We start from the raw sequence: 68229 nt of genomic DNA on the forward strand, positions 1-68229 counted from the left end.
AATATCACAGCAGTATCACAGCCCACAGCAGTATCAGACCCCACAGCAGTATCAGACCAAGCTACTTGAAGCAACAGAAATGCTTTGTGACATCTTCTGGTTTGTACAACTTATTAATAGAGGATGCCCAAATGAAAGTCATGTGCTGTTGTTGCAAAATCATGCAAGCTGTTCTTAAATTGCCAGTTCAGACATTTTGGTCTATTGACATGGAACAGGGTGTACATGAAGGCGCTCTATTGCAGTCTTAGCCACAGAAACAAACCACACTCAGAACAAATAGTTGTGTCCACTCCTGTTCAGAAGAGTGTTGCTGCTGCTGCCACCAGTGATTGTTTGCCTTTTTTTTTTTTTTTTTTTTATTTGCTTGGCTACATAAAAAATGCCTTCAAACAATATAGGGTAACCTAAACGGAGTTCCTTGCAACACTGCTGCTCTTCCAGTTTTAGCCTTCCTACTACCATGGTTGTCCTATGGGATTACATCACTCTGTACTGAAGATTCTTGGGTTACCAGGGACCTTCTAACATCACTCAAGCCAGAAACTGTTCCAGACTGATTGCTTCCAAGCCAATAACCTTTACCTCCTAAGAACCCAACTCTTATTCTTGGGTGGGACTCCCTTCTCCTTAACCATTCTTTGTTACCTCATCATCATCCACCTGTGGTGGCAGGGAAGCTGGGGAGTTAGGGAAAAGCAGCAGGAAAATGCTGCTGAGGAGGGAATGGAGCAGTGAAAAGACAAAGTGAGAAAAGCTACAAAGGTGAATAATCCAGGCTCACTAGAGATAAGCCAGGGGGCAGCGTGCCGATGTTAGAGAGATGGCGTGCTAGTGAGGTCCTTCAGTCTGTCATCTCTATTCTTGGGGAGGGGATGGAGATTGATGTGTCAGCAATAAGCAAGGGTTATTGATGGGTTAAAAACCATGGAATCATCTGAGAATGGTCATGTAGGAATTAGGGCTTCTCCCTCCAAGAAGGTGGTGGGATCAATAGGCCAATATCCACACCATGGACAACAAACAGGAGGAGCTGGAAGCTATGGTGTATCTGGAAAACTACAATATAATTGCCATCACAGAGACATGGTGGGATAACTTGCATGACTGGAGTGCTGCAATGAGTGGTTGTAGACTCAGAAAGGACAGGCAAAGAATCACAGAATTCACAGAGTCACTAGGTTGGAAGAGACCTCCAAGATCATTGAATCCAACCCAGCCCTAACACCTCAACTAAACCATGACACTGAGTGCCACAGCCAGTCTTTCTTTAAACACATCCAGGGGTGGTGACTCCACCACCTCCCCAGGCAAGACCATCCCAATACTTTATCACCCTTTCTGTAAAAAACTTTTTACTAATATCTAGCCTATATTTCCGTTGGCACAGCTTTAGACTGTGCCATCTCCTGTCAGTTGCTGCCCGGAGAAAGAGACCAACCCCCACATGACTACAACCACCTTTCAGGTAGTTGTAGAGAGTGATAAGGTCACCTTTGAGTCTCCTTTACTCCAGACTAAACAACCCCAGCTCCCTCAGTTGTTCCTCATAGGGCTTGTGTTCTTCTGGAAGACGGTCACCAGCCTTGTTGCCTCCTCTGGACACGCTCAATCATCTCAACGTCCTTCCTGAACTGAGGGGCCCAGAACTGGAAACAGCACTGAAAGTGTGGCCTCACCAGTGCCAAGTACAGGGGAAGAATGACCTCCCTGCTCCTGCTGGCCACACCATTCCTGATCCAGGCCAGGATGCCACTGGCCTTCTTGGCCACCTGGGCACACTGCTGCCTCATGTTCAGTCAGCTGCTGACCAGAACCCCCAGGTCCCTTTTCGCCTGGGCATTGTCCAGCCACACCATCCCCAGACTAGAGCACCGCAAGGGTTGTTGTGGCCAAAGTGCAGTAGTTGGCACTTGGACTTATTAAACTTCATCTTATTGGACTCTTCCCATCCATCCAATCGTTCCTGGTCTCTGTGCAGAACCCTCCTACCTTCCAACAGATTGACACACGCTCCCAGCTTAGTGTCATCTGCAAATTTACTAATGAAAGACTCAATACCCTCATCCATGTCGTCAATAAAAATATTGAAGAGAACTGGCCCCAGCACAGACCCTGGAGGGATACCACTAGTGACTGGAAGAAGGGGAAGTTTTGTGGTAACCCTGTGTATGAGGGAGTGGTTTGACTGCCTCAAGTTTAATAATGGCAGTTGATGGCAGAAGATTTTTGCTTTTTATATATTTTTCATATATTCGTAGCTTTGTACAACATAGACTATTGTTGTTTTGTATAGTTATATAGTTTCTTAGTTTATTTCAGTACTTTTCCAGTACTCTGTTAAGACAGACACATTCCTGGAATCCTATTCTAATCTTACTTCTTCAGTGAACCCAGGCCATTCTTCTGCTTTCCTGTATATGTAAACAATGTGGGCTAGAACCAAGGGAGGAGGCTTCAGTAGGAGGCTAAACCAAGAGGGGAATTACTTCATTAACTGTCCTTCTAACTGGGGATTCTTGTCAACAATGTTAATATGCTAAACTTATAAAAGTGTCATAGTCCTGTGTCATGTGTGCATTTCAGTGTGCACTCTGCTGTGCATTTCAGGCTGATAAAAGCATCAGAATGATAAGGTTGAATGCTTATTGTTAAGGGGGAATGTCAATGGCTGTCACAGACTGACCAACCAGGAGGAAGAGACAGACAAAACATTCTATAAGCAGCTGGAAAAATCCCCACAATCGCTGGTCCTTGTTGTTGTGGGGGACTTCAGCTTGCCAGATGTCTGCTGGAAATACAACACAGTGGAGAGAAAACAGTCTATGAGGTTCCTGGAGTGCATGGAGGAGAACTGCCTGACACAGCTGGAAAGTGAGACAAGCAGGGAAGCTGCCTGCCCTACTGGACTTGCTGTTTGTGAGCAGAGGCAGACTGGTGGGAGATGTGACAGCAGAGGCCGTCTGGACACCAAGATAATGAAGCAACAGAGTTTTTGATACTGGAGAAATAAGGAACGGGGACAGCAGAACTGCCACTTTGGACTTCAGGAGAGCAGACTTTGATCTGCCTAGGAGACTGATTTGAGAGTCCCTTGGGAAGCAGCCCTGAGAGGCAAAGGGGTCCAGGAAGGCTGAACATTCTTCAGGAAGGAAGACTTCAAGGCACAAGAGTAGACTTCTCCCCATGTGCTGAAAGACGAGCTGGTGGGGAAGAGACTGGCCTGCCTGAACAGAGAAATTTGGTTGGAACTCAGGGAGGAAAAGAGCATTTATCACCTCTGGAGAAAGGGGCAGGGAACTCCAGGAGGACTATGAGGATATTGGAAGGTTGTGCAGGAAGAAAGTCAGATGGGCCAAAGCCCAGATAGAAATTAATCTGTCCACTGCTGTAAGACATAATAAAAAGTGTTTCTTTAGATCCATCAGCAAAGGAAGGCCAAGGAGAATCTCCATCCCTTATTGGATGTGGTGAGAAACATTGCCACAAAGGATGAGGAAGAGGCTGAAGTACTTAATGCCTTCTTTGCCTCAGTCTTTAATAGCAAGAACAATTGTCCTCAGGGTACCCAGTCCCCTGAACTGGAAGTGAGAGATGGGGAGCAGAATCAAGACCCTATAAACCAAGGGGGAATGGCCAGTGACCTGCTATGCCACTTGGACCTGCACAACTCCAAGGGTACAGTCAGAGGTGAAGAAAGAGCTCACCAAGCCACTCTCTCACGTTTTACCAACAGTTCCTGGTCAGCCAGAGAGGTCCTCGGTCACGGAAAGTCAGCAAATGTGAGGCACACATATAAGAAGGATTGGAAGGAGGATCCAGGGAACTACAGGCCAGTCAGTGCCAGAGAAGGTCATGAAGCAGATCACCTTAAGCTGTCACATGGCATGTGTAGGACAACCAGGGGATCAGGCTCAGACAGCATGGGTTTATGAAAGGCAGGTCCTGCTTGACCTTTCTGTGACAAGGTGACCCACTTAGCGGATGAGGGAAAAGCTGTGCATGTTGTACACCTCAACCTTAGTTAAGCTTTTGCCACTCTTTCCCACTGTATTCTGGAGAAACTGTCTGCTCATGGCTTGGGAAAGGTGTGCTCTTTGATGAGTAAAAGCTGTCTGGACATCTGAATCAAGAGAATGGTGGTGAATGGAGTCACATCCAGCTGGGACCAGTGGTGTTCCCCAGGGCTTAGTTTTGGGCTCACCCCTGTTTAAGGTTTTCATCGATGACCTGGATGATGGGATCAAGGACACCCTCAGTCATTTCACAGATGACATCAAGCTGGGTGGGATGTTGATCTGCTGAAAGGCAGGAATGCTCCTGCAGAGGCAATTTGACAGGCTGGATCAGTGGGCCAAGGCCAACAAGACAAAGGGCCAGGCCCTGCCCTTGGGTCACAAGGACCCCAAGGAACGATCCTTGGTTTGGGGCAGAGTGGCTGGAGGGCCTGGAGGCCAGTGGTGAAGGGCCTGGGGGTGCTGGTCAGTGGTGGCTGAACAGGAGCCCAGGTGGTGAAGAAGGCCAATGGCACCTGGCCTGTACCAGCCACAGTGTGGCCAGCAGGACCAGGGCAGTGACTGTCCCCTGTGCTAGGCACTGGTGAGGCCCCACCTCTAGTCCTGGGGTCAGGTTTTGGTCCTTCACCGCAAGAAAGACATTGAAGAGCTGGAGCATGTCCAGAGAAGGGAACAGAGGTGGGGAAGGATCTGGAGCACAAGGCTGATGAGGAGCAGCTGAGGGAGCTGGGGGTCTCAGCCTGGAGAAAAGGAGGCTCAGGGTGATCTTATGACTCTCCACATATCCCTGACAGGAAAGTGGAGCCAGGTAGGGGTTGGGCTCTCCTCCCAGGGAACAAGGGACAGGACAGTAGCAAATGGTCTCAAGTTGCACAAGGTGAGGTTTAGACTGGAAAAACTTTCTTCATCAAAAGGGTTGTCCAGCCCTGGCACAGTGGTGGAGTCTCCATCCCTGCAGGGATTTAAAGGCCATGTGGATGTGACACTTGGGGGCATGGATTAGTAGTAGATTTGACAATGCTGGAAGAATGAAGTTGATGATCTCGGAAGGCTTTTTGAAACTGAATGATAGCATGGAGACCATGGGAAAAAAATACCTAAGGTTTGATCCTCACTATTTGAAAGCATGACTCAGAAGTAATGGAGTGAGATCAGACAAGGCAGGAGATGAACGGATAAAGTCAGATGGTATTCATGTCACTCTATTGTGGGTATTCAGCTAATGTACCAGTCTGAAATGCCTCTTCCTGGGTAGATAGCAGTTTTCAGAAATAATGGTCTGGAGAAAGGCACAGTAATGGTCTGGAGAAAGTCTTTGTATTTACACTGTTTTCTCCTGCCTCATGGCAAGGCACACCCCTCTTGTGCTGTATTGAAGTCTGCTCTTCTCCATAGCAGGACATTCTTTTATTGGAAGATTTTGCCCGAGTTTCAAGAAGAAATAGTATATTTGTAAGAGCAATCCATGGGAGTCATGCCACGTATCATTCTGGCAGAATGTATTTCATAGTGCTTCAAAGGTTGTATAAATATAGGCCCTGAGAAATGGTTTTACCTACTGTGAATTCATTTGTGAGGTTGCATTGCACGTCTCTCTGTAGAGCAGCCAGAGCAGGCACATGTAGAATTCAGCTGTCCAAACTTAGAAGTGAGTGCAAGAAAACTTACTAGTGTAATAAAGAGCATCTCATGTAGGTGTGAAGAGTTATGTAATAGTTAAAATGCCAATAACATACAGAAGGCACCTCTGGTATGTTGTATTTACGACTGATCTACTGCAGAAGGAGAAAGTGATTTTTCAGCCACTGACAAAGAACATAAATTTTGTGCTGATATTCAGCCAGGGCAGCTGATGACTGTTGGCATCTTCACTGAAACTCCATTGTGCACAGAAACCGCAACAGCGCAGTGGAGAAACTTGCTAAACCTGGGAGCCTGGGAACCAGGGAGGCCAATTGTGAGTATAAAGCACAGCCAACTACAGGCTGCAAGAGGTAGAGCAGAGGTGTGAAGGAATGAAAGATGCAGCCTGCTCATGGAAAGAAAGAAAAGAAATTAAAAGACAGGGGCACATTAGCATGGGAATTGTCTCTGTGCAGCATAAGCAGTGGAAGAAAGCTGCATTCCCAAGTCATGGGTAAAACACAAAATACTGTGGAATAAATGTACAAATACAATAAGGCAAGTGAAAATAAAAAGGTTTTTAGAAAGAATTGTTTGTTACATGAAAACTGAATCAAGTCTCAAGTAGGTCAGGGAGAACAACTGCTAGTTTGTAGTGCAGCAGACAAGCATGAGGCTGGGAGGAAGAGTCAGAGGTGGATTAGAGTAGGGAAGAAAATCAAAATGACTTCTCACCCTTCTTGTCATGCTGTAGGAATCAGGTGAGTTTCCACGAGGGAGCCTCTCAGGATGAGAGCAGGGGATTTATTTTCCAGTGGCAGTGCAGTTTCTCAAACTGTTTGAGGAAAATGGTGTTTTTGTAAAGTCAGGCATCAAGAGTAACCACTGTAAGAATCTGCAGTTCACACTGGCTGTGCCTGTATAGTGATTTACAGGGATTGCTTAAAAAAAATAATATAACAAATCACACAAACTCTCAATGCAGAACTCCTCCTAAGAGTGTGCAGCACAAGTTCCCAGTGCACCTGGAAGAGGCAGGGAGCATGAGCTGGGATTCAAAATAGCTAAAATGCCTCAGTCACACACACACACACTCAGCAGAGCCAAGAAGAAAATGAGGGCACTTTAGAATGACAGAAACTTCAGAAATTCACAAAACTTTGTCTCACTCATTAGTTGAAACTACCCTGACAAAATTTGGGGATAATAGCTTTTGTCACTGGATATACAATTTTACTTTCACCGTCTTTGTTTTATCGTCCCATCAGAAATTCTAACCAAATGTTGTGGCAGGTGCTGTCAGTGAGAACACCATCACATGCTCTTTCTCTTTTATCTCTCTGGGCCCTGTTCTCAATGGCCCTTGCTGCTCCCTCCAGGCTGCATCCAGGAAAATGCACCATAGCAGCTTGGTTATACAGGGACAATGCAAAGCACCATGAGACCTGTAGTCTATAAAAAATGAGGTAAAAAAATTATGAGAGGCACTCACATGAGGAAAAACTACAGCACAGGTAGGAGTAGATTTACATCAGTCTAATCCAAACCAAAACACTTCTTTACATTTCTGAATTTTCCTGAGCTTCATGTGTGATAAGAGTTGAAATTTTGATTTTTTGTTTAAAAATAGGGCAAAAATAGATGTTGAGAGATTGGCATTTCCCATAGGAAGGAAATTCCATTATTTGAGTAGCTCTGTGAAACATGAAGGAAGTTCATTTGCAGAAAGTCTGCTAACTTGTAATGAAGGTCGCAGCTGCATAATTGGACTCTGTTCCCAGGGCCAGTGAGCAATGCAGGAGACAGAATTAATACCAACTCCCAAATTAAGGTTACTGTAACAAGGAGAACAAAACTATAGAATTGCAAAATCCAGGGAAGGGAAGGCTGAAGGATTGCTTAACACACAAAGAAATCACAGCTTTCCCCACGACAATTAGCATCAGGGAATATCCCAGTGGCTTTTTACACTTCAGCAGAAAGTATCCATGTCATAAGATACTTTCCATATCCAAGTCTAGGTATGGATGGTCCGTATCCATCCTCCCAGTCACCACATGTTCAGTTGACAGGGCTGTCACACTTACCTGCCATCACAGTCCTGAAGAATTTTTTTCCAGCAGTTCAGAGAAATCAAGCACTTTCAAAAGACTGATAATCAAAGTGCTGGCTGGAAGCCAGGAAAGCCATGGGACAGTGGACACAACCATCTACCTGGGTTTTGTATTTCAGTCCTGCAGCCTCAATGCCTCCTCCAGATTGTGTGTCCAAACTGGACACTCTAACTGCATTCTAACAGAGACTCACACGGGAGATTTACCTTACTACATTATGAGTCAACCCTTAGCCCATTTTCAGGTGTTTTGCTTTTTAAAGATCCAATCGAAATCATTCTTAAAAAGTAGAGATGATAAAGAAGTTGATCTGCCAGACCTGCAAACATCTCCTTTAGACACACAAGCCCTTTGTAAAAATTTGTCTCAAGAATCATTTGCCTGGAACTTCCCTTGTTTGGGACCTGGGTCTTTCCAATTTGTCAGAGATACTGAGGTTGTCTGGATTTATACCTTTTTTCTTTTATATGTTTTCTGTATTCTTTACACATATATTTGTAGCTTTGTAGTATATTATTGTAACTTAGTTTCAGTATTTTCCTAGCAGAAAGACAGAACAAATTCCAGGACCCCTATGCTATCTTGGTTCTCCTTAAAAACCAAGGTTGAAACCACCTCTTGGAGACATATTTTTATAAACATGGCCTGGTCCTTATCTGAGGGATGAGGATTTAGAAGGTGCTGGAGCTATGGGGCATTACTTCATAGAGTATACTTCTAATTGAGGGGGCTCTTTTCAGATATGTTAATTTGCAGAATCTATAAAAATTGTGCATGGGTCACACAGGGCAAGCATCTTCAGGGTTTTCCACCTAACAGACTGTGCACCTAAGGTACCCCTTTTTATCATCCTAAGTGTGTCTGGCTCATATTTCTAGGACTAGAGAAAAAGGCATCCATACAGACCGAGGATGTATTTAAAGACAGAAAGGGTGCAAAACTGCCCTGTCCCTATGTAACATTTTTAGTCTACTTGTGGAATTAGCATGAATCATTTTGAAAGGGAGATGATTTTGGAAAGCTATTCCAGGCTGTTTCCCATCAAGCCCTTCCTTTATCTTCAAGCAGCTGTGCAAGGATAGCATCAGAATACCCTCTGTAAGGTGACTCCATGACACGAAGTGCAGTTGTCATGTCTTTTCTCATTGCCTCTCATAAGGTGAAATTGTGAGCTTCCTTTTTACCCATTGTTGAAAACTTAGAACATCATGTGGCCTCTGATGTGGATGATTAGGAGTGCATGGCACTCATGGAACAAGGAAAGACTTGGGGGAGTTAGCTGACCACGGGATTCGTTCCCCAAGGATTGCTCTACCCTGGAAAGACCTCCTGGAGATCAGGCAGCTCCATCCTGAGGGAGCAGAGCTCTTCATCTCTTCCATAGCTTCAGGCTTTGTGTCCTATTAAATAACTCAAAGTTGCCTGGAAATTGCCACAGGTACAAGTTGAAATATGGAAAAAGTTGCCAAAGGAGAAGGTTTAAGGTACTTGTCATTGCAAGTTTATGGCTTAAAAAGGCCTATGAATGCTAACCAGGGGATTAAAAACCAGGGTGGAAATTAGCAGAGATGCTAGGAACCAAACTGAACTTCAGGCATAGGAAAGGACAACCATTCACTGTTAGCCAAACACTGCTGCCTGAGGTGGAATCAGGGAATAGAACAGTATTTGAGGGGTGGCCAAGTGCGTGGCTGCTCTGCCACTCTCCGGGTAGCGCCAGAAATGCACTTGTCTAGGGTAGGAGTGCTCTGCTATAGGTCATCAGCCCCCAGCAGTGCCAACAGTGCTCTAAGGGGCTCTCTTGCAAGAGCAGCTTCTGACCAAGTTACACAAGAAGCAGGGGCATGAGGAATAGGAGATGTCCTTTCTCTGGGACTGCCCCAGCAATGGCTGATGTGAACCAGCAGAAGAAGCAAAGATTATCAACTGTGTACCAGGTTGGGCCACCACAATCTGTCTCCCTTTACCTCTGTGGCTGGACTGGCTCTCAGCCACATTTCTGCAAGAGGGTTTTGATGCATGGTACAGGCAGGGCACACCTATTCCCCAAAATCAGAAACATTTATTTTGGAATAAAAATACCTTCTTGGGTAGCCTATTCCAATACGTGTTTTTCTGGAAAGATGACTGAAACCTTGCAGGGCACAGTACTTAAATTTACTGTCCCCAGTTGATACTTGCATGACCTGAGATGTTGTTGAACCTTCAATAAGAAGATTAGAGTCATTAGTGCCATGTGAGCCATGGAATCATGTGAAAAACAAGCAATTTATTTGGTTCAGAGAGTGTGTCCTTGTCTCCTAATGCAGCAATGGCTTGTGTCTGGAGCAAGTTTAAGCAAGCGAGAATGACAGAGACAGTCATGACTCCAAGTGGCTCATTGAGCAAAGTCCCATCGAATCACCATCCTGATTTATGGTTGCACTCAATGATTTTAAAGTTCTTTTCAAACCTAAACAATTCTATGATCAATGTCTGAAAAAGCCAGTTGGTGCTGGGAGTTGCTTTCTGTAACCTGGGCTGAAGAGGTCCAGTTCTCTTCCTCCTACAGAGCTCATGAGGACACAGGATTTGGGGGGATTTAATTTCCAGGGTCATCTGTAAAGTGAGCACAATGCTTTGGCTTTGACCTACTCCTGGCTGGATGAGTTCAAACTCTGCGGCAAGTTGCAGATGCAGATGCAACGTATCAGCCTTGGTATGCCAAAGCCAGAGCACACAACAAAACCCCTACACTGAGGACACCTGAATTAAGGAGATGGCTACTTTCATTAAACAGCTATGTCCATTGTAAGTCATGTATCTGGTAGGGCTAGAAACAGAGGTGCTGTTGTAGCTTTGATGCTGTGACTTGATTTTTGGATATAGTTTTTCACTCTGCCACATTCAGAGGCCAGCATGGGCTGTGTGGTGTTCACACCTGTAACCTGACTTGTGGTTTTGACATAGTGCATTGATTGAAATTTTGAAATGTGGAACTTTTATCTAAGAAACTGCATCAGGAATCAATATTTAAGAAATCAGTGAGCAGTGGAAGTTTTGCCTGCTTCTTTGGAAGCAGAGTCTGTCTCCCTGACAGACTGTACAACTACTGTATTTTCTTTGCATGCTCAGTGAACTGGTTCCTCCATATGATGTGCCTAATACATCAAAGGGAAACTGCAGCAGTTTGGCTGAGGCAGAGACACGTCTACTCCCTAAGGCTGATCTGGACAAACCACAGGGGTGTGTCTGGACCTAAGAGGTCCTGTGCACCCCGACTGGACTAGTGAAGGACCTGCCTCTCCAGTAATCAGCTTTTGCTGCTGGATTGACTTATGCATGCAGCCTCCCTTGTGGAAGGAACCCTTGTAAGGGGCAGGAGTGGAAAAGGGATGAGATTTGATTCTCATTTAACAGCTGCCCTGCTGTCTGTTACTGGTAACTCTCCTTGAAACTTGTATGAGGGGGCAGAAGAAAGTGCAAGCCCACTGGTACTGTGAAACCCAGTAAGGGCTCTATGCAACCTCCTGGTGACAGGTGCTTTCTGTGCTCTGGTCTGGTGCAATCATCAAAGATTTTTTCTGTCTCCTCCTACATGCCACTCCCCCACCCCTTTCTGCCATGTATCCTGAGCATATACAGTCTTCCTCTCTCAGGAGGTATTGCTCAGAGCTCTCTGCTAACACTGTACCTTTCTAGGGAGAAAATCCTTCTTCCTGCCTTTGAAAGAATTAAAGAACGAAACAACGCAGAATAATCCCCCAAGAAGAAAACAACTTGCTTCCCTCTGTGCTTGGCAACCTGCACTGGTTCCAGGTGAGTGGTTTTATCAGTGAATCTGAATGCATGAGTAAAAGTGGTGCCAGTACCAGGGGCTGAAGCAGGGCAGGAGATTTCTTTGGGCGTGTGTATGAGAGCGGCTCTCAACTGCCTTAGGACAGGGGGCTGCCCAGTGGGGGGTGCTCTAAAAATGGGACTGTATGTCTCAGGCTGGGGTTAAATGCCTGGTCGGAAGCTTGAGTGAGACAACCTTATCACAGGACCTTGGCATGAGTAGGGAGCATTGCGGAGAGTGGCACTTGTCCTTCCAGTATTGGACTTAGGCCCCAAACCCACTGCTCAGCTGGTGATCACTGTCATTGTAGTGCTCAGCTGGGCTGAAATTCCTGCCTGTTGCAGATTCCTCCCCTTTAGCTGGTGCTTTCTCTCAGAGGTGTGTCAGTGGCTAGGCCCTGAGCAGATCTATTCTCTTCCTGGGTCCATTGTTGTGATAGAAGTTGTCTGGGAGGGAGCTGGCTAACAGGTATCAAGAAACAGAAATGCCCTACTGAGCAGAAAGCCCTTCCAGGGGCTGCTATAGCAACACAAAGATGGCTGAGCTGGGGTTTTGAATGGAAATTTTCAACATAGGCTCTTTGCTTCACTGCTTTCAGCTTATACTTCCCAAGGGCAAGCAGTGGGCCAGTCTGCAAAGGATCTAATAGCATGAGGGGTAAGGATGTCTCCAGCCAAGGGGGGGATCTATGAGCCCTGTGAGAATAGAGATCTTGGTCCTCAGAACTGAAAAAACCCCCAGGCAGTAGCACAGTGGCTGGATTTAATGCTCCTGATCACAGGCACTGAGCTACTGATGGGGGGAACTCAGGTGGGAGTGGAGACATCTACTCCTCCTTTTCCATCCTTGCAAAGTAAGTCCCACAAATCACCTTTTTTATTCAGCTGGCAGTGGGGGGACTGTAGCTTCCCACTCTGGAGTGCCCACGGTCTGCCCAAAAGCAAGTAGAACTTGAGAGCTGCTAACAGCAGATTTCAGACCACTGGGCAGAGTGACATGTCCCTTCCTCACAAGCACTGAGCCTTCCCTCCCGTCCTGTGAGGATGGGCTATTTACCTCCCCCACCTTGGTGACTGAGCACCACAAGTCCACCTTGGAAAGACTGGCACAGCTTTTTCAGTGACCCCTTGCCTTGCCCTTCCATATTTGCCTAACTGCACATAACTCTTTCCAACACCTTTCCTTCTACAGAGATTTCTTCTTCTTCTCCCACTTTGGGTGCTTCTTTGCTGCCACCTGCAGAGATTTCCCTCACTGAAAATTCTGCTGGTTTTGATGTTGAACATAAAGCAGAGTTTCCTTGGAGACAAGAGGAACAGTGGGCTCCAAGTGCTGATTATTTCAGTCTGACTGACTTTCAGCAGTGAGAGCTAAAAAGGGGATTGCACTAGCAGAGGGATGAGGGAGCCTGGGGCAGCCGTCATTGAGGGGGACACATGACATGCTTTTCCAGTGTCATCCCTTTAGCAGCATGGCTTGACCGTGTGCCATATGCCATGCCCGTGGCAGGATGTGATGGTACATGCTGTACCAAACACTGCTGTCTTGGGATTATATTGCCTCTCTTCCACCAGCCCCTGGAGGCTGGTAAACCTGGGAGAGGTTTGCAATGGGCATTTCTAATTTGGCTGATTTCTGCTAGTCCCAGGAGTAAAACTGGCTAATTAGATTAACCCCTTTTTGTGTTCTTCTACACAGACATTAGCAATAGTGGGACAATGCTGTAAAGCAGCCGCATTTCAGTCATTGTTTCCCATCCATTTGTTCTGACTACTGACAACTGGGCCTGTACCAGCCAAGAGACTGAACTCTCTGAAGAATGGAGCTCTCCTCTGCTGTGCTGGACATGCAGATTTTTGCCTCTCTTGGGGCAGGTTATTTGATCATCAGCTGATATCTCTTGGACACATTAGCAATCACAAAGCTGTGTCAGTGTGTTGTATGAGGGCAGAGGAAGCAGGCAGGGGATGACTGCTGTGCTCTGCCTCATGAGAGAGTGGAGCACACGGGGCATGAAGGCAGCCAGTCTTCATCTGAAATTTTTGTTACTTTCTCCAATCCTACACACCATGGCAAGAGTGCCGTGTAATGCCTGTAATGTACATATCCTGCCAGTGGTCAGGACCTTCCCCTTGACTGATGGCTCCCCCTCTGCTGGGAAACCCCTGGGTCCTCACAGTCTGTCCAACAGCCACAAATGGCACTTGGCTGTTTCAGTGAAGCAGCATTTTCTTGTTTGTCTTTCAGTGCGGTGTAGAGCTGCCGTGCAGGGGTCAGAGGGTGAGAGAAGAGTGGAGAACCATGTCCCTGTGCTAATTATAAATGTAAATCACCTCCAGGATACTGCCACGGACAGGATATGTCAGTCGTGTCTGAAGTCCCATAAAGCTTTGTCTCACAGCACATCAGCAGAAGGAAGGTCACAGCACTGCTGAGATTGGCAGGGACCCCTAAACATCATCTAGTGCAATCCCCCTGCCCAAAGCAGTGTCAGCCACAGTTGACTGCTCAGGACTGTGTACAGACAGTTTTTGAATATCTCCAAGAATGGAGAACACCCTGCTAGTCCCTCTGGGCTGTCTGTCCCAATGTTCAATCTCTCTTGCAGTGACAAAGACTCTCTTTATGCTTAAGAAGAATTTCTGGGTACTTCATGTCTGCCACCTCTCATGGTCGCTGTGCAACACTGAGAAAGGTCTGGCATTGAATTCTTTACACCCTTCCTGCAGGTGTACATTGATAAAATCTACCCCAAGCCCTCTCTCCTCCAGGCTGAGCAGTCCCAGATCTTCCAGTCTTTCCTCATGGGAGATATCCCAGTCCCATCATCATCTCTGCAGTCCTTCAGTGGACCCTCTTCCCTATATCCATACTGGGAAACACAGACCTGGACACAGCACGCCAGCTGTGGCCTCACCAGTGCTGAGTCAGAGGGGAAGGATCATCTCTCTCAACCTGCTGGCACAAGCACAGCAGTTTCTGGACTGGTGGTCCCACCTGGGATGTCTTGGGAGTTCCGTGATTCCAGGGGTGATGTAGCAGATGCAGGCCCTAAGAAACTCGTAGTAGGGGTTTGATGTTGTTTGTCTGGACCATGTTAAGTAGTCAGATATATTTCATTCTCACCATTACCTGGACAAAGCCAGGCCAGATATCTCTGCAGCCCACCCCCACACCCAGAACACTTGCTGCTCTGTGACCTCAGAGCTACTGCATGTCTCTGGAATAAGGGCAGAGCTGCACACAGGCATGAAGTAGATTTATTTCCCTACATGTAGTTTCTCCTCTTAGCAGAACTGTCTGTTCTCCCTGGCAGAAACTCAATAGATATCACTGCTACACGGAACTGACCTCCTCCGGCCAGCACCACTGCCCTGACCTCTTGGGAGATGTTTTCCACGTGAAACTCTGCCCTCTCTGCAGATCTACATGCTGTGTAGATCTGCATATGCAGATACAACCTATCTCCTCCCAGATTCTGCCTCCAGATGCAGCGCTACTGCCGCAGCACTGGGCTCTGCACTGTGTCAGCACTGCCCAGTGACAGGCATCACACCCACGGGGCTCTGCAGGCCTACCCCAGCAGCATGGAACACATAGACTCTCATGAGAGTCTTCCTGCCTCTCCAGTGGACAGACTGGATTCATGACCAATGCATTTCTGAGGAAAGTCTGCCTGATAGCCTGAAACATGTGGCTCAAGAGGAGCTTGCTTGTGGGATCCCATGGATGGAAACTGTCTTAATACAGACAGTGCAAAACTTTGCAGCACATTATAAAAAAATTATATATAATTACAGCCTGCCTCTTGATGTTTGAATAACTGAATGCAGAAACACTTCAGTGATGACACCTTTATTACAAACTTGGCTGGGTTTCTTTGTGAAGCTGAGCCTGCATAACAAAGAATGTAAGTCATTGAAGACTTTCACAGCAGCTTTCCTAGAATCTGACTTAAATGCAAAATTTTTTCAGCCAGCAGCTTGAAATTTGCCTGATTAATTTCGTTGTTGTTGTTGTTGTTGTTGTTGTTGTGATGTTGCAATATTTAGGATGTGTGTATGGGTTTCTAAATACTAAAAAAAATATCAGCAGTCTCAAGCATTTAATGTTGCAATGTGAAAGCTGTATAATTCCCACAAGTGCGATTTATGGCTTGGCATTTTCACTTTATCACAAGACGAAGTCTGGGATTACTCTCACGCTAAATTTCAAACACAGCACTGTACCAACTACAAGGAGGAAAATTAACTCTGTCCCAGCTGTCACTCATCCTCTCAGAGATGGAATATTTTCTTCTTTGTCCCCTAATGTCTCCAAAATAATTCCTAGTACTTTCTCCTGTCAGTCTGTGCTTTTCTGTGGTCTTTCCAGTTTCTTTGTGAATCACTGGAATGAAGAGTTTTTCTTTCTGTGTTTACTGCTTTTCATTTATGCCTAGAGCACATAATTCTTCCTGTCACTTGTGAGCAGATGAACAACTCAGCCCTCTGCACACTTTCTTTTTGGACCTCACAACTGAAATCTCTGTTGGCAGCCTGTCACCACCAGTGATGATGAAAAGGGGATCTTCCCTTTCATTCCCTTTCATGTCCATTGCTTTAAAAACCTTTCATACATGATCCTTGACAAAAATTTTTAGAAACCCTGACTGATCTGACACTGAGTCCAGATCCTTACTGATGTGGGTTTTCCTTCAACTAGGTGTCACTCTTTGGGACATGAAAGAATGAGGCAGGCAGCAGGAAGGTCAGCAGAAAAGTTCTATCTTTAATTTTCTGACTCCATCTTATATGCAGTTTTATCAGAAGGCGAAAGATTGGCTACATAGGTTGCTACCTCCTTGACCTCGTTGGTGAAGATCACCATCAATCACATTTCTCCTCCCAGAGGAGAAATATGTAAACAAAATAGATAAATTCTAAAAATATACATTGTTTTCTTGAAGCTGTGTGAGAACAAAATGCAAACACTGAAAAGCAGGCATAGTTAGGGCAAAAACTAGGTGTATTTGAAGATTGCTTTTTACTTCTCCTGCTCTCCCTAGTTCTCCATTTAAACAAGTTGGTCTTTTCTCTGGGAGAGGGGCATGGCCAAATGTGGGAGGCTGTGCGTCTTTACAAAGCCTGTAGTCAAAGATTACATTCAAGATACTATTTCAAGAAGTTTCTCTGCTGTGTACTGTATGTTACTCTCAGATTTTAAGTGTGGAACTTTGTGGGACCAAAATTATACAATTTGTGAGAAGGGGATGCAAACCTGCCCTGATGCTCTCACATTTGGCCCTCCAGCACTGTGAGTGTGTCATGGCTGTCTTCAATCTCCCTTCAACCAGTATTTTAATACCTTTTATCTTTAAAACATGCTCTCAGGAAGATGCTGCACACTGGATGCTTTTCTGATGTTGGCTTTTCTGACGTTGGCTGCTTTAACAGAGACAAAAGATAAAGATGACAGATATTTTTTAATGTCCAGTACAAGTTGAAACAGATGCACTCTCAGAGAGTTCCTGTTTTCTAGCTCTTTATAAATTCTTAAGCTCTACTGCACTTCTCCCCCATGCTGGAAATCTCCTTCGGTAGATGGGGAGATAACCACAGAAAAATCTGCAAAGAGCAGGACCAAATGTAGTGCAGAAGTCTTCCTTCCCCATTTTTCTCTTTCACCAACATCTGACAGATACCTCTAAAATAACGATAATTCCTCTGTTTATGTGAAACACCACTGCCAGGAACTAGGCATTAGTTTTGCAATACTGAACTTTTTTGCAAAATATCTCGTGCTCCCTGCTCAAGCCTTGAAGTTACCTCCAAAAATGCTCTCTCAAATATCTCAGTGTTTCTGGCAGAGTGGAGACTGGTGAAGCAGCCACGGATAGAACAACTTTCACCAAGAGAGCAAAACCGCCTTCCTCCTCACAAGAAAGAAAATCCAAGCCACTGGCAAGAGAATTTTTGTGACTTACTGCAGCAGTCTGACAACTTTCTCCTGATGCAATAGAGCATATTTACACAATTTGAGACCAGCGATGCAAAGAGAATGTGCTTCGGAGGGGGCTGCTCTGTTGCAAAATATGCAGAGAAAGAAAGCAAGTCAGCAAGAGGGTGGGGACATCAAAGGAGCAAGATCTGCATCTTCTGTGCAATAACTTTTGCTCTAAGAAGGCAGCTGAATATATGATGCAACGTGGAATCTAATGATTAATCCTGTACTTTCCCGTATCAAAATAGAAATTTCATTTTGTTTGGACAAAAATACATTTTCCAGTGCATGAAGATGGGGAGACATCTGGAGAAAAGATTGGGTGAATCCTTTTATATCTGTGGGTTCTGCCCCCACCTTTCCTGTACAGGAAATTGTGCCGTTGCTGTGGTATGGTCCAGCTTTAAGAAAGGCAAGGTTTGGAGGAGGGGAGTCCACTTTTCCCTACTCAACATGGGTCTCCTCAGGTCACCACAGCAAATGAGAAGTCTGGTTTGTGTGTAGAAAGTCTCTGGTGGGTGATTTTAGAGCCATCAGTGTGGCTTTTGACTTCACTAAACTGTTTGGAGTTTTCCACATCAAAGTAAGGCAGCACTTCACATTACCAATGTGTGCTGGGTTGTTTGAGGAAGAGTGAGTGGTTTGGGAGTAAGAAAAAGAGTGTCTAGGGTTTGAAAGTTTCTCTGATGGTTCTTCTTTTGGAAGTGATTGCCTCAGGTAGCAATCTGCTCTACTGTAGGCAGCCACATGGCATCCCTGCTGCCTGGGAAGCAACCCAATGTTATTCAAATCCACAAAAAAGGCATAAGGGAAGACACAAAGAACTACATAAAGACCTGTGAGTCTAACTTAGTTTCTAGAAAAATTATGGAGAAGGTCCTACTGAATACTACTAAAAAGCATTTGAAGAATAATACAATCTTCAACATGGGTTCACAGAGGAAAAGTCCTTTTTAACCAGTTTAATTTCTTTCTAGGATGAGGTCACACCCCAAGCTGATAAAGGGAAGGTGGTGCATGCAGTTTTCCTGGCTTTTAGTGAGGCTTTTGATATTGTCCCTCACAGCATCCTTCTGGACAGTTGTGGGAGGGACGAGTTGATGGTGTGCAGTGTGAAGAGCTGGCTGGACAGCAGGGCTTGAATGGTTGTAGTGAATGGGGCTGTATCTGGCTGGTGAATGGTCACTGGTGATGTCCTTGGGGCTTAACGCTGGGTCCGGTACTGTTCAGTATTTTGATCCATGATCCAGATGCAGGAATTGAATATCCCATTAGCAAGCTTGCTGCCAATATCAAACTGGTAGGTGCCATTGACTTTCTTGAGGAACAAGAGGCCTCAAAGGAGAATTTTGATGAATTGGAGCATCGGGCTATCTCAGGCATGAAATGGAAGTAGTCCAAGTGCTATTTTCTGTGGCTGGGAGGGAGTTACACTTGGTACAAGTCTAAACTGGGAGAGGAGTGGCTGAAGAGCAGAGAAGGACCTGGGGGTGCAGATTGGCCGCAGGCTCAAGAGGAGTGAGCAGTGTGCCCAGGCAGCTGAGAGGGCAAATTGCATGCTGGAGACATCACACATAGCATGACCATCAGGTCCAGAGAGGGGATTATCCCATGGTAGTCAACAGTACTGCAGCCTCACATGGAGCAGGGCTGGGCCCCAACACTAAAGAAGGATGTGAAGGTCCTCAAACACGTCCAGAGGAGGGGAATGGAGGGTGAGCTTTCTGGTGAAGAGCTGGAAGGCATGTCCTACAAGGAGCAGCTGAGTGCTCTGGGCTTGTCTCCTTCAGAGAAATGGAGGTTTGGAAGCATTACTTTCTGCAGTTTCCTCAGGAGGGAATGTGGAGGGGGAAATGCCAGACTGTTCTCTCTGAGATCCAGGGGCAGCACTGAGAATGGTTCAAAGTCATGCCAGGTGACAATCAGATGGGACATTAGGAAGCATTTGAATGCCCAAGCAATAGGACAAGGAGTAATGGCCTGAAACTAAACCACAAAAAGCTCCACCTCAGCATGAGGTAGCACTTCTTTACATTGAGGGTGGCAGAGGACTGGAACAGCTGCCCAGGCAGGTCTTGGAATCTCCCACCAAGGTGTGTTCCTGTGTCACCTGTTCTGGGTCATTTGTTCAACTCTATATCCGGAAGGCTATAAATGATACAAGTTTATTGTATCATTTATAGGGGGGTTGAATATAAAATACTGAATATATATATATATATATATGGGGATTGAATTCATAGTTTCTAAACCTATTGTCAGGTTCAGGAGGCACAATCTCAATGAACTGAAAGAATCTTGCAGTTTCTTTTTCTCATGTGTAGCTGTGAAAAGCAGGACTGGCAGTGAAAAGAAGGAAGACAGGCAAAGTTTTCACACAGTCTGGTGCGCATTGTCTCCATCAACAGATAAAAGTGGGGTGGTATAGTACGGAATGGAATGCTTGATCAAGCTGGAAGGAGTGGATCAAAATCCATGGAATGCTGTTTGCTGATCCCAAAGCTGGGGTGACCACAGCAGCACTGCAAGTTTCCTGCAGCAAATACCGATCATCTTTGCCAGTGGCCTTTGAGCAGCTTACCTTGGGAGGGCTTAGAGTGACTTGGCTGGGCCACCTCAGATGTGTCTGCTGATCTGAACCTCATGAAGGCATTAGCATCTATGCAAACAAACCTTCTCTCAGAATGGAGGTTTTTCTCCACCTTCTGTGCACATGACCTTGCAGTCTTGTACAATGAAGCAGTTCCTCTTTAAGGCAATGTCTTCAGTTCATGATAGGCATTTATCTGGGTCCAAATGGAAGATACTAGGTATGTAATTTATAGAGAATATAGTCTCATTTGTGAGGGCTTCTTTGATTTAAATTTAGGAATACAAATGGACTAGCTCTTATTTAACTTGCAACACCAAATATGGTCTTCCAGCACTTGCTGATGTGCTAAGGTGACTTTGTTCTTCTTTGGTTTCATTTAGGTTTGTATTACCTTTGCAAACTCCTGGGAACAAGAATAATTTTCAGACCTTCTGTCAAGGTACAGTGATAGAAGGAAAATGGCACCTGCATAGTCAAGCAATAATCTTCCTCATTATGTAAAGTGTTGGGTGGCTGGTGCCTTCTAGCCCTCTAGAGGGGACTGTATAGCCTCCTTGTTCTTTTGTTCTGAGGAATATGGAAATAACAGTAAAAACGAAACAGATAAAGTACAGTAGACTGTCCAGGCCTTGCAGCCAATTGGTAATGGACCAGAACTGGTTCTTTATTTATCTGTTTGGAGTAGGTTTGATTTCAGTCTTAGTATTTATGAAGACAGAACACCAGGTTAATCCCATTAGTGGAGTTTGACAAGAGATACTACTTAAAAGTTCTGTTGTGTTTCAAAGAAAAGTCAGTAAATAAAGTATTATCCTCAGGCTCCATGGAAGGCAAGGAAATAATGTTCCTTTCTATGGAAACAGCCAGCACCACTCCCTGTCATGAGGAAAGTTGTTGTGGTAGGGACCTCTCCATCTTGGTGGTACATCAAAAATATTGTTTGCTGCTTGGTTTTGTTTGGAAGAGTTTGTGTATGGGAAAGGGGTTTGTTGCCAGGTGATAAAAATAAATTAAATTCCAAAGTGACCAAACTCCTACGAACAAGCCTGGGTAGCTGTGGAGCCCTTTCTGGCTGCCCAGGGCAACATAAACCACTCCTCAGTGGAGGCTGGCTGCTATAGAGTCCAGAGCTCCTCTAGAAGCATCAAAGCAGTAGTGACAAGACCCTGGCAGCCTTTAGATATCCTTTACCAAGGTCTGCTCGTTGCAGATGGTCAAAGGATTTCATTAATCAACTTTAAATAAACCTTTGTAAGCAGGTCTCAAGGAAATGACCTAAAGATGAAGGTAAGATGTGCCACAGCTTATGCTTTCCTGCATGACTTCTCCCTGCTCAGTGTAGGCAGAGCTGTGCCTGGAGGACTAAGGAGCTGTGCTGACCATGAGTGAGCAGAGCCACGTCAACAGCCTGTTCCTCAATGAGGATGCAGCCAAGCGGCTCCATCCCGACAGCCGGGTGCAGCGGTTCCGGCACGCTGTGCAGAAGAGGGCGGCGCGGGCCAAGAAGCGGATGCACAGCATCACTGCTGGGAGTGCTAAAAGCTTCTTCAGGAGAAATGCCTTTGTCCTCTTCACCATTGCTGCGGTCCTACTAGGTATGGAGCTGGTGGCAACACCAGGCACCATTTATAAATATGGGAAAATGTTTATTTTACATAGATTGTATTTTATCATAGCGAATTGACTGAGGAGGTGAAGCTGATGAGCTGACAGCTCAAAGTGCTGTCCACATGCGTACTTTTGTGTGCAAGGTCAGGAGACCCAACAGAGAATGTGTATGTGGGAGGGAGTCCTTGTTGATCCTTTCTGACTGCAGTATAGAAACAGTCTATGATAGAAAGAGTTTGATGGTCCAACTCAACCAATCCTTGTACAAATCATCCAGGTTTCTTCAGAGGCATCTTGTGAGTGCAGCTGTAGGCACAAGGGCTTTTCAGATTCATCCCACAGCTTTAGCCTGACAGGACCAGAACTGCTGCAAATGGCCGTTATACCATGCACACCAAATCTGCTTAGCAGATAGCATGTTGTCCCTAGTTTTTGATCCAGGCTATATGTCTCTACCTGGCTGAACTCAGCTTTAAGAGGTGGGTAGACAAAGAATCTGAAATGTGTAGTCACACTTATTTTAGTCTGGGAGATCATATCTCTCATCACAGCATTTTGTTTTTTTGAGCTTCCTGGGAACAGACTCCAGAAGAGCGACAGACAGGGAACAAGGAGACCTGTGGTTTCGCACAAGGCTCCTCTACACATAAATATGTCAGAGGGAGAGAGAGCATACCATAAAAACTGGATCATAGCCTTTTAGAAAATGAGCATTCGTTCCTTTGGGAACTGGAGGAACTGAGAGTAGATGAGAAAGAGAAAAGCCACATTGTAGGACTGAGGGACAGACCACTGGATCACACTGTCCCACTTCCATTCTCATCCTTTGCTGATCCACAGGGATTATCCTGGCCTTCTCCCTCCGGCCCTACCAGCTGACCTATCGCCAGATCAAGTACTTCTCCTTCCCTGGTGAACTGCTGATGCGTATGCTCCAGATGCTGGTTCTTCCTCTCATTGTCTCTAGCTTGATTACAGGTGAGCAGTGCTTTCTGCTGCTTTCAGTCAAGACAATGGTCAGCAAAGCTGTTGTTTGGGTATCTCTTCGTGACCCAGCTGGAGGTGCTTGGATTAGCTCGGGTAGTAGTGACAAGCCTGAATCTACAGCCATAGTGAACATGATCCACACTGAGATCCCTGCTGGCTCAGTAGTGGTGCAGAGAGGCAGAAGACCTTGTGCTTTCTCAGAAGACTGGGGAGAACACAGTGCAGTGGTTCCAATGCCCAGCACTTGATGACTAACAAGGATTTAATCCTCCATAACCTCAAATGTCTCCAAGTTTGCTGCCTAAGTCAGCTTCAGGTTTCCTCCAGCCTAGAGAAGGTTAATTTGCATCAGTCCAAAAGGGTTGAAGTTGATCACCAGCTGGAGGGTTGTTTCATGCAGATCCTCAAGGAAGACATGACAGGCAGCCAAGCTTTCAGAGACCAGAAAGGACTTGCCAGGTGTTTACCTATTGAAACATCGCACCATTAGGGACTGAACGGCTAATGTATTAGGAGGGGATTATTTCCCTTCTGAGAGCTTTAAAAGAAAATTGCTGCATTCCCAAATGCAGACTAAGATCCCACCAGTGCGATGCTTCTTCATGACCACAAGCCACATTCTTCCATATCAACATTACCCCAAAACTCCAAATTGTGTTCCTTGTAGGCTGTGCTTCCTAGAGACCGTAGCTGACTGTCCAACTCATGCATGAGCCTTGCACCCTTTGAATCTTCCTCAAGCTTTCCCTTTCTAAGATGATGGGCTTCCTCACCTTGTCTCTCTTTGTGACACTCCAGGAATGGCCTCACTGGATAGCAGAGTCTCAGGGAAGATGGGGATGCGGGCTATCATCTACTACATGGTGACCACAATCATAGCTGTCTTCATTGGCATCTTCATGGTGATCATCATACACCCAGGAAAAGGATCTAAGGACAAACTTCACCGAGAAGGCAGAATTGAGCAGGTGCAGACCACAGATGCCTTCATGGACTTGGTAAGGTAGGTAAACAAGATGGTCTCATGTTGAGACCATATCAGTGAGATTACATTCCTCCATGGAGTGTCCTTTTGAAGTATCACAGCTTTAGGCATACAGTCTTAGAGAAGGAGGTTAATGGCTGAGCCTTGGCAAGCCTACTACTTCTAGTTTAGTCTAGCTAACTGGCTTTGCCACTCTGAGACTGAGTGCTTGGCCTGGAGTCCAGCCCTTCTCCAGAGATATTAATATAAGAGGTCATGGTGTGCTCAACAAAACAAGTAATGAAAACCATCAATGGCTACCCCCCTTTCAGAAACTCACCTGGCAAAGGCTACTCCAAATATTCATCTTCAATGACCAAAGGAAATCAAAGAAGTGGTTCCCAAGACATTGCCTTTTCTTCCCTTGCTATGACCTTACTCAGTGAACTGCAAAGCTGTACCATCTCAAGTAGTATAAAGCCATGTCTTTGAGGTACAGGATAACAGAGAGCTCACATGACAGTTGGAGAGGTGAGGCGGAGAGCAAGACAGTGTATTAAACATTGTAGTATGGTATTGTTTCAAGGTTTGGTTGGGTTGGATTATAGTTTTACAATGTACCTATATCCCAGGGCAGTATGTGTGTCATCTCTTTCCACATACCTGAATAGCCTTCTGGAATCTGAAAACATGCAGTGGAAGTCTGACACGTTGCAAGAGGTGCTGGGTCCAGATCAGCATATTCCCTTCTGTCAGTGAGACTGAAAGCACTTAAGTGGACATTGTGAAAGTTGTGACCTCAGACACTGCTCCAGGACAAAGAAGTTGGCCAGGAAGCCCATGTTATTTTCCTAGTTTAACAGGACAATAACTCTTTCTTTGTTTTATCTACTGCAGGAATATGTTCCCGCCCAACCTGGTAGAAGCCTGCTTCAAACAGGTATGAAATCTCATCTTTGCACCTTGTGCCCTGGACCATGGTCCTATCTACTTCTCTGAGGGATGAAATAGCACTTTATTCCCCAAGTCTGATTGCTGCAGGAGGCACTGCAGATGTTAGTCTGTATTATAGCATCCCCCATGCAAGCTTTTCGAACTGTCTGTACATGGGGGCTTCAACCTCCATCCTGTCCCACAGAGGCAGGAAGGGTTTGCATGATCACAGATAGCAGGCTTGGACTGGCAATGATATGGAACAGATCCTTCAAGAATCTGTTTTCTACAGTGCTAGTGCCCTTAGAAGCAGCACAAAGGGTTATCAGAGAAGCCAGAATATCTCAGCTCTAATGGTCTCTTTTGACCTTCTCCTCTATGAACTTTCTGAACTTTCTGGTGAAAGCACTACACTGGGGACCTTGAGAACAGGCAAAGCAAGTTTCCCACACAGGTCAACAGCAACCCGCAATACTCTCCTTACTTTAAGAAGGGATATAAGAGCCTAGCATGTGTCCTGATCATCTGATCATAGGGCCTGTGAGTACATTTGATAATCTGTGTCTTTTCAGTACAAGACTCAGTACAGCACCAGGGTCTTCACCAGAACCATCCTGCACACCAGCAATGTCACAGCAGGTGTGACAACCACTCAGATCCCTGTGCCTGAGAATTTCACCAGCATCATGGAGAATGTCACTCATGGTCTGGGAACCATCTCCGAGGTGCTGACCTTTGAAGAAGTCATTCCCATCCCAGGCTCAGCCAATGGGGTGAATGCGCTGGGGCTGGTAGTGTTCTCCATGTGCTTCGGTTTGATGATCGGCAGCATGAAGCAGAAGGGACGGGCCCTGCGGGAGTTCTTTAACTGCCTCAACGAAGCCATCATGAGGCTGGTGGCCATTATCATCTGGTGAGGAGCACGGCCGGTTGGAGCAGGAGGTCTGCAGGTGCAGTTTCCATTGACATGATGAGAAGTGGGGTAGCTTTAAGGATGTCATGCACAAGACAGGAAAAGCAGATGGGCACAGCTCTACTTCGGCTCCATCAAGCTGAAGGGAAAAGTCTGGATGGGATATTTGTTCACATTTCATTTCCTGTTCTTTTTGTTTTTGCCGTAGAAATATCAGGTACACCAGGACTTGCTTTTCTTGAGGCTTCTGGAAACATCCTTGGAAGACCAGAGAGCTGGAGTGGAAGATCTCTTAGCCTTACCAACAGGAGTAGGGTGTGAGGCTTTTCACCAAAAGCTTTCCTTCCAGCTGTGTTCCAGGAGTCTGACTTAGCTATGAATCACAGGAACCCTTTGCCTCTTTCCTGCTTTCAGTGTGGCAGCTGTATGCAGTAATGCAATAGCTCTGAGAGCTGAGCTCAGTTGAGAGGATTCTCTCAAAGTTACTGACTTTCAGTTTGAGGTCTCCCAGATCATGACTCCTCTGGAGCTCAGCTGCTCATTGCTTTCTGTGTAAGGCTGCCTATGACACATGGTCCAGACAAACAAGGCGTTGTTGAGACAAGTCTACTCTAGAAGGCAGCATTTTACCAAATATTGTTATTTTAAGCTTTTTACTCGGTTAGGGCTCAAAGTTTTGCCAGAAACTGCAAAAGAGGACAGATGCGGGTCTGGCAGGATACATGCAAGTGTCTGACAGGGAAGAAATCTGTCAGCCTGACACCCTCTCCCATTTTAGATCACTCCAGCTTCCTTTCCTTGGTCTTATAAGTCACAGTCTTGTATCTCAGAGCAAAATCCTGAGCACAGCAGGGCAGGATTTACAGAAAAAGGCACAAAGGGGAAGAATATCCCTGAGCTCATGGCAGATGTTGGGAAGCCCCATGCCCCTGTGATCTTTTACTCCATGTTTGAAGCAGAACCTGGGGCTTTGCTTTCTTAAGAACAGGTAAGACTTGCCTGAGAGCACAGAAGCGAGAGCATGAGCACAGTGGAACAAGTAGACCTGCACACTACTCCAGAGACCTTCAACACCCCTCCTTAAATTGCCCTTTAGATGAAGGAAGGCAGGGTGTTTATGTATAGAACCTTGGTTACACTTGGGACACTGCCTGTGCATGCCTTCCTGTAGCCACAGCCTGCAGACCATCTCCCAGGAGTTTGTTTTTCTTGGGGAGATCTGGTCACTGGATGCAGCCAAGGATGTGTTCTAACAGGAAGGTCAGAGGAAATGAAATATCTATTAAATCCTTTCCTGAAACTTTTCCAAATCTCCCAGGCTAAGCTGGAGTTTAGCATGTGGATTTCTAAGCCTTGTGCATGAGTTGCATGTGAGCTCTTGAGCTGCAGAGGCCCAGGCCTGAGAGGTGTGGCCATGGAGCTGGAATTTTCTTTGGCCCGATTATTGTACTAGTGCCCATGATTCTCTCATATCTGACTTATGTATTCTTTTCTGTGAAGCCTCACTGCTGCTTGTCAGCTGCATTGTTATGGAGGAGGGGAAAAAGACACGAGGAATAGAAAAGGTAGCAGGGTACCTCAAAATGGGCTTTTATATGAGTCATGGCTGCTTTTTCAGCTGTTGGTGTGCGCAGTCCTTGTTACACCAGATCTGGAATCCTTAGATGTTCATATTCCCTAAATGTGAGCATCTGAAGACAGCAAGGCTGATATCCCAGAGCCTATAGGACACTTTTGCTTTTACTCCCTTATTCCCAGTTTCTTCTGTACTTTCCTATGCCTTTCAAGGAAAAAAAATACTGTCTCTGTTAGGAAAGGGACTCTGAAGGTTTCTCTACATAACCTTCGTCATCAGTTCAACAAAGAGTGTTGTAGAAATGTAGAAAATCCTAAAGGAGGAGGAGGCACTGCCCATGGTGTGGGCAAAACAGAGTGCTGGGGTCCCCAGGCACGCATGAAGAACTGATATTTGACCATGGGATGAACAAGTCCCAGCTGTCTCCAGGTTTCTAGAAAAGAAACCAGCAGTATAATACATTGATTAGGCTCAGTGAGGACTTTTGTTATGCTGGCTTGTTCGTTATTTAACCAGACAGCATGTGTTAAAGCTGCTGTGAAAGTGTGGGAGCCAGTCCTGACCATCGGCCTTGTGTTTGTATCACAGGTATGCTCCAGTGGGGATCATGTTTTTAATTGCGGGCAAAATCCTGGAGATGGATGACCTAGCAGTGATGGGAGGCCAGCTGGGGATGTACACGCTCACTGTCATCGTTGGACTCCTCATTCATGCCCTTTGCATCTTGCCCCTGCTCTACTTCATTGTCACTCACCGAAACCCCTGGGTGTTCATTGCAGGGCTCCTGCAAGCTCTCATCACAGCCCTGGGCACCTCCTCCAGGTATGATGGCTATGTAGGAGTGGGGTTTGGGTTGATGTAGATACTACATCTCAGCACTCCATTGCTCTCAATGCAGCACTGTGGTCTCACAATTTCTAGAACTAGCAGCTTTTTGCAGTGGACCAGTCAAAGTCGTTTGGGAGTGGAAAGGTTCCCACTGCCCTGCTCAGGAGCCCTACTCACATGACCAGGTCTGACCATCACTGAATAGCCCACATTCCTCCTGACCAAACATAAAGGTGACTTTGCTCACCACTGAAATGCTGAGCTCAGGACAAATATCCTGCTGAATCACAGCATTATTCCAACATGCATTTATCTCTCACACATGTACTTGCACACGTTTTCATGTCCGTCTCTCCCAGGCACACAGACTGTATGCAGCTGTCATTAACTTCCCAGAGACCTGGGCAAAGGCATCAACACCAGTATGTTCATTGATTCACACTGCCATGTCACACAGCCAAAGCAAGGGATGGTAGGTAACTTTTGTTTCACTAAGTGCTATGCTTCTTGTTTTATTCGTGTCCTGGCAAATACGTAGCAGACTCTTCCACATACATTCTCATACCAAAACACATAGCATTTTTCCCGCTCGTGTTCTTTCTCAGAAACAGTTCTTTGCTTTCTCTGCAAGATATATTCTCAAACATGTGTCATTCTTGTCTTACGGACTGAAAGCGATGAGAAAGGACTCAAGTTTTTTTAATAGCAGAAAAAGGAATTCTGTCTTGAGGCTCTGCCCTATGTACCTTGAATCCTCATCCAGCATCATCAGTCTCAGGGTTACACAGCCCCTGTCACAACCCTCTGAGAAAAGCCATGTCCGAATGTGCACCTGCAGCCTGCATCATACCTGAGGAAGCCTTGCTTAGACTGTTCTTTCTCATAGCAGCTTCTGGCTCACATGGCAGGGTGAAAAAGCAGGTGGGTAAGGTCATAAACCAGGCAAAGGCTTAGTCCTTCTTCCAAAGTCAGCATACATGCAATTCATGTGGTTTTGTATATTCCTTTCAGCTCAGCAACTCTGCCCATAACCTTCAGGTGCCTGGAAGAAAACAATGGCGTGGACAGGCGCATCACGAGGTTTGTGCTGCCTGTGGGAGCCACAATTAACATGGACGGCACTGCTCTGTATGAGGCCCTTGCAGCCATCTTCATTGCACAAGTCAACAACTATGAACTTGACTTTGGGCAAATCATCACAATAAGGTGACTTTTGAAAGAGTTTTGGGACTACAGAAAGGGTTTCAATTTTGTTGGCTTATTTGAGTTGTGATCAAGTTCCTCTTTTGCTCAGAAGAGACAATAAAGAAAAAAAGTATGGGAAAGAAGGGTTGTACTACAGCTCCAGTTGTCAAAGCACATGTGGACACCATGTCTTTGAGGCTCCACTTGAGCCCTTCTTGCATGTCCAGGTCTTAGGAAAAGCTGTGGTGTGCAGTCTGTTATGAGGGGGTGTCTGGCAGGGGCAGACTGGCATTGTATTGATGTCCCATGTGTCACCACACATGGTCTTGGTGACGAGGGCAGAAAGGCTGCCAAGACAATGATGAGTTGATGATGAGTTTGAGCTACTTCCTGACATTTCTGCAAATGCGACCACCTATTTTCTTCCCTTTCCTGATAGCTCTGCTTTCCTGTTCCCTCCAGCATCACTGCCACAGCAGCCAGCATTGGAGCCGCAGGGATTCCACAGGCAGGACTGGTGACAATGGTTATAGTGTTGACATCAGTGGGGCTGCCTACTGAAGACATTACACTGATCATCGCTGTGGACTGGTTTCTGTAAGTTCCTTGCTCAGCAAGCATGCACTGCTGTGCATTCCTGCCAGTGCTTACAGACCTCATCTGTACTCGCGATGTCTCTGCTAAAAGCAGGCTCACTAACCTGTACCATTAAGCTTAAAACACACCTGTATCCCTGAGACCTTTGCACAGTAGTCCTCTCTGCCCATGCTGGAGTCTTCGCCATGTGCTTCAGGGACTCAAGGCATCAGAGGTCACTTGCTGATCAGCCTGGTGACCAAACACAATGTTCTCCATTTTGCTTTATTTAAAATGCACCCAGAAATTATCTGCAGAGTCACAGGGAAAGGTTGTGCCAATAATAAGCAAACCCACACTACAGAATGATAGCTCTGAGTTACTGAAAGAAGGATTAGACTGGACTGTACAAAGTTGAAGAGTGTTTACATGGACGCAGCTAGTCAGCCACACTGCTACATTTCAGCTTTCTTCCCCTTTTAAATAAAATCACTTGGGACAAGTGATTTTATAGAAGTGCTTGTAGGAACCAGATTGAAGAATGCATTTGTGCACTGTCCCACCACCCTGTCTTCTCAAACACCAAAATCCTGACAGATGGATACATTGTCAGTGTTTCCTCTGTTCTTCTGTATCTTGTATTGATGGTTTGTAGCCAAACCAGCCAAAATCTGCTCCCAGCCATGGCTGACCAGTTGGAAACAGTTTTGCAGAACACCTTCACTTCTCTTGTGGATTGTGCATAAGAACAAACTCGGCTGGGAAGAGCCCTGCCTCCTAATAAGCCAGGTTACCTCTTGTGCTTACTCAGAGTAGATTATTTTAATCAGGTGCCACCGTTACCCTTGAAGGATCTGATGGGGCACTAGACTGGTGACAGCTTCAGCAGCTCTGACATACTGTTGTGATTGTGGAGAATATTTCATTGCAAAGGGTCTTTTAGATGTGCTGTTTTGCAAAAAGAATCTGGTGCCTCGTCTTAGTGCATGCTGTCCATGCTGAGGAAATCTGTGTCCACAGCAGTGCTATCATAGGTTTGCACCAAAATTTCAGCACTTTTTGTAAAACAAAATGCAACTGAAGTGAAACAGATGTGGTGAGGCCATCTGAGTCTGCATCAAGGCCTTTGGAAAGGACAGTCTCCGTGTAGAAACAGAGCAACCTTCCTCTTTGTATCAAGTCCAAAACTTTTCAGTAAGAAATTGGGAATCCAGTAAAACAGGAATTAATATGAAGCTTGAGCTCAAGCATGTCAATCAAGAAAGGCTCTCTGGGAGTCATTTTCCTGTCAGTGTTGAAGTATCCATTATTAGAATGACTTAGAAAGTAGAAAAAGTTTCACTGAAGATGTTTCTTGAAGTAACCTTCATCCCCTTAGCTGCTACTACAAAACTGTATTTCGTTTTTCTCTCTGATTTTTCAGGGACCGCCTTAGAACAACTACCAACGTCCTGGGGGATTCTCTGGGGGCTGGCATTGTGGATCATCTCTCCCGGCATGAGCTGGACGCGCAAGACTGCGAACTTGGTAATTCTGGGATAGAGGAGAAAGAACAGCTCTTCCATCTGGTTTGCCAACAGAATGACACCCCCAGGCACTCCAGGAGGGAGACGGCACTGTGAAATCGGGCAGCAGAGTGCAGATTAATGCTGTAAAAAGTGAAAACTTGAAACAGAAGTCCAGAGTGGAGGACAGAGAAAGATCCACTGTGCAAGACACTCACTTTTCTATCACTTCTGCCACATGCAGTCTTTCCTAATCCTGTTGCTCCCTTATTTCTCTCTGACTGGTATTAAAGAGGAGAAAATTAAACTGCAAAAAAAGCCTGATACAGTCACTCTTATGAGACCCAATAGTTAGACCTTTGTAAGGAAGACCCCAGTGAAGGAGCTGGACTAGGAGCTCCTTTATTTCTGAACTAAGTAGCCAGGTGAGTCCATCTGTGGACTGGCACCAAAATGTTGCTGTAATTCTGTCCTGCAAGATGCAGCTGCAAAGTATTCACTTGGTTAGTACCTATACCCAAACAAGCTTTTAGCATTGACCTCTTTGCTCACAGCCCTGGTGTTTGCATAGATTTGCACTTGATGTTCCCTGAGAGCTCCACTGGCAACCTGTTTGGTTGCAGATACTACAGTCACCCACCTCCTGCAGGAATGCGGAATCATACTGCAGGGACAGCTGGCTGGTAGCACCAATAGGGGTCAATCGGCTTTTCATTAGTGGAAGATCCTAAAGGACTGTGAACGAAGCAAACAGTTAAAAAATGTATTATATCCATCACTCAGTCTTGAAACAGCTCTCCCCTCTACCAAGCTCTGCCAAAACCCAGTTAACTTCATTTCTCTTTAGCAAGCTCTTCTCATCCTACTGAAACCAGGAGGGGAGACACAAAGTTTAAGTACAATTTGCCCAGCTGAGCAGCTGAGTGGTACATCCATGCCAGGAATGATTTCCATGCCAGATTTGCTCAGAAAACAGTTTCGCTCCTCATCACAGGATTCCTGTTTTCATCTCTGCCTATTTTCAGAAGTGACTTCCCCTCAGTCACATTGCTCCAGAATGTGCTTTCAAACACCTCTGTCTTTCTACAGCTCCTTATCTTTTGTAGGCAAACCCAAATCACTTAGCACTTGCACAAGTTTCCCAGATCCTAGACCTAAAAATTCAGGAAATATTTTTTGATTCCTACCAAATGGAATTCAGCTTCTGTTTAACACACTTGGACATATGCCCAAATTTACATCCATAAAATCTCAGAGTCTAAAGATAGAAGTAGGGACCTGCTTCATCCACACTCTCTCCCCCTTCCTTGGCATGGCCAGGAATACAGCTGGTATCTCTCACACCAGTGAACAAGACCACTAGGACTTGTTCCATAACATCCAGGTCCATGACCATCCAGAAAATGAATGTCTAGAACTCAGCCAGGAAGATCTTAAGGATCCACAGTGTTGGGGCTGCTGCAGTGTAGCTGTCCTGCATTTGACAATGGCTAAGAGCAGAAATAGCAATGAGCAGCCTTCTGACCCACTGAGGAACTAACTCAACTGGGCAGCTTTCACTTAAGGTCTGCTCATTATTCCCAACCCACCACATCACTTACATCCCTCTACACTGGCTTTACACACTGATGTTTTTCATCCCTAGCCATAGCCATACACTCAGAGGTGCATGTCATGGAAGGAAGACCTCAGAAGTATTGCTGGAGTCCACTTTGCCAATCATAACTGCATACCTGCCCATGCTGACCTCCCCAGCACTAACAAAGCTTCCTCAAACATATTTCTTGAGATGTTCAAAGCCAGAACTGAGGTTCTTTTTAGTTGTTCAGACACTGCACAGTTCTACATTGGTGCTGCCACATTCCACATCCTGTAGGCAGAGTATTCTATTTTTATGGGCTGGACAATTATTGAGAACCTGAGATAAATGCACAAATGCATCTCTTTCATGTAAGACTGGTAATGGAACAGGGTTAACTCGCATTGTATGGTAGTTCTGTTTAGCAGTGGCTAGCTCCAGACTGTAAGGCAGCAAGTTGTTTGCTGACTGTGAAAGGCATGTTGCTTATTTTGACAAGAGATCTACTCTAGCAGGAGGCAAGTGAGCTAGATAACAAATTATTATCCTTCTCTTTGTAGCACTTTTTAAATCTTGTTTGAATACTATTATAATGTCTGCTCTTCTCCTTTCTAGACTAAACAGATCCTGTATATATCACAGGTAAATAATCATTCATGTTCCTCTCCTTCGGACTTTCTCCTTGCTGTTCCACATCTTCCTGGAAGTGGAATGACTAAAATCTGGCACAACAATCCAACTAAAGATTTATTATTACTGAGCACTGAGGAAAGAATATTTCCTGTACATTATGATTTAGACCTTGGACTCATGTTACCATGGTTATTAGCAGGCTATGCATCAGCTGATCAGGATAACTGTCCCTGATGCATACAAACAAGTGAACTCAAGTCTTCATCTTATCCTAACTCTTAGCAAGGTAAGACTCATACTTTGATGAGATGGCTCTATATGAGGACTTGATCCTAATCAAAGAGTTTTCAGATACACTGCATCAGCTTATATCTATAGTGAGCTAAGACAGCACTAGCTTATCAATAACACTGCTCAGCTGATGAGTCTAAACCTTCATAAAGAACAGACCTGCTTATAAAACCCAATGAAGTGCTTTATTTTTTAAAAACAGCATGATAGCATTGACCCTAGTCTAGTGGTAATACATAATTCCCAAATCATTTTAAGCAGGACTGCTGCCTATCAAGCAATTTCCCAGCCTGTGTTTGTGCAGCTGATTATTACTATTGAAGTATAGTAATTTCAGTTTGTCCATATTGAACTGCTCCTTGGTTTTCTTTTTTTTTTCAGACTATTTGTCCAACTTTTCAAGAAAACATTGAATTCTAATTCTGAAGACACTTCCTGTATAAAAAGGGCACACTGAAGGATGAATCAGAAGATTGTTGGATTGGATTCCAGCTCAAAAGGGAATTAATTCTGAGAAGTCCTATGGCTTGGGTTACACAGACAGTCATACTAGATTGGTCATAAGGGTCCCTTCTGGCTTTATAATATATGCACGTGCTTTCTGGCTTAGAGACATCGCAAAGGGTCTTCCCACCCCAGTCATTTCTAAAAGCTGTCTGAAAGGATCCAAACGATACTTCAATAAAACTCAGCAGGAGTCTAACCTGTTTTCAGTTCCTGTTAGCAGACATGTACACATATCACAAAAGGGACTCTCCATACCACATTGCATCCACATGTTCACAGATGTTCCCACAAAGCAGTATGCACCAAGCCTTGCCATTTGTGATTTCCTGCTTTCCACACAAGACTAACAGAGCACAAACAAGTAGAGGCCTCATTTTCCAACAATGCAAACATGTCTTCCTTTGGGAATTTCAGAATTCACTTTATAGCTTTTAGCTCCGGTGTTTACCCACGTTGTTAACCAGATTATGATTGGGATTATCTGTTTACAGTACCTGAACATCAAAGTATTGTCAAAAATTTGCATATACTTATATATATACACACACATATATATGAAAGGGGTGCATGTGTGCAAGCATACGTATACAGAGTCAAATTTTTTTGTTACTAATCCAAGAAGGAAAGCCAATATTACAGTCTCACTATGTATAAAGCTGCATATTTCATTTTGGTGCCTATCTTGATTTACTCATTTAACTCCATACTTTAAACAAAAAACTGAGGCTGTTCTACTTCATTCCAGAAATGAGTCTTTCAAAGCCAGATTTCCCAGAAAGGAGCTCAATGCATGCCAATTTTGACTTGTACCTGCTGGAGATGAAATGAAACTTCTCAATGTACAGAGGAAATTCTCTACTGTGTCCTTGTCTGTACACAACCCAAAGACCCACATCCACACTGCATCTGTTTTGGGAAGTCCAAGCTTTCAGAGATCAGTCAAGAATACTAAAGTATTTGTACTCCTTCCAAATCCAGTGCTGATCTTGTACTAACTCAGCCTTCAAAACTGGATAATTGAATGGTATTTTACAATTTTACGCACCATCTTTTAAAATTACCAGATATTTGTGAGCTTATACAGTCTTTAATGCAGTCCTGCTGCTTCTACTTCCAGAAACTTTTAAAGTTTCTTCTATTTGCAAACAGATCTTTTCCTAATTATTACACATGGGATGAAACAGAGAGCTATCTCAATGTGTAAATACACAAGTAGCTCTTGGATAAGGACATAACTCTTCAATACTAATTTGAAGAGAGAAAATCCAAGAAGAATATGGATTTTCAGTTAGGCCACATGTCCCTTTATGTGTGTGATACATACACATTATTCCAGGAATCAGAGCTGCCCATGAAAACTGACCTGAAATTGTATGTCCTTCTGTTCTGCCCAAAGAAAAACTGGAAATCAGTACTGTACAATGTGTTCATGGCATTCATGCAATTTGACTCTGTTAATTCCTGAGGGCTTTTTCTTCATGCTGTTATTTTCAGTGTTAATACAGATAGTTTCCATATTTGAAAAATAAAGGGAATTTTTTTTCCACAGTACTTTTCCATGATTTTTTTTCTATTATTTTTCCTCAGGACTGTGACCTTCCAAAGTCAGAGACACTACTTTTCACGTGATGTATTATACTTTCTTATCTCTATGTGCCTACCTCATGGGTCAAATACAAATCTCAGATTTTGACAAGGCCTTTCCCTAAGGCTTCTTCTTTGATGCCATCTTTGGCATTTGTCCATAAACTGACAAAGGTACATGAGGTTTGCTTCATCTGCACCAGACAGCATATAGTCACATACTTCCACCTGGAAAATCCACTCCCAAAAATGGTTATGTGGAAGAGGTCTCAGAGGCTTAAACAATAATGGGTTTATATTACTTGCTAAAATGTTGCATTAATGGCATGGCATCTGCATAAAGTGAAAGCTGTTTGTTCTCCCTTTGATATTCCTTTTTCTTGTCTTCTGTTCCCTAAGGGACAGGAATCAAGCTGAATAACAGGGCTGCTGGAGAAAGGGCATCCCCAGTCCCACAGCACCCAAGAAAGGCAACAGCACAGACTCAGAAGTCAGATCATAAGACAACAGCAAGTGATGCGCAGGTCTGAGGTGTAGGTTCCAAGGGAGGCTGCTCAGGGCCATTAAGGCCTAACAGTCCACTTGGGATGCATCTGCAATCTAGTCTACTCCTCCTGCCCTCCAAGCCATGCAGACTCCTGTATGGTTACCACCAGCTTGGCTGAGGGGTCTCTGAAGATCCCCAGTCAAACCCCTCTACGTAGAGCAGAAGCAACTTGCCTGGGCTGCTCAGTACTTTGTCTGATTGGATTTTGAATACCTCCAAGGATGCAGGTTCCACACATTCAATCACGCCCATTGTAAAAATGCTTTTAAATAGAATTTTGTGTCTTTTGACGCGTGCCCATTGCCTACTGTGTTTTCACCAAATACCACTGAGACAAGTCTCAAGGCTCCCTTGAATCTTTAAATTTAACTTAATCTTTCAACAGTATGGAAAGATGGGCTGACAGGAGCAACATGAAATTCAACAAAAAGAAATGCAATGTCCTGCATGTGAGGAGGAATAGCCTCATTAACCAGGACACATGAGGGGGGCAACCTGCTGAAGATCAACTCTCCGGAGAAGGACCTGAGGGCTCTGCCAGACCCCGAGTTGAACCTGAGCCATTACTGTGCGTCTGCCTGTCCTGGCCTGGTGAGGTTCAGGGACGGGAGCCTCCCCTCAGCACTGTTGAGGCCCGGGCCAGCAAACTGTGTCCAGCTATTTGCTCCCTACTACTGGCGCCACGGACACGCCATGGAGAGTCCAGCAAAGAACTGCAGAGATGATGAAGGGACTGGACATCTCCCCTGAGGAAAGGGAGCTGGCACTGCTCCCTACTGAAGGGAAGGCTCGGGGGTGTCATAAATGTAGAGCAATACCTACCTAGGGGAGGTGTGAAGACAGAGCCAGGCTCTTCTCAGTAGTGCCTGGTGATAAGACAAGAGGCAATAGGCACAAAAAGAAACACAGGGGGGCTCCCTCGAAATATCAGGAAAGACTTTTTTACAGAGAGGCTGTCGGAGCAGTGGCACAGAGTGATTAAAGAGATTATGGAGCCTCCATCCCTGAAGATATTTCGGGAGGTGTCTGAGCAGCCGGCTGCAGGGAACCGAGGAGGAAAAGGAAGGTTGTGCAGTAGCCAAAGCCACACTCATGCCCGCCGCGCCCCTTCTTTCGGCACCCACCCGGGCGGGGCCCGGCCCGGGCTCGAACACGCGCTCACGGCGGGCTCGGACGTGCGCGCCGCCACGCGACGCCGTGCGGGCGGGGCCGGTGCTGCCGGGAGGGCGGAAGTGAGGCACGCGCGCCGGCAGCATGGCGGCCGCGCGCTGGTGGCGGCTGTGCGGGCGCTGGCGGCCTGCGCTCACCGGGCCCGCCCTGGGGCCCACGCGGCGCCGCCTCTGGTCCCCTGCCGCCGCCGTCCCGGCCCCGCTGGGCTCCGCGCCGCCGCCCCGCGCCGCCTTCAGCGCCGGCCCTTGCTGGCACCGGCGCAGCTCCGGCGGTCTGCCCGGGGGCGACTCACTGGAAGGCGGCGGCGAGGACAGCGGCGGTGGCGGAAGCGGCGGCGCGGACAGCGGCGGGGCCGGACCGGTCATAACGGCCTTGACGCCGCTGCTCGTCCCCGAGCATTTCCCCAACGTCCCGCTCATCGCCGTGACGCGCAACCCCGTCTTCCCGCGGTTCATCAAGATCATCGAGGTGAGCTGCCGCCGAGCCCTGGGCTCCGCCGGCCCGGCCTGGGTGGGAGCTGCCGCTGCCGCGAGGTGCTCTGGGCTGGCTCGTTGGACTGGCAGCGTTGCGGCCTCGGGCGGGGGTCCCGGGGTGTTAGCAGCCCAGGCCGTGCCGGAGTCACTGGCTGACCCCGCCGCTCGGGGTGCCGCGTCTCCGGGCCGCTCTCTTTGCCTTGGCAGGTTCCTTGAAGTGCAGGGCAAGGCAGCCTCGTGCGTGACCTCCACTGCTCGGCCTTTAGCTCGGGCTTTGTAGCCGGGTCCTGTCGGGATAGCGGTTTCTCTTGGGCCAGTTGAAGTTTCAGTTATTGCGTCAGCAGCTCTGTTGCTAACAGAAAAGGTCGGCCATTCTCACACACACTCTCGAAGTTCTCTGTCTTCTTTATGTTCTCTGATGAAGGTTAAGCAAACATGTCCTTGTTTCGGGGCCGTGGGTTGGTGTCAGAGCACCGGGACCCGTGTTGGTGAAGGCAGCAAGCTGTGAGCTGCAAGGAAAAAGCAGGAGTTCGGTGTAGAGCAGTACAGCTGTGGTGGGAGAGAGTACTGAGGAATGGGGATGGCAGTCACCATTTCAGAGTGTGATCTTTTCCCTCTGCACCCCATAAGGATTTTAAGAGCTATAGATTATATCACTGATGTGTGACTTGAGTTTACAGGTGAGAAGTACTTTTTCCTCCTGAAATGAAACCCATTCTGGAATAAGTACTTGTAGTTGCATGTCTCTCTGGTGTATTGCCAATCTGATTTTGAAGTAAATGTAGTACAAAATAAACCAATATTTTCTTGTTCCTGTAGTATTATTTAGCATAATGTTATTTCTACTGTTGTATTTTTCTGCATGTCCAAATCTAATATGTGCAGCTTCTAGTGTCTTTATAAATGTGTCAAGGGAAGGAGAAGATTATATATTATTAAGAGCATGGAGTCATATGAGACTTATGTCCAGAAGTCGTCAAATTCAATGCACAGGTCAACAATGTCTTACAGAATTGTTAAATGTTCTCTTATCCTGTGAATTCATTGTGGTGCAATTTACCTGACAAGGTCAAGTTTCTTCAGTGCCTGTGGAGTTACTAATTTTCTTCCTGTTAATGTCTCTGTAATTGGCAAGCATATTTTGCTAAACATTGTGCAAAAGTAGAATAGGTGTGCTGAGATTAGAATAGGCCAACAGTGGTGGTCTTATTCATGATGTTCTGTCAGAACCATGCTGGTTGTTAGCAAAGTGTTGTGCAATGCACCTTATGTCCATCGTTTTGAAGAACACTCAGTGGTTGGCAGGGTGACTTCATAAACAGCAGAATTCACAAGGAGTTATTTCCTTGGTCACTGAGGATTCAGCGTGCTGTGATAACAGTTCCAGTGATGCTGGGAGATCTGCCAGGGACAGGTGTGTGGCATCTAGAGAGCAGAGGAGAGTAAGAAAGTAAACCAGGAAGAAATACTGGCTGAAACTCAAACCAGGAATTCAGGCTTGTTGGTGCAGGAAAGGAATTGAACAGAGAAGGCTTTGGAGAAGAGGATTTTAACTAGACTTTGTGGACAGAATTCAGGCAACTGATAGGGAAGGGTGACCTAGCTCCGTCCAGGAGCAGTGAGCTAGGACGTACAGGTATGGAAGGGGAAGGGAGCAGTGATAGCAACAGAAGCTTATAAAGTACTGTTCAACTAACTCAGGTTTCTTGCTTGTAAGACTTGTACAAATTGGGTCTAGTTCCTCCCCCAGCCTTTGGGCTTGTCTTATCTTGACTGGGAAGTGACTAATTCAAACTACTTAAATTTCATGTGTCTCTACTTTTTTTTCCACTTCTATATTACTGTCCTCTAGTGCAGACAAGATTAGAACAGTACAAGCTCCAACTTCATAATTTAGTTATAGGATGTCATCATGCCTGGCCTTACACCCTGGGAATGCAAAGATTACAGTAAATCCACCTCTGATTGCATACCTGTTGTCTTAGGTGAAAAATAAGAAGCTGGTTGAACTGCTGAGGAGGAAAGTTCGTCTTGCCCAGCCGTATGCTGGTGTTTTTCTAAAAAAGGATGACAAGTAAGTTGTTTCTCTTCATCTTTTTAAAAAATACAAAAATAAGCTGACCAGGTTGCATTTATAAGAAAAGTTATCATCCTAAATGCCTTGCCTTGGATAGCATTGCAGAAATTGTGGCTGGTCTTGGACCACCCTCATGGTATGAAAGTTTTGTTTTGTTGCCTCCACCAGCACTGCTGGGATCTGGAGTCTTGGTTTAGAAAAGGGTGTTATTGTTTAGGAAAGAGATGAGCTGTCCAGGTACTTGGGTGTTTTGGAAAGGGGTTGCATGGTGATAACAATGGGGATTAAGTGTCTTTGCCCCTAAGTCCAGTTTAAAGTTCTGCAACCAGGGATTGTTTTTTTTCTTTTTTAATCTGAATCTCAAGTTTCTGAATATCTACTCCATTTTTTTTTGCTCAATAGCAATGAATCTGATGTGGTGGAGGATCTGAATGAAGTATACCAAATGGGAACTTTTGTCCAGATTCACGAAATGCAGGATCTTGGAGACAAATTGCGTATGATAGTCATGGGACACCGAAGGTTGGTTACTTGTACTTCACTGCACCTCGCCAGAATTCTGTATGAACAGAGACATCCCGTATCAGTTTCACCGCATACATGCACACACAACTTGTGTCTGGCAGGTTTTTGCTTTCTTACCACAACATATCCTGAAAGTGTCAGGATATTCTACATACTGTTACAGCTGTGACAGGGTAGCTGCAAAACGAAAGAGTGCTTGTCATTGTCATATCAGCTGTGATGTGATGCATGTGATCCTCAGATTTGAGGACCATTTATAGGGAAACACACAGAAAAGGAAACTCCTGTATAAAAGCCAAAATAAAGAAAGATGGTGTCTTGCAAATGTGTGTCTCCTCTCCTTTTTAAATTTTAGCTTGTTCAAAGTACAGCTTAGACTCTCTCCTTTTCATGCTGAAGTGCTGAAATCACATGTAACGGGGAGATTGATTGTTGCCGGTTTCTTTTGGCTTTCAGGATTCGTATAAACAAGCAACTAGAGGTTGAGCCTGAGGAGCCTGAGAACAAACAAAAAATTCGAAGGAAACAGAAGCGATCTAAGAAGGAGGCTGAAGAGGAGCCTGGAGCAAAGGACCAAACTGTGGAGCTGGTACTAGATCCTGTAGCTGCTTCTTCGAAGGAAGTTCTCATGGTAGAAGTAGAGAATGTGGTTCATGAAGATTTTCAGATCACAGAAGAGGTTAAAGTAAGTGAATTAGTTTACAGGCTTACACTTGTCCTGTAGAATTGCACCTACACATCTTGCTTAAAAGGAAGAGTTGTAAAATCAGGCTCTAATTTCAGGCTGCAGAAACTAGTTCCTTCTCACAGTCACTGCACAAGGGGACTATATGAAAGTAAAGAATTTTCATTATAACAGCTCAGTTCTTAGAACCATTGACTTAAAAAGCTGCTGGATGAAGAGGCTAGTCAGTGCTTAAATTTGTGTGATGACCTCTATCAAACTGGGTGTTTGCTTGAAGGTGGCTTGAGTGTTCAGTCTGATTGTATCTTCTGGCCAAGAGCCAGTCAAGTTCTGTGCATGCCAGATGGCCAGCCTATAGGCCTTGTTGCCTTTCCTGTGAGCAGGAGCTGCCCCAGCACCAGGAACCATCACAGCCCATCACTGCAGTGAGTGGCTGGAGTCTGGGGAATGTCATATTTGTACTGTGATCTTTCCTTTTCCATTCATTTGGTGATTAAATTTTTGTTGTGTTTATAGGCACTTACTGCAGAAATTGTTAAAACAATCCGGGACATCATTGCTTTGAACCCCTTGTACAGGTATGTCTTAGCCATGCTCTTCTGCTTTGCAAACACCATGTTCTCAGGCTGGAACATGCTGACATTTTCTATACTACTTGCCTTTCTGCTGTAATGAAGTAGCGATATTTGCTGAATTGTCATATAGATTTTTGGTTTAGGATGTAAGCTCTATCTCTTGTTGGAATCAAAGTTTTGAAAGCCTGATGTGCAATTTAGAAACAAAATAGAACTATTAAGTCCTAAGGCAGGTGATCTCTGTCTAAGTGAAACTCACTGCAATAAATATCATGATCTCATCCATATCTTACGAGCAGGATAAAATTTTTGGAATACTGGCACAAAAAATCCTACATGACTGTTTGGAGAGCATTTCAGATACTTAGTTTTATATATTGGTGGTCATTCCTCTTAGCCAAGTGATTTATCTCTTTGTTACTGAGTATTGATACAGTCAAATTTCAAAAACAGTTTGCTATGAAACTGAGCTGTGTTTCATTTTATTGCACTGTCACAATAAGTAAATTAGGATACTCCATTTGAATGTAAATTTACAGAGCATTTAGGGATTTTTTATCTTTTATTTTCAGAGAGTCCGTACTTCAGATGATGCAGGCTGGACAGCGTGTGGTAGATAACCCGATCTATCTGAGTGACATGGGTGCAGCCCTAACAGGGGCAGAGTCACACGAACTTCAAGATATCTTGGAAGAAACCAGTGTAAGATGAAGTTTTTAACTCAAACAATGCAAATGGAATCAGTTCATCTGTTGTATGTCATGGTTTCTTTACCAGCCTCAGTACAGAAGAGACTTCAGTGCTACTTTTGATGATATGTGAATATCAGTGACTAGATTCCTGTTGAAGGATAGGGTAGATCATTAGTACTGATTTACTGTGGGTAAATCAGAGTGCTCTGCATCTTTGGCGGCACATAATATTCTTTGTGTGCTGTGGAGTTGCTACATGTTTGTCTTTCCACATCTGCAGGTGCTGTAAAGCTCTCCCAGACAACCTGTTGGAGTGTTTTATTCTGCCTTTCTCACTGGGAGGAAGAAAGTGTGTATATATATATATGTGTGTGTTACTTTACAAGGGTATGGCATCTCAAGACTCATTTTGTGTCTATCTTTTCCAGATTCCCAAACGGCTTTATAAAGCTCTTTCTCTTCTGAAAAAGGAATACGAGCTGAGCAAACTTCAGCAGCGTCTTGGAAGAGAGGTAAGTTTCTGGAGTAACAAATACCTTGTGTATATTTACATCATGTCCACAGCTGTGATGCTTAGTATGGGTATGTGCTCTAAAGTGTACATTATTTAGATTTAAGGTTTTCTGTTCTTATGTTAGAAATGTTTTTTCATGCACGTAGTAGAAGTAACAAGACACGAGGCTACAGCATCTGCTTTTAAGGTGTGTTCAAGTTGTAATTTCATGCAAGCAGATAAATAGAGGTCTGCAGTTTACCAAGCATCTGTGAAACAATATATAGCCTCGTACCATTTACTAGTGTAAATATCACATTGTTATTTCAAATGACCCTCTGCTAACTCCTGTGTACTGCAGTAAGGTTTAATCTGAATACAGTAACTGCATCTAAATGGTAATGAAGTATGTGAAGTACAAATATTTGAGTATACTCAGTCATACTTTGTTTATTAACTGCCAGTAACTGGGGCTTTTAGAATTCATGTTAAATGCGAAATGCTTTTGGACTGGGGTTGGAATGTTTGGAGACTTCTTAAGCAAATTGAACAGCTTCAGTCTGTAGGACCAAATATACATCCAAGGATGCTGAGAGGGCTTATCAGTGTCATTATTTTTTTTCACTCATCTTTAAAACTCTGTGGTCATGGGAGAGGTTCTTGGGAAGCAGAAAAAGGTAAATGCCATGCCTATCTCCAAGAAGGAGAATCGAGGAGACTGTAGGCATGTCAGCCTGCCCCCAGTCCCTGCGAAATTATGGGGAAAATTCTCCAATAAGTCCTGTACCGGCAAATGAAGAGGGGTGTGATTTGGAGCAACCAGAAGGGATTTCCCAAAAGCAAACTGCCTAATTGTCTCCTCTTATGAGAAAGCCCAGAACACAAAAAGGAAACATGGTTTAATGGAGAGCTTGGCAGTGCTAGGTTAATCGTTGGACTCAATGATCTCAGAGGTTTTTTCCTACCTAAATGATTCTGTGATTCTAGCAATGGCTGTTGTATCCCTTGACATTTGCATGGCCTTTGTTGAGGTCAACTGTAATAGTATTCTGATTAAATTGTTACAGACTGGAAGTATGTAGTAGGAGGTTGGTGAAAAAATTGGCTGGACTAATGGGCAGAAGAGGTTGTGATCAACTACAGCAAGCTACTAGTGGTATCCTCTCAGGGAGTCAGTAAAACCCTCCTTAATTTCTGCTAAGAGAAATTCACAGTCCCAGACCAGGCCTGGAATAAACAGGTTAAAAAATAGCTGTGCAGAAAAGGACTTTGAAGCCCTGATGTGCGGGAGGCTCACCATGAATTGCCGACTGTCCTTGTGGCAAGGAAGGCCAACTGCATACTGGGCTTCAGTTGTCCTGTGTAAGCAGCAGGTAGACAGTAGTGGTTGGCCCTCTCTGTCTGGTACTGAGGAGGTCACATCTGTCTTAGTCTGCCCAGCTTTTGGTCTCCCCAGCACAAACAGAACATTGAATCTCTGAATCATGGCCAGTGAAGGCCTTCAAGATATGGAGGGTGCTGGAGAATGTTGTTCAGTCACTTCTTTTGTTATAATACACTGCAGATAAGCTCCAAGTAGTATATTCCTAGTAGTTGCTGGGAACGTCATAACTGAAAAGTATTTGGGAGTGTTTGATGTTAAATGGACTGTACTAGGAACACATTAGTTACTGTATTTGTTTCTTTGCTTAGGTTGAGGAGAAGATCAAGCAAACACATCGCAAGTATCTTCTTCAAGAGCAGTTGAAGATCATTAAGAAAGAACTAGGTCTGGAAAAAGAGGACAAGGATGCTATAGAAGAGAAATTCCGTGAGCGACTAAAGGAGCTGGTAGTGCCAAAACATGTCATGGATGTGATTGATGAAGAGTTGAACAAGTTGGGCTTGTTGGATAATCACTCCTCAGAGTTCAAGTGAGTGAATAGCCATGTCATGCTGTCGGGGTTAATTGGGAGAGTGAAACATCAGTGCAGTTCTGTGGAGCATCCCCTCCCCTTTTCTCCAAATTGTTTGCATTTACTTATGTACTCTACCTCTTTTGATACTTTTAGGTCTTTTGTCTTCTCTTGCAGTCTGATACTAGAGACACAAAATGTGCTGTTAGTTCCTCATGAAGTGTGTGGTCGTTCTTTCCCTGCCCTCAGTTTTGGCTCTTCTTCCTTGTACTTTGTGTCTTCAGTAGATGTAAGAGAAGCTAATACATGATATTGGCTAAGCTACCTGAGGTAGTCCCTGAAGTATTGGGGTGGAGTTGGAATTACTAAGGAGTGAGTGAATAGTTCATAACAGGTGTTCTATGACATGAATTATCAGAAACTGAGGTTGAATTGAACATTTCTTGTCTGTTGAGTCAGAGTATGCTATACAATACAGCAGTTGGTGTACTCATCAGCTCTCTTCCTGGGTTGCTGCTTTTAAAAGTATCTTTTACAGAGTAAAAGACTGTGTTTGACAGCAAACATGCCTTTGGATGAGCAGTGTCTTGGCAATCATGGAAAAGACATACTGGGTTTCACAGGCAGCATTGGTACCTTTCCTTCAGAGTTATAACAGTGATTGCAGGTTTGCAAAGGAAGTACTTGGGAGAAAAAAGCCAAAGCTCTGGTGGGATGGCAATTGCCATCAGGTGAATCCTGGGCCCAGGTTGCCCATCTGTGCTTCCCTGTGTCCATGACTGTGCACAACTTGATAGCTTCTACATTGTGCAGACCTTCCTGTACACTGAATTCCTGATCCAAGTGTGTAGTTTTAGAACAGTGAGTAGTGCTTTTACACACCTGTGTTCTCTTCAGTTTGTTTATACTGATTATCTCTACTGTTAACTTCCATACTGGCATCATTATCCTGGTCTTAAATCTTTCTCTGGGTTATTGTACATCCAGCTGTTGTTTCCTGCTTCTGAACCAGGAGTCTTTCATCTCTACCATGTCTTAGTTTACTGTGGAGACAGAAAACTTTTTCTAGTGTTACGTTTCATGACCTGATCCAAGCAGTTGATGTGGTGCAGATCGTACAAGCAGTTCTGTTCCTTTTCAGGAACCGGCCCCACACCAAAACAATTACACAGGGAAGTTGTGTGCAGAAATTTAAGTCTTGTCATGGTATTTTGGAGATTCTTTGTTTCAGAAAAGCAAAAGCTGTGAAAAAAAGCTTTGTTTTTTTTTGTGAGGGGAGGGGCAAGGTATTGAAGACTGTGAAAAAGGTTAGCAGTGACTGCCCACATAGTGATGTTCTTTTCATAGCCTCACTTCCATGAGTAGTTTGTATCCCACTCGTTCTGGATGAGGTTGTTTTGGAAGGTGGTGGAGGAAGACAGTGCTGGTGAATCACTCTCATTTGTGTATTTCTGTCAGTGTTACACGGAACTACTTGGACTGGCTGACATCCATCCCATGGGGTAAGTGTAGCGAGGAGAACCTGGAGCTGGCCAGAGCCCAAGCAGTTCTGGAGGAGGATCACTATGGAATGGATGACGTCAAAAAGCGAATTCTGGTAAGGCTGGAGTAGGCAGTGTGTCCCATTTCACACTCTGCTTAACATCAGGCATTTTGGATGTGTTTCAGATTGCAGTCTCCATTGAATTGGTGTTAATTCATACATCTAACAGAAAGCTTCATGAAAGACCCAAATGTTCTGGTGATCAGTTAATGTGCTTAATTACTTGTGGCAATGAAAGTCACATTCTCATTTCAAACCGCAATATTCTGGTTTGCACTTAATGCTGGGCCAGTAAGTGTCTCTGGATGTTTTTTCCCCACTTGTACAGTCATTTCTTCACTGTAAGTGTATAACCAGTTGAGGCTTCAGTTCTGAAATGTGATCTTTTGATTCCTCAACTGTTCAGTGTTACTTGAGGGTTGTCTGTCATAGAAGTGTGAGATGAAACAAGCTTAACCTAGCACATGGGAGTGGTACAGTAGGAGATGCTCACATGCAGCTTGAGAGACTCAGGTGAAAACAAGAGAAGCTGGGAGAGGAACTAGAACTGTCTTCTCACTCCAAGGCAGTGGAGAGAGAGACTGCTGCTTCTGGTGAGATGATACAGAGCACAAAACCTGGGGACAACCAACCACGTAAATAATCAGAGGAAAAACAGGTGCTTCATTATCCTGAATTAGCTTCTCCCCTTGCCCTCCCCCACGTCCTTTGAAGACCTGTTTTGTGTATGATGCTTGTTTTGTAATCACTGCTTGACCTGATAACAAATGTGGTTTGGTGTTGCTGACGTTCCCTTCTGCTCACTGCTGGTGCTTTATCTGTTCTACAGGAATTTATTGCAGTTAGCCAGCTGCGAGGATCCACTCAGGGGAAGATTTTGTGTTTTTATGGTCCTCCTGGAGTCGGCAAAACCAGTATTGCTCGCTCCATTGCCAGAGCCCTAAACAGAGAGTACTTCCGCTTCAGTGTTGGAGGGATGACTGATGTAGCAGAAATAAAAGGACACAGGTCAGTGTAACTGGAGAAGTTTCTCTATCCAGTCGTTTTTATTAAAGTAAATAGGAACTTAACTGAAGTTGGACAATATATGTAATTTTCATCTCTGTTCTGCCAACCCTTGCAGATAGGAGCTGAGATACAGAGAGAAGTGAAAAAGATAGCAAAGGGTGGACTTTGGAACATAATTGTATTTGTGCTTTTAAGTGCAGTTGCTCCCTGTTTCTTGTGTATTATCAGTTTTGAAAAGCTGAGCTAGCTACCCAATACCACTGAACTGATGCCAAATGCTAATACATGTAAATGCCAGAACTAGAGAATGGTGACAGTTTGAACAGGGTCATTCACGTGTGTGTTCAGGTGTGATTGAGACTTGGTTTCTGAATAATCAGGATGGGGGTGCTGCATGAAGAAAACCTGGAAACAAGAACATTCATGGGGAGAACAAGAAGTGAATAAAAACTTGGTAGATCTGACCCTTCCATAGGCTTATTTTTTTTCCACATACACGAAATCCTAGAATGGCTGGGATTGAAAGTGACCTCTGGAGATCATCTAGACCATTCCCCTGCTAAAGCGTGTTCAGCTACAGCAGGTTGCACAGGATGGTGTCCAGACAAGTTTCAAAAGTCTTCAGGGAAATAGGATCCCACTGCATCTCTGGGTAGCCTGTTCCAGGGCTCTGCCTCCCTCAACGTACAGAAGTTTCCCCTCATATTCAGGTGGAACTTCCTGTGTTTCAGTTCATGCCTGTTGCCCTGTGTTCTGTCACTGGGCACCACTGGCAAGAGTCTGGCCCTGTCCGCTTGATACCCACCCTTCAGATATTTTTACACATGGATAAGATCCCCTTTTGGTCATCCATAGACTAAACAGGCCCACCTCCCTCAGCCTTTCCCATGAGAGATGCTCCAGTCCCCTCATCATCTTCACAGCCCTCTGTTGAACCCTTCCCAGCAGTTCCTTGTCTTTCTTGAACTGGTAACTCCAGAACTGGACATGACAACTCCAGATGTGTCCTCACTGGAGCAGAGGAGAGGGTCTGCATTTGAACATAAAACCAGGGGTGTTTTCAAACCAGTAAGAGTAGCCATTCTGCTGAGTAAATTGAACCTGCAAGGCTCTGCCCTACACAGAAGCAGACAAAAATATTTTCTATGTTTTTCAGATGTTCTGTGTTCTGTGCCTTTTGACCTTCACTCTGTTACCCTCTTTGCTTGCTTCTGCTTGTTTCTGGATACTAGAAAAAATCTCTAGCAGGAAGATTATATTTTGCTATGAGCAGTTTGTTCCTTTAGTATCTTTTGATCTACACTGGTCTTTTTGTCCCTATCAAGTGAGGAAGTGAAATGTTAACTCTTCTAACATTTCTTACCCAAACCCCGTGAAAATTCAAGCATCCCTATTCTCAGCCTAACCTCTTTGCTTTTCTCTGATTGAGAAGTTGTTTAAACTGAAGATAAAAACTGTAATCCAGGCGTATTTTGCCAAAATTTGTGTCAGTTCTTTTCTAGAAACAGACTAGGTGGCTCTTGGTGCTTAATATAGTGATGGAGAATGCTTTCAATGGGTGTTGAATAAATAACGACTTATTTCCCAGCAGGATATACTTGTTCTGTCAGCTGTGTGGTATGTGCTCTGATATATGCTGTGCTTTTCAATGGTTCCCTAAATACAATCTCTGGTAAAACAGGAGGACATATGTTGGAGCAATGCCAGGAAAAATTATCCAGTGTCTGAAGAAGACCAAGACAGAGAATCCACTTATACTGATTGATGAGGTGAAGTATTTGGTCTTTAATCTAGGTTTTGCTCTTAAATACTTATATCAGTCCTGATCCTCATAGAGAAGGTGAAACAGTAACTCTCCTAAAAATCCCTCCCTTTATAACAGACTTCAGCTTTAAAATTCTAGTTTTGTCCCTCTGATTAAATCACAGCTGTTTGGATCAAAATGGACCTGGCCTGGATATTCAGTTTCCATAGTTCTTGTTTTTTCCTACATAGGTGTGGGCACGTCACTGTGCACAAATCCACTGTTGCTTGTGTGATTATTTGCAAGAGTCACTCAGTAGGTCTAAAGCAGGATTCTAAGGAATAAGATACTTACAGTCAATTTGTGGTCTGATTTGAGAATAAATGAGTCAGGGCTACCAGCCTAATGCTTTGTGGAAAAGCAAATAACAATAGGATATAATACCAGGTGTTCAGAATAGACTGAAGGTCGTTCTGGCCTTCTTGTGTGCCATACCTGGGAAGGATCAACAGCAGATTCTTGGGAATGGTATGAGGGACCAATAAACTGTCATTTGTTGCAGTGTAATGTAACCAATGAGTATCGTGATTTGAAAGGTAATGAAACCTGTAGGTTATGACACTTGAGTGGTGTTGGCCAGAAGCCCTGCCTTGGCTGTAACAGCAAATTTCATTAAGGCCATCCAGTTAATGCTGCTTCTAAGGTAGAAGAAGAAGTGGCCCTGTTTGTATCCTCAGAAGGAGAGTTCACAGTGCTGGAATAGTCAATGACCTTGGCCACGGTCCTGGGCAGCGGGCTCCAGTGGCCTTACGTGAGCAGTGGGATTGGTCAAGATGACTTCAGGAAGTCCCCGTGAGCCTCAATCAATTTATGATTGTGACAACAGCCCAGGTCACTAATCTGGCTCTGCTTGAATGGCTGTTTGGAGGCTTTTTGCACCTTGGGCAGAGTAAGAGTGTCTGAGCTTGCATATTCGGGGAGTGGTATAAGCTAGCACCCTAGTCCTCACTGTGGAGTAAGTGTTCTGGTCTTTGCTTATAGCTTATCTCAGCTTAATGAGTAGTAGCCCATGAGAAGTAGTGCTTTTTATTCTCTGCACGTTGCCTGAGACTTCATAGTGATTTTCTGCAACATTCAAAAGTCCTTTGTCTTCTCAGGTGTGTCATGTGCTCACACAGGAAGGTAGTGGGGACTTGGATGAGTGCATAGAAAAGTAGTTGACTGCTACTGGATGTTAATGAACAGTCATAAAGATTTTTAGATGGAGCCTTGAAAAAATCTTGCTTGAGAATCTATCATGGTGGGAAACTTCTTAGAATAATAAATTCTTTTCTCCCACAGGTAGATAAAATAGGAAGAGGCTATCAAGGGGATCCATCCTCAGCCCTTCTAGAACTATTGGATCCAGAACAGAACTCTAATTTCTTGGATCATTATCTTGATGTTCCTGTGGATTTGTCAAAGGTATTTCTCTTTTCTGCAGAGGCTGTAGAGCCAGAATGTATGAATGTGTATCACCCAGGGATTTCCTGTCCATGAAAAGATGCTGATGTTTTATTCAGTTGGAAAATCAGATGGAACATAAATGGTACACAGCGGTCTCTGCAGAAGTTGGCTTTAACTGAGGTGTCTGTCCATGAAAGAACATGATCACCAGCGTATGTCCTGTAGCCCTAACTCCATGTAGAACGAGGGACAAATAGATGTGTGGTCTCCTCTAGAAAAGGCAAGAGTTTTTCTTTACATGATGATTGGCAGAGCTGCTGTCAAGGGAGGTGGCATAATGCTGCTATGAAGCTTTTGAAATTGGTCATCTTTACACACCATTGCACTTTCTGTGCAGCTGACATAAATTGCAGAATTGACGTATTAGGAATAGTATAGATAATTGGGTCATTCTGTGCTAATTTCCTAGAAGGTAGAAAGAACTTCTGAGTGAGATCTAGATCTCCCTTTTTCTGGTCCCTGTCAAACCATTTTAATTTCCCAATTTGTGCATTGTGTATTTCTAAACATTTGCTTTGGGGGTAGGGAACATGCCATTACATAGTTATAAAATCCAAACTTCTAATAAAAACTAATTCCACAGAGAGGGTGATCTTGCTCTAGCTCTTCAGACAGAGAAATGCAGAACTTAGGAACTAATACTTGGAATAAAGCAGCAGGTTAATGAAAGTTCTTAATAGGATCTTTTAATGCTTCCAGGTACTTTTTATTTGTACTGCCAATGTAACAGAAACCATTCCAGAGCCACTGCGGGATAGAATGGAAGTGATCAATGTGTCAGGATACGTAGCAGAAGAGAAACTTGCAATTGCAGAGGTAAGATAAAGCACTGTTGTGCTTTATGTGAATTACATCTGGATTTTTTTTTTTCCAGATTCAGGCTTACATATTTACACCCAGCTGCGTCTAAAAGAATTAGGCACATGGTACTTTGGACACAGTTCCTTTGATTTGAACACAAAGTATTTCCAGTGTTCCATAGGCTGTGGACACCAGAAGGCAGCATTGAGCTAACAGCAGAAAATTGAGTGAATTGGAATGAGACTAGGCTTTTGTCACAAATACTGAGAGAAGGATGTGGGGGTTTATTTCTTTCAGAGATACTTGGTCCCTCAAGCACGAGTTCTGTGTGGCTTGGATGAAAACAAAGCTCAAATCACATCAGATGTCCTGACTGTTCTCATCAAGCAGTACTGCAGAGAGAGTGGGGTGAGGAATCTGCAGAAACAAGTAGAAAAGGTGAGAGGAAGTTATGTGTCACTGTGACTATTGTGTATCAGCCTTCTCAGCTTTTTCTACAGAGATTAATTACTATCTCACCCAGGTATTGAGGAAATCTGCCTATAAAATTGTGAGTGGAGAAGCAGAGACGGTCCAAGTAACACCTGAAAACCTGCAGGACTTTGTAGGAAAGCCCATCTTCACTGTGGATCGCATGTATGATACCACTCCCCCAGGAGTGGTGATGGGTCTGGCCTGGACAGCTATGGGTGAGACAAAATTAACTTTGGGTTAATGTCTGCATTTCTGTGTAATTTTCAAAAATTGAATGTAATCGTCAAACAGAACTGAGTCCAGTGATGTTCTTCTACAGGCACTAGTAAAAGGAACTTCCTTTGGCCTTTGGATCCTGAATACTGTTTCCCTGAAGAATAGAGCCTTTCTTATGCCCTTACCCAGGCTCATCTTGGCTTAGGGCCAGGAGGTTTTCTCTTTAACCTCTATATTCCATACAAATGGCATACATTAGGAATTGTCAGAAGCAGGTGGTGCCACTGTGACACATGGCACAGCTGAGGAATGCTGTGTCTTGTCAGTGATGTGCAACACTGAGTTGACTTCTGGTGTTGAGGGCAGGTATAGGTGTTCCAGCACTCTGTGAAGTGGGTGCAGTTGGCTGCTTACCATTCTTTGGATTACTCCAGTAGTAACTCGGGGGCTTATGTGCACTAGAGGATGAAAACACAGCACACAGGAAAGGAGATGACTTCTTCATACTCAAATTGACCTTGGGTGGAATTAAAGTAGTTCAGAGGGAAATTATCCGTATGGTGAAGAAGGTAAATTAATACCCGGCACGGGAGAATTGAAGTGGCTAAAAGTGTTTTATGAACTCAGCTTATTCGCTGGAGGAAACAAAGAATATGAAACCATTATAAGAACTTAATTATTTCCATTAAATAGGGGTTGCATCTGTGTTCCTAGAAGGTGAAGTCCAAAAAAGCAATGAATGGAGACTGTTGAGATTTCTAGCTGGCCTTCCTGAAGGTATTTAAGGAACAGGTTTCAGCTGCTCTCTACTCAAGGGCTAGTGTCTCATCAGAGAGCATCCGTTCCAAATGCCTGACACAGCTTCTGCATCACCAAAACCTTCTGGTTTCATTTAACTTTTTTTCAGATGTTGTTTTTCTTTTCTTTTTTTAGGAGGTTCCACCCTGTTTATTGAAACATCCCTTAGGCGACCCAAAGACAAGGAGAACAAGGATGGGTCGCTTGAAGTAACAGGGCAACTGGGAGACGTAATGAAAGAGAGTGCCAAAATTGCATACACATTTGCAAGAGCCTTTCTGATGCAGAAGGACCCCAACAATGACTTTCTTATGTCTTCTCATATCCACTTGCATGTGCCAGAGGTAAACCGATGCACAGTTTAGAGAGCATGCACAGCAGCCCAGCTGGTGTGCTCCCCTAGATGTAAAGCTGGAAGGCACTTCATTTGTCCATAGGTTGTGTAGAGTGCCCTCTTCTAGCATTAAAACCCAGGAATGAAGACATTTTCTTCAGGCTCCTGTGAAGGTCGTCTTATGAGCCATGTTTCCATTCCTTTCTACAGTAAGCATGTGGCAAGAATACAGGGGCTTGGATAATTTTCTAAAGAAACCTAAGCTTTTGTTGTTGATTGTGGCCCTGTTGTGCAGGTGGGGAAACCATGACGTACAGATAAGTGATTTGGATAAATGCTTGGATGAAGTTACAAGGACATCAAAGTTTAGGTCTCTGTGTTACCAGGCCTTCTTAAAGGCTTCAAGTCATTTACATGTAATTGAAAATACTTCTCCTGATCACTGTGCCATGCTTCCTAGTCCACGTAATGGCAGTGATTGCATTTGTCCAATATTTGGGGCTGAAAATAAATGCACACAGTGCTCAGAGTGGCCCAAATGCTGTGTAACAAGCTTTGGGCAGGTGCTTTACTGAAGACAGATTTTGAGCTGTGATTGTGCCCCAGTTTTACTTCTGGACTACTGAGTGCTCTGTGTGCAATGTCTTTGTTGCAGCTTCCTCCGTGTCTGTCCAGGTACTGCAGTGTTGTCTATGAATTCATTTCCTGAAAGAGAAAACAGCAGACATGATCTCTGTCTCTATTCCCTCTCAAACATTGATCTCCTCTGCTCTTACCTCAAAGAGGTGTGATCTCAGATAAATCCAGACTCTCACTAGTTCAGGCCTGGATTTTTTGGGGCCTTATATATTGATATTTTCTGACTTGAATGATTTTTGGTATTGTCCTCTACTACTTTATTACTCTTGACATTCTCCCCCTTGTGATGTTGACTTCTGGTTTGTTGGGTTTTTTCTTCCAATGGTTGGCTTAAGTCTAACAAAGAGCTTCCAAGTGTTTGTGCACTTCTTTCTCACTGAAGTTGCTTACTCAAAGACCTGGGCCCAGTGAGTATGGTGGTGGCATCAGGCTAGAAACCACACTGTGGACTCAGGGATTATTCCTCATGGAAAAGGTGAGGAATGTCACAGCTATTAATACATCATCCAGTTCAAACAGCAGGATTCTGTCACTCAGATGTGCCAAAACGTGGGTGAGGCTTCATGAAATTTGGACAATGTTAAAACAACAAGGACAAGGGTATTGTCTGGCTGTGCTGCTTCTTGAATGAGCAGGGGGTTGTGCTTTGTTTTTTTAAACAGGGAGCAACCCCAAAGGATGGACCAAGTGCAGGATGTACCATAGTAACAGCTCTGCTGTCCCTGGCCATGAATTGCCCAGTGAGGCAGAATGTAGCCATGACTGGAGAGGTGTCATTGACTGGAAAAATTCTTCCTGTTGGTGGAATCAAGGAGAAGACTATTGCGGTAAGAGCTCTTCTCTTATCTCTGTGCATCATCCACAGGAGAGCCCTGGGTTGGGCCTACTGAGGACAGGGACAGCCAGAGGGATTGCTCCTTGAACTAAGAAAGGCAGATTTCATTCCATGCACAGGCTGGAAAAGCCTGCAGGGGAACATGGGGATCTTGGCTGTGTCTCTGGCTGTGAGGAAAAGGGATGGCACCCCAGGCTTTGTGCCAGAGCCTAGCTCAAGTCCACCTACACTGGCAGAATTGAAGGTGACGGACAGCTTTAGCTGGCTGTCAGAGTTGTCTGCTCTGTCAGTCTTGCACAGTTCAATCACCTGTGTTGCGCTGAATTGCCTGTTTCAGGAGGGCATCCAGTGGAGATTTGACAGCGTCTCTAAGGTACATTCTTAAAATCAAGGCTCTGTTCCCTAATTCCAGCGTGCGTTGTCTGACATTTTATACAGATGTCTGTTTTAGATAAAACGAACTTAGATTTAGTGTCTCATATTACTGGTTTCATCCCTTTGCAGTTTTCAGAATTCCTTTCCAAGTGTTCGGTCTCTCTCCCTACTTTTCACCTGCACAATTCTGGCTGAGCCTTGCACCACACATTTTTCTGTCGAGAATGTTATTAGGTCTCCCTCTGTTGAACTGGGACTTCACATGAGAGTTCTGTCCCCAGATATATTTAGGCTATAGCCTTGTGCACTGTGATTTCTTTTCCTTGTATGGCTTAAAAATTAGTAGTTGTTTGTAGCAGTTGGTACAGGACTAAGCTGTGCTATGGCACTGACTGGCTGCACTTGCAGGAGTGTGAGCGGCCACAGGCCTAAACACAGAATCACCCCTAAAGTGATGGGTACAAACCTGTCCTGGGAGGAGCAGCTCTTTTCTGTGCTCCTTCCAAGGAAGCTGTTCCTGTCAAAAGGCTTTGTAGAATTGTGCTAAGGGTATTGATGGGCTAGGTTAGTCTCACGAGAGGTTTCTAATTTGCTTTCATCCTAGGCTTTATCCTCACTCAAGCTGGAACAGATACTTAAAACTCTGTAAAACAGTATGAATGTTCTAAACAGTCCGCTGAGCTGCTGACATAGCCCAACTAAACTGCCTCCCTCCTTCATCTGTCCCGGCAGCTGAGATGGCACTGGAGAGTATGTTTTGGGGCTTGAGGGGGGATATAGAATATGTTTCTCCCTGGTGATACCTGTCGGGAATATCCTTGGTGCTCTCCAAATAAGACAGTAAAGCTGGATTATGCTCCAAAATAACTGCACTTGCTTTCAGAAACGGGGAAGGATGTTTCTGGTATATGGAAGGATTCCTAGGACTTGACAGACGGCCCAACTTTTTCTCCCCACAGGCAAAGAGGGCTGGTGTTACTTGCATCATTCTGCCATCAGAGAACAAAAAGGATTATTATGACCTTGCTGGATTCATTACAGAAGGACTAGAAGTGCATTTTGTGGAACACTACAAAGAGGTATTTGATATAGCATTTTCGCAGCTGGATCTCACTGGAGGGTGACATGCTGTGCCCTGATGGCTGGAAGGTGTTCTGTTCCTAAGCACTCAGCCCCTGCCTAGAGATGGGTGACCTGGGGCAATCCTGAAGTAGGACATAAAGCTATTGCTGCTGCGCAGCTGACAAAATGAATTACGGCTCTACTAGAATAAACTACTTCTCAGTCTTTAATACTGAATTATGATCTACAATAAAGGATTTCCAATTTTGCCAAAGGAATGGGCATGTTATGAGCTACCAGCAGTGGGGCTAGTCTGGTCTCTTCTCACTGAAGATATTTCAGCTATTTCACTGTAAATTTCCATATGGCTTGTGGAAAAGGACTGAACAATACACCCAGAGACAGGCTGATGTACAGCCATTATGTTATTCCTGATGTGGTAGAAGGCAAGTAACTCTCAGAACCTGTCTCTGCTTAGCAGCCTGGGCTGGGCTGAAAGGACACTGAAATCCTAAGATAGTTCAGCTGATAAAGGGACATGGTTCTCCCGGTTCAGTCACCAGGTCAATACCACCAGAAAGAAGTCCAGGCTTAAAGAGAGCGGATCAGGGCCAAACAGCAACATGCTCAGTATCACCCGTCAGCAGCACTGTGCTGCACCAGAGATGGCCTGTGCCTCTGCAACAGCTGTATCGTATTCAGGGAGTGAGAAAAGGAATTAAATGTCTTGACATGACTGTTGTGCATCGGTAAACACAGGCTTGGGGGCCAGAGAAATCGAATGCTTCATCTTCCAATGAACACTAGGAAAAAGGAATTTAAAAGAGGGGAAGAATAATAGCATGAAGTCTCGTTGAAAAATATTTTCTCAGCCAAGAACAGCTCTTGTCATCTCACAGCAAGGGACCCCTTAGGGGAGAATAAAGAATCCAGCTACCACAGTCCAGGGAGCTCTTGCTGACTCCAAGGTCTTTCATGACTTGCTTAACACACTGTAGAAAACAGGCGTGAATAGAGGGTACAAGGAGAAACAAAGGAGCAGGCTAAGCTGCATGAGGAATGGGCTGATGTGCCCTGGGGAAGTGCAAAGTAGTACTATTTTCAACAGCCATTTTTGCCCACTTGACTTCCCTCCTACCACCATCTAGGTCTGAAGACAGACTAGGAGGTGGGAGGCATTATTCCGCAAATTTGTACATCCTCAGACTGCACGGTCATAGAGGACTCCCCTCTAGAGTAAGTCACAGCAGCACCCATATCGGCATCTCCAGCTGCAGGTACAATAAACCACTGACCCAAATTCTTGGTGGCTGAAGTTCAAGACCTTGTTAGTATCCCCCAGCAGCACCCACTGAAGTAGGTGTACCAAGAACATTCACTACCCTGGTTTTGGGAGAAAGGACTTTATTGTGTTGCAGCCTGTGCAACTCAATCCTTCTTTGCAGCAGCTTTCCTCATGGCTGCCAGGACGTTACTGAGTTCCTCCCGCTTCCTCTTGGCCCGAATGTGAGTGCCAACCTGTGGGGAGAGAGCAGAGCTGTCAGTCTTCACCCAGCGCAGACTGGACAGACTGGGACTGCTGCAGATGTCACTGCCATCACATGTCAAAACCAGGCAGAATGGTAAAGTCCTGGAAAGAGAGACTCAACCTCCAGCCAGGAGTTTGCCATCATGTCTCAGTAGTACCTCAGCACAGTTACTGGGGACACAGAAGGGGCTGCTTTCGGCTCTCATAACCATTACAACTCAAGGAACCCCAGTTGAAGTCTCCTGGTTAATGGCACCCAACCTAAATCACTGCTGTTCTCATCCTCCCCACACCAGACATGCAAACCATGGAAAAAGAGCAAGACAAGCCCGAATGCATGAGCTTGGGGCATTTTTGGCTAAGTACTTTTGCATCCATCTCCTGCTCTCCCACCCACCCCAAGGAACATTCTCTCCACTCTATCATAGTACACCAGTAACTTCCAAAACAAATATAAAAAATAAAGGTAATTAATTAAAAAGCCAAGTATTTCTAGGGGAGAGCAGGAAACAGAAAACTGACATAGTAGTTTTTGCTACCGTTGTTAGTTGATTGACCCACCCGCTTCTTGATGAATTTCAAAGCACGTTTGTCCTTAGACACTTTCAGCAACTCCATAGCACGTCGTTCATAGGGTGCAAAGCCACAGACTTCCCTGATCATGTCGCGCACAAACTTGGTGTGTTTGGTCAGACGCTGTGGGAAGGGAGGGAAGACATAGGTTACAAGGCACTACACTCTCTGATGCAGAGGGAACTGCAAGGGGGTATGGCATAATCTCGGCTAGGCCTCAAAACCAGCCCATGCTGTTGGCGTGTCCCAAGAAAACCTGATCTCTGGCAGACCCTGCGGAGCACATGAGCTTGGCCAGGAGTGCCAGTCTGTCTTTAGGCTCGGGTCCGGATGTGTCACACAGTGGCATGGGCCAGCATTTTTGGAAAAGGCAGGACCATGAGCTAGCCAGGGTTTGCACTGCAACACACGTCGGACGCCACAGCTTCAGAGCATTTAGTAAGAGTGAATAATAGGCCCGGATACATTCATGTCTCATGACACTCGTCTGTCGGACCCAGACAGCTCCTAGTAGGGAAATTCCGGGCAGTTTTGTGGGGGATTGCCTGTTGTTACCAAGAGAAGCAGAATAGGAGAGACTGCCCTGCCCGGCCGGGCCCGCGCTCCCCACAGTCACGGGCAGCGCGCGGGTTTGAGCCCTCCCGCCTCCCCACAGCGAACGCGCCGAGTCGTAGGCCCGCGTGACGGGGCCGGAAGCGATGAGCGGCTCCGCGCCGGACACGGACAAACCGCACTGCGGACCGGGGCCAGCGGGCCCGTTCGTCCCCCGCGAGAGGCGGGCCCAGGGCACCGTGCGCAAGCAGAGTCTCGTACTCACCCCGCGGCGGCGACACTGCCGGGGCTTGGAAACATTCTTGGTCACCTTGTAGCCTTTGTTAAGGCCCACGGCCATGGGGTAGCGGATGGCCATGGCTAAGACGCCCGGGCCCGATGGACGCGGATGGACACAGACCCACCTGGCTTCACCCGCGCCGCGAGGATGGCGCCCACCGGAAGGAAGTAGCGCGCGCGGGACCCCGGGACGGGGCCATTTCCGGCGGCGGGCGGGGCCGGGGGCGGGCGGAGGAACGTACTAGGGAGAAGGCGCCCCCTGGCGGCACGGCCGGTGTGCCGTGAGGGGACAGCGGGGACGAGAGGAGGTTTCCTCGCAGCGGGGTCCGGCAGAACTGCTGGTTCCCCTAAGCTGCGGCCGGGGGGGTCGGGGTGCCCACCCTACAGGGCCGCTCAGCCCCACACTTACGGACCTTCTCCCCGTAAATTATAACTTTGGTATCGGTTGACCAGGATTTGATAACGTTTACAGACAAACCTTAAGGAACAGATTAAACGATTTTGTTGGAATAAAAGATACTGGATTTTCTTACCTCTGAAGGAGAGCTGAGGTGAACATGTGCAACTCAGCTGTTTTCTGCTTTCAAAGACAATTCTGTTTAATTTGTTGAAATGGAAAATATTAACGTGAAACTGAAAACCTTGGATTTTAAAACAAATTACAGAAGTTTACATCCTGCTGTAGAGCTCGTCTTTTTACGACTGATTTCTTTCACCCCAGGGCAGCAGTCCCAGCTCACCCACTCTGAGCTCCTGGACTCTGTCACCCCCTCATGGCACTTATTCCAGCAGTGAGGAATGTTCGTGGCTTAGATGCTGGGGCAGGTCTGACTCCGATGCTTTTCTCCACAGGAGGGCAGAGTATGAACAGGAGTGCACAGGGTGGGGGTGACTGTCCTACACAGGCAGAAGGAACTGCGTTTCTGAAATACCTCCTAATGTTTCTGAAAGTCAACAAAGAAAAATTACGAATGCAAATTTTGTTGTCAATCTGCACCTCTAAAATCAACACGAGTTTGATACCATCTTTGCTATTGCACGGGACAGCTAAAGATCTCCTCATCCACAAGCTCTGGGTTCCTCACAGGAGGAGCTGCTGCAGCTCAGGGCTGGAGGAGGTGTCACCTCTCCTGTTGCCTTTCCTGCCACTGGCGATGTGCATGGAGCTGCCTTAGGGTAGCTGCTCACTCACCTTTGGATGTGCTGAGGATGGGCCCTGACCTGCTCTGGCTCTGTGATGTCATCAGGTACGAGTGGCCCTAAAATAAACCTTTGCCTGGAGGAGGAGGAGGCGGTACCTGCTGCTTCCCTCTGCCTGGTCTGTGAGCACCATCCCACCAGCAGCATCTGCATAGGGCTCTTCCCTCTCACACCCTGACTATTGCTACCTTCCCCTCAGGACATCTTTTCCATTCATGCAGAAACATATGGATCTACAATTCCCAAACTCCCCATGGGTTTCTCATCATTTGACCTTTCTATGCTGGACTGGACACCCCTCAAACCCTGCCTTTTTCCCCAAGACAAGGGTTCTTGCCTCCTATTGTTGCCTGCACAAGTCCCTAATAGAAAATCCAGGCTTTCAGTTTCCAGCTTTTACCCCATTCCAACATTGCTAAATGCCTTTTTCCACTTTCCCAGCATTTGCTCAATGGTTTGCATCTCTGCTGAATCTTTCTTTGGATTCTGCATTACATCTCTTCACTCTTTTGTCTTATTACTTTCCTAGAGGTGTTACAAGTCAGGTGTTAGCCATCAGGTGAGCCTGAGGACAGGGCGCAGAAAAAAGGTAGGTAATGTAGAGGAAGCCTTGGGATTGAAGCTCAGTCTAAAGCTGGGACAGACTGGCTCTGCTGAGACGGACACGGAGGGCTCAGTGGACCATAAATAGGCGCAATATCTGCAGTGTGTCCTGACTGCTGCAGCGATATCCTGGGCTGCATGGGCAGATGCACTTGGCAGGGGCCAGGGAGGGATTGCTCCTTTTAGCTGGCACTCATTATATAACAACAATGGTGCTGTGTTCAGGCCTTGCAATGCAAGAAAAACTTTGATAAACGGGAATAAGTTCAGAGGAAAGCCATGAAGATATCTGAGGCCTGGAGCATGAGGAGCAGTGGAAGGAACAAGCCTTTTTCAGCCTGAAAGAGAAGTGAGCTGAGGTAGATGTAAAACAGCCACCTGAATTTCTGATTAACCAATGGAGAACAAGTATAAGAGTGAGTCATCCCAGTGTTGAGCAAGTACAATAGGAGGCCAGACTGACTGAGTGGAAAATTCTGGATCACATTTAAATACAAAAATTAAGAATGTGGGGGGTGGAAGCATCATCAAAACTACCCAAGAGACAAATAGGCATTGCATGGATAACAGGAAGAGAACTGGAAAAGCCAGAACTCTTCTTGACCTAACTGAAGACTAAGGAAAGAAGGAAAAGTGCAGCACCTTACCCTCCCCTGGCTCCTCCAGGCCCAGCATGTAACTCTTTGCTGTGCAGGAACAGGGCACAGGAGAAGGGGTTGCCAGCATGAGCCTGTGGGGAACCTGACAGTGAAGGGGAGGTTGGAGGGAAAAGTGGGTTGAGGTGCTCCGTCTGTGGCATGGACAAGAGACATGGGCAGCAGTCACAGCCCAAACTGTGCTGCAAACTGCTGTGCCCTGTGCAGGTGGACCCACATAGTTGCTGCAGAGGAAGGAGGCATATCTGCAGAGGCCGAGTGCCTGTGTGAAGGATTCTCCACCATTCTGGCACAAGCTTTCCTGCAGCCTTGAGGTGATCTGGGCTTATTTACCTGAGCAGCCCTTGGTGCTTCTTGTAAGAGAAACTGTTTGGACACTGCCTGCCAGCCTGGGTCCCACTGAGCAATGGCACAGCTCTTACCCACCCCAAGAGGGCTTTGAGTGGCCAAGTGGAGGTGAGAAGAGTTCCTCTTCATTCTTCAGTGACACCATTCCAGAGGAGCAGCTGTGTGTGAGCTGGCTCTCAGCTGTGCTATTTACTTGTACCATACGGCACCAGGCAGCTACGAAGCAGTTTTGCATGACTGATCTCATGACACAACATGGTTAACAAAAGCTTAGAACTCTAACATTTTTTGCTCCTTGTTTGCATGGATGGATTACCTGCCCACGATTTATCCTTGCAGACTAGGAGCATCTGCAGAGTCTGGGGCACACCTGTGACCTTCTGCCGGGCAGGGAGCCACTGGTCACTGAGGTACTCAGAGAAAGTCAGAAAAGCAGCAAGAATGATGCAAAGGTTATGGATGATGGGGAAACTGCAAAGGAGAGGTTCTTCTTAGAGTGAGTCCATTCAGATGACGACTCACCAACAGGCCAAGGATTACAGGGACAACCTGGCAAGACTGTTTCCTGGGAAGATAAGAGTAATGTGAGTATCCATCTTCCAAGGAGGTGTTGGTCCTTCCTTGTATATATCCCAACAGCAGAGTCCTGTAGAAGGCAAATGTTATTTCTTTTACGTGAGAAGGTATTTTTGACAAGAACAAACAGGAAAATTGGTCATGAATTGGTTGGTGTAGCCAGGGTGCTGCCTGTCATTGACACCGAAGGAGATATGTGCAGGGTGAGAAGGAGAAAACTAGATGAAAAAGTAAATGAAATTCAAGAGATTTATGAAACAACAGAGCAAAAGTAAAGGGCTCAGTAGTCACAGTGCCCATGGGTGGCCCACAGAAGTAAAGATTCTTCACAAAGTATTTTCTCCTTCTGTGACTCCTAGTTATGAAGCCAAATATGCCCTGAGGCTGGCTGAGCACCTCTAGGCACTACACTGGAAGGACTCCCAGCTCCTTCCTAGGTGTAGGGTGAAGGTATTCTCCCCATTGGCCTCAGGCCAGTCCTCCAGACCCTGCCACTGGGTGGGATGGCCACTGAACCAGAACAGCCAGTGATGTACCATCTAAATATATTTGCATAGCAGAGATAGAGAGGGTGAATAATGATTTATGTTCTGCAACATGTAAGCTTGACAGCCTTGAGCAGATCTGAGCTTCTGCTCCTCCAGGCCTGGTCAGACCAGTGCAACACTGGCACAGAAGATACACACTTCTAGCCATTGACACTATGACTCCTGCAAGTGGAGGCTCATCTACACGATGCCCACCATGTATCAGTGACTTAACTGTTTATTGTTTTGTAAGTGAAATTGTCAGTATAAACTGTCAATAGCCTCACTGACCATGTAGCCTCAAACTGATCTCTCTGCCCTCCTCCATTCTGAGGCTGTTTAAGTGTCTGCAGTTTCCTAGCACTCACTGGCCTCCCACTCCAAACATGTTATAAAAATGCAAACCCAAGCAACAGCTGCATCATGGTTTATCAGCTGCTTCCTTATTACCCAAAAAATGCCTGATTAATACATGTTTAAAGCTGAGTATGAATCTCACATGTCAGACAGGTGTTTTCAGGTAGACCGTTCTGCAAGATAACTGCCAAATTGGTGCTAGTCCTCAAGCAGGCCTTAAGGATATGGCCACATGTGCCATGGGGCACACACCTGCCCTGGGCTGGGAATCATCTCTGTTAATGGTGTGAGTAAATCCCCATAGATGGATAATGCTCTGAACCATTTATGATGGGAGTATTGCAGATCTGTCGACACTGCTGGGAGAGACAGAGGTGGACACCGTGCCTGTAAAACTGGGACAGTATTCCCTGGTATATTGAAGGAGAACTGGCCTGGTGTCCTTGGCACACAGGAACGGCTGTCAGTGAATCCATGCCACTTGTTAGTTCTCTACTGTTTGGGAAGCTCAACATTTTGAAGACAGCAGTTGTTTTTCTGGATTCCGTGGGGTTATATCTTTTGCACTTGAAGAAGCTCAGAGGTTCAGTCAGAGCAGGCCCAGCCCTAAATTCCTGCACTTGGACAGATTACCTGCTGAGCAAGGACATCCATCCAACCCCTGAGCAACGGCCCTGATCTTTCCAGGGCACAGTTTTCTGCATGCCAGACTGTTACGCTACACTACATAGGGCCATGCTGAAGCTGATTCTTTTGTACATTCAAGATTTCTGCAGACAATGTTAAACAAATTAAATCCTACACATCTATGCTAGTCTCATACCCAGAAGTGGGGTTTAGCAGTACAGAGGAAGCCTGCAAATATTGCCATCAAACAAAAGCTTTTCGTCATTTGCTGTAGTTCCTGCCCATTTACCCATCCAAGCAAATCTCTTTCAAGGCTGCCCAAAACATCTGATTCTTGCACCTGCCCACCCACATACATCCTCAGTGTGACGATGGTAAAGAAAGAAGTGATAATGATGCTGCTGGCCTTCAAAATTCAGTACAGAGCACAGGCTGCAGGAGAGTGGGGTAGGGCAGGGTCTCTCCTGACTGTACCAAACTCAAGACAGCAAACTGCTTCCTGCTGTACATTCATGATTAGCTGGGGCTATTCTTTAGGGACATGCAGCTCCAACACAAGTGTTAACTGAGGCAGTGCTCCAGCACTTCACTGTTGTCCCCAGCTGTGGACTGGAAAAATGTTTTCCAATGAGAGATGTATTGACAGCCCTAAAAGGGCTCCAAGAGAGATGGAGAAGGACTTTGGACAAGGGCATGGACAAGGGGGAATGGCTTCCCACTGCCAGAGAGCAGGGTCAGATGGAATATTGGGAAGTAGTTCTTCCCTGTGAGGTGGTGAGGCCCTGGCACAGGTTGTCCAGAGCAGCTGTGGCTGCCCCATCCCTGGAACTGTCCAAGGCCGGGTTGGACAAAGCTTGGAGCAACCTGTGGAAGGTAGAAGGTGTCCCTGCCCATGGCAGGTGGTTGGAACAAGATGAGCTTTAAGGTCCCTGCTAATCCAAACCCAAATCAATCTGTGATTCTATTATTCTGTGACCTGAAAACCAAGTTCAGAGCTACTCCATGAAACTCTAAACATACAGACATTAACTGAATAATCTTCATGGTCATCTTAGTTTTGTTGCAAGATCATTATAAAGCTTAATGAATTATCCTTTGTAAAATACTTTGAGAGCTTGGGTGGAGCACACTTTGGAACTACAGAAAGCATTCCTTTCATCTCCTTGATTAATCATGTCATATGTCCAAGAGAGACTGATCCCATGCACATACTTTGTTATCTCCCTAGGCCTGTCTTCTTCCTTCCTTCTTCTTCCTCTTGTTTTACTCTGTAAACATTTATTACCTTTGACAGAACCTCTGGCTTAAGGAATCATCACTCCCAAATGCATGTAGCATGTTACAGTGCATGATGGGATGAGTAGATAATTCTCTTTCAAAGTGGAGCCAAAGGTTTCTACTTTGACCTTTCTACACTAAAAACTGAACTCCACTGGGAGCTGGTTTGTTTGTTTAATAGCATAAGACTGAAATATTTCTCTCCAGTGAAACCATGACAAGCACTGAGCCAGCCTGGCCAGACATGAGGAACAGAACAGGTTACTGCTGCGACTGGAGGAAAATAGGTAAATAACTCTATGGTGGTGGGCACCTAGCCATCTCTAGTTGGGCTGCAGATTTGAAAATAAGCGCCAAATGGTTGTTTTGGAAATAAAAACTGGGTTCATTTTCATTAGCATGCAGAAGACTGCCAGGCTTTATATAATAACAGTGCAGGGGTGTGGGCATTGCATGCTCCCCTCCCACAGGTCCACCAGCGTAGCCATGATTTAAGTGATTCTTGGAGCAGAGCCAGGATTGCTCCTGACTGATAATGTGAGCTTTTTGAACTCAGAGGAACTGCATTCAGAGCCAGTCCCCACCCTCCTTCACTGTCCTTTCCAAACTGCCAAGTGGCTAAACTTGAGGAGCTTGCATGTGAAATGAGGGAACCTGAACTCCACGGGTTACTGAGAATTGGGGCCACCCTGGCAGTTGGATCCCCTAAAGTCTTACCGAGAATAAAATCCAGCTCTGTATGTGAAAGGCAAAACTCACAGTGTTAGAGATTATTGGCCCAATATTTCATTAAAAGTGATGTGAATAATCCCTTCCTTGATTTTAGAGTAATGTTACTATTTATCTCTTTAAACAGCAGCCTCTCTGCACAGGTATGCCCACGATTCCGGCTGCCACAGTCTGACTGGAAGGAAGCAGTGGCATTTTTCCTAGCTGGCCAGCTCATCTGTTTTCAGTCGTGCTTTCACGGTATTCAACTGCCAAGAAAGGAAGAATTCCTGAATCGTGGGAAGTCAGTGGGGATGAGACATAGTAGATGGTGCTACCCTGAAGGCTGGTGTATCCCACCATATACCTCCTCCTGCACCTGGGGAAGACTGAATGAGCTGTACTGCAGGAAGCCTCTGTAGTTCCTGTGTTGCAGACGGGGCCCTTTTTAGCAATGAGCTATGTCTTAGTTTGAAAGACAGGTGTCTGCCAAGGAAGGCGGGAATCTCCCTTGGGATAGAAAATGTGACCCCCTTCTCTCCAAGCTGTTTTAACTTTGAAATTATTAGGCTTTCAGGCAAAGATATAGAAAAAAGAAATAACAGTTCTTAACCAGTATATATATATGTGCATAACAAGGCAAACAGCAGCAGCAACAACAAACAGAACCACAGACCCAGTCCCAGCGAGAGAGAGAGAGCGAGAGAGAGCGAGAGAGAGCGAAGGGACTTCGTTTGCAAACCCTCAGCGGGCAGCCAATCCTGGTACCCTCTCTGAATAGCAAAAGGAGCTCTAGCAGGAACCTCTGAGTAGCAAGCTGGGAAGGCAGGGATGAAGCCCCGGAGTGGTAGATGAGATGTGTCAGAAACTCCGCAGCTCTGGCAGGAGCCGAGGGGTGTCCCGGCGGGCAGGGATGCTGGGTTACAGTGTAGGGAAAAATCCGGAGCAGTGGCAGAGAAGCGGTGCGGCTGGGCTTCCAGCTCGGCCGCCCGGCTCCCAAACACCGCCGGGAGAGGCTCCCTCGGAGGGGGAGGGGGCTCGGGGATCCCCGGAGGCACCCGAGTACATGATGAGGGTCCTTTCCAGTGAGCTAGGGTGTTAATAAGGTCCCAGTTCAGTGGCTGTTTTCACGAGCAGAAGGCTCACCCACACGGCAGAAGAAGGGGGACCGGGCTGTGCTCCCGCAGCGGCAGTGAATTCCCGCCCCCAAGCAGCAGTTCCTCCTCCGAAGCCGAGAGCAAGCGAGCTAGCAGCTGCCCCAGCCCTATCTTTTACCAGCCCAATTCTCTCGGTATTTGTGCCCCTCCGAGAGAAACCCTCAGATAGGAGAAGTGCAGCCAGATGCCCCCCAGCTCCCCTGAGTCTGGCAACTTTTTTTGCCCCTCTTAAGTACCCGGTCTTTATTGTTCCTTAGCAACAAAAATGGAGGGAAGTTCCCTAAGAGAAAAGAAAAAAGGAAAAGCCCTAACCTGCAACATGCTATTTTAAGTAAATCACTCTGTAGAAAAATAACAAAGTGGAATTGTGGAAGTCGGGGACCTCTGAGCACTGACCCCTCAGCATCTTCTTTTAGCCCTTTTCTGTTGAGATGGGGGGAAATATGAAGTGTTTTTTCAGTTAAATTCTCATTTCTTTCTGATCACATGAGACCAGGGTCTGGCTCCAGTACAAGAGTCTAAAGGGCCACACTTAGAAGTTACTCGCCTTCATGCCACAAAAGAGGGAACAATTGCAAGCACAGACCAGAATTCTCGCTGTCCAAACTTGGTTGACACTTCCCCCAGTGTGATACAGCCTGAATTTTTCTTCAGTAAGGAGGTAAATGCTGTAGCAAAAGAACATTATTTTTCAAAACTCCTGTCAAACAGTAGATGCTGGATTCGGAAGTAAGTACACCCTCTACATATTACAGCATGATGTCTTGTCTTGAAAAAACCCTTGTCCTACTTACAGTCTGTTGTTTGTTTTAACCCCACAACTGTGTGCCATGTTCCTCTTTGCTCTTTTTTACATCTCAGCAAACTTTCTCACAGTGCATGAGGAAGGTTTCATCCATGACTCGTGGTATACCATTCATTTTCTCTACTTGCTTTAGTGCTTTCTGTCCTGACACTGCTGGAAATAATTTTATTCAAT

At 45.4% G+C, this 68229-nt stretch overlaps 3 protein-coding genes across 3 annotated transcripts; 2 read left to right on the forward strand and 1 right to left on the reverse strand.

Annotated features, from left to right (window-relative positions):
• Positions 1-21526: 21526 nt before the first annotated feature.
• SLC1A6 (solute carrier family 1 member 6) lies at positions 21527-35778 on the forward strand. Its single transcript, XM_066205470.1, has 10 exons — positions 21527-21740; positions 22594-22731; positions 23539-23743; positions 24602-24644; positions 25210-25550; positions 27715-27948; positions 28966-29160; positions 29602-29736; positions 31139-31242; positions 34105-35778. Exons 1-10 carry the CDS (start codon positions 21527-21529, stop codon positions 34134-34136), a joined length of 1641 nt encoding a protein of 546 aa, XP_066061567.1. The 3' UTR covers positions 34137-35778.
• A 2004-nt stretch (positions 35779-37782) lies between these two features.
• On the forward strand, positions 37783-57094 carry LONP1 (lon peptidase 1, mitochondrial). Its single transcript, XM_066205422.1, has 18 exons — positions 37783-37999; positions 39990-40078; positions 40484-40603; positions 41063-41291; positions 41808-41869; positions 42439-42568; positions 42987-43070; positions 44744-44964; positions 46405-46543; positions 47319-47497; positions 49179-49266; positions 50583-50705; positions 51447-51563; positions 51846-51986; positions 52072-52237; positions 53172-53380; positions 54672-54836; positions 56179-57094. The coding sequence occupies exons 3-18, from the start codon at positions 40527-40529 to the stop codon at positions 56341-56343; spliced, it is 2295 nt and encodes a 764-aa protein (XP_066061519.1). The 5' UTR covers positions 37783-37999; positions 39990-40078; positions 40484-40526; the 3' UTR covers positions 56344-57094.
• Positions 57095-57668: 574 nt separating this feature from the next.
• RPL36 (ribosomal protein L36) lies at positions 57669-59388 on the reverse strand. The gene is made up of 3 exons (XM_066205423.1): positions 59200-59388; positions 58371-58505; positions 57669-57799 (listed from the first exon to the last, which is right to left on the reverse strand). Exons 1-3 carry the CDS (start codon positions 59290-59292, stop codon positions 57710-57712), a joined length of 318 nt encoding a protein of 105 aa, XP_066061520.1. The 5' UTR covers positions 59293-59388; the 3' UTR covers positions 57669-57709.
• Positions 59389-68229: the final 8841 nt, after the last annotated feature.

Source organism: Chamaea fasciata, unplaced genomic scaffold, assembly GCF_029207755.1.
Source record: "Chamaea fasciata isolate MVZ Bird 193981 ecotype frontalis unplaced genomic scaffold, bChaFas1.0.hap1 SCAF_28, whole genome shotgun sequence".
Lineage (NCBI taxonomy): Eukaryota > Metazoa > Chordata > Aves > Passeriformes > Sylviidae > Chamaea > Chamaea fasciata.

Excerpts from the sequence above, each read along its gene's own strand:
- SLC1A6 (XM_066205470.1), top strand. The coding sequence starts at position 21,527 with ATGAGTGAGCAGAGCCACGTCAACAGCCTGTTCCTCAATGAGGATGCA. Across the intron at positions 21,741-22,593 it reads CATTGCTGCGGTCCTACTAG|GGATTATCCTGGCCTTCTCC; the intron begins GTATGGAGCTGG and ends GCTGATCCACAG. Across the intron at positions 24,645-25,209 it reads TAGAAGCCTGCTTCAAACAG|TACAAGACTCAGTACAGCAC; the intron begins GTATGAAATCTC and ends GTGTCTTTTCAG.
- LONP1 (XM_066205422.1), top strand. The coding sequence starts at position 40,527 with ATGGGAACTTTTGTCCAGATTCACGAAATGCAGGATCTTGGAGACAAA. Across the intron at positions 41,292-41,807 it reads AGATCACAGAAGAGGTTAAA|GCACTTACTGCAGAAATTGT; the intron begins GTAAGTGAATTA and ends TTGTGTTTATAG. Across the intron at positions 53,381-54,671 it reads TCCACTTGCATGTGCCAGAG|GGAGCAACCCCAAAGGATGG; the intron begins GTAAACCGATGC and ends TTTTTTAAACAG.
- RPL36 (XM_066205423.1), bottom strand. The coding sequence starts at position 59,292 with ATGGCCATCCGCTACCCCATGGCCGTGGGCCTTAACAAAGGCTACAAG. Across the intron at positions 58,506-59,199 it reads GGCAGTGTCGCCGCCGCGGG|CGTCTGACCAAACACACCAA; the intron begins GTGAGTACGAGA and ends CCCTTCCCACAG. Across the intron at positions 57,800-58,370 it reads TGAAATTCATCAAGAAGCGG|GTTGGCACTCACATTCGGGC; the intron begins GTGGGTCAATCA and ends CTCTCCCCACAG.